This window comes from Mobula birostris, chromosome 17 (assembly GCF_030028105.1).
Source record: "Mobula birostris isolate sMobBir1 chromosome 17, sMobBir1.hap1, whole genome shotgun sequence".
Lineage (NCBI taxonomy): Eukaryota > Metazoa > Chordata > Chondrichthyes > Myliobatiformes > Myliobatidae > Mobula > Mobula birostris.
The window spans coordinates 52,450,650-52,511,597 of NC_092386.1; the positions used below are offsets into that span (position 1 = coordinate 52,450,650).

A 60,948-nucleotide genomic window follows, 5' to 3' on the forward strand; every position below is an offset into this window, starting at 1 on the left:
GAAGGGACAGAACCAAGCGTAGGGTAATGGCAAGATGGCCTGGCTTACTCGGCGGAGGCAAGGGACAGGAAGGGAGCTAGGTACAGGGTGGCTCTAGGACAAGACTTCAGGCAAGATGAGGCGAGAGTTACTAGCAAGACAAGGCAGGGCTTAAGGTGGGGAAACAGAAGGCAGGGGAAGGGATACAAGGAGTAAGGACAAGAACAATCCAGCAGCCACGCCCTAGTCTCTGGAAGTATTTATGCAGCCAGCCCCAAAGAGCATCAGCTGCCTCAATTAGTGCTCAACAGAAACAGAAACAGGGTAGATAGGAAAACCTGGAGCAAGGGTCGATGGATTGGACCATGAACTGGAATGCGGACATCATGGACCGGACCATGACAGTATCCCCCATCTACAGGAGCCTCCTGCCAACCAAACAGGTGGGTGGTAGGGTATTTAACAGAAGGGAACCCTGGGTGGCAAGAGGAAAACGACAGTGTCTGTGTCACTGGGTCCATGGTTGGCTGGATCGTTCTGTCATGAGGTGGAGGCTGGGAATGGATGCAAGTGCAAGACACAGACACTGAAGTACTAGGGACAGGACTAGGATACAGGGTGAGGGCTAGTACATGGACACGAAAACCGGGAACCCGGAACAGGACTGGACAAGAGAGCTAGGAGCCCAGGCTTGGACTCCAAGCCAGAGGCCTGAGGCGAGGCTGGAGACCAGAGGCTTGAGGCTTGGGGTCTTGGAGCTTGGCTTGGGGTCTTGAAGCTTGGCTTGGGGCGAGGTTTGAGGCTTGGGATCTTGAAGCTTGGCTTGGGGCGAGGCTTGAGGCTCAGGGTCTTGAAGATTGGCTTGGGGCAAGGCTTGAGGCTTGGGGTCTTGAGGCTTGAGGTCTTGAAGCTCCTCCTGGGCAGAGAGCGGTACTCCTGGGCAGGGCGCAGTACTCAACCCGATGGAGGCAAGGGACAGGAAGGGACAGAAGCAACCGCAGGGTAACGGCAAGATGGCCTGACTTACCTGACGGAGGCAAGGGACAGGAAGGGAGCTAGGTACAGGGTGGCTCCAGGACAAGACTTCAGGCAAGACGAGGCGAGAGTTACCAGCAAGACAAGGCAGGGCTTCAGGTGATGCAAGGCGAGATGAGAACTTCAGACCAGGCGAGAGTTACCAGCAAGACAAGGCAAGGCTTCAAGCAATGCAAGGCAAGACAAGAACTTCAGGCGATGCCAGAGTTTCCAGTAAGACAAGGCAGAGCTTCAGACGGGGAAACAGAAGGCAGGGGAAGAGATACAAGGAGTAAGGACAAGAACAATCCAGCAGCCACACCCTGGTCTCTGGAGGTATTTATGCAGCCAGCCCCAACGAGAATCAGATGCCTCAATTAGTGCTCAACAGGAACAGAAACAGGGTAGACAGGAAAACCTGGAGCAAGGGTCGATGGACCGGACCATGAACTGGAATGCAGACTTCACGGACCGGACCATGACATGTAGTCTTTTACAAGCAGATGTAAATATAGCATGTGTGGCTTTAGGTTCTATGGATTTTCTGCCTTTAATAATTTTGCACTGTGCACTATATTTTGCAGCAAATGTTTTCTGTCTGTGCTCAAGTAATGCACAGCAAAAATGTCCTGTTTCATACTTGACTCATTTAATAATCAGCTTGGGCAGCACACAGATATGTCAGCATGGCCTGGAGAAGTTGAAAACAATGAGCTGGCCTGTATTTTTACAAGATTTGCAATTGGAAAAGTACGCTGATTTTTCCATTTGTGATCTTGTTCCAAGTTTACAATACAGAGCAATAAACAATGTTGCAAAACAATCTTTTAAGGTGTTGTCATATATTTGTTCATGTACATTGACAATCTTGGATAATCCAAGGTATTGCTTCCTCAGGTAGTGTGGCTCAAGCTCTGGGTAACATGGAATTGACTTATCAATCAATATCATCCGCCTGCTCTTGCATCTTTCTTTGTGGTGTTGGGTGGTCTGCACCTCCAAAAAGGTCTCTGCACTAATGAGCAATCTCCAGTGTCCCTCTGCTGATCCACAGCATTCTGTGCTTAAACATCTTCAGCTGTTCAGATCCAATTCCACGTATAAAGGCAGCCAGCAGCCAATAAGGAGCTGATGAGAATCCTGGCCCTGCGGTGTTGTCGTGGCTGTCCGCGGGGGGACGAATCTCAGAATTGTGTTCTGTATACATACTTTAAATCTTTGAATGCTTCCTTTGGGAGCATTGACAAAAATGAACTTGAAATATACATTTATTTTCCAGACATGATTACATTAATAAGGAATATCTTCTGATTACAGAAACAGATTAATGTTTAACTTTATTACCCAAGGCAGGAGAAATTAAAATTGCTTAAAGCTTACTTCTCTTCTTTCAACAAAAATAATTATTATCAACGGAGTCAAATTAAAGGTGGCTAAAAGAGGAGGGAAATCTTCTCCTGGCATGCAGTAGACACTAATGAGTTGTTGGACCTGATTACACTAATGGCTAGCTGGTACTTCTCTATGGAGCCTATGGCAATATCAGAGGCGCTGCTCAATTTATTGAGCCGTGGAGCTGGTACTGTTAGCATCTAGCTTCTCTGATTTACATTCAGCTATAAATAGCAGATTTGAGTGAGGCTGTCAATCTTAATTAAAGTTGTAAATGACTGTAAGGTTTTTGTCCTTTTTATATATTTGAGTTTTCAATTAGGAGTAATTTAATGTGCAAAGAAATAATGTTACTTTTAAATTTAAAAGCAATTTCAATTGCCTCTGATTATCAGAGGCTGTCAAAGTTTGGAGTGGAGACGTCATTAGGAACCACCACAGAGAGGCCTGGTCACCCTTTGCAACCCCTCCAGATCATAGGATACCTGTGGAACCAAGGGCCCTAAGCTATTGGCAGCTACATAGCACCAGAGCATAGGTCTGTCTGGAGACTGCACAAGAAGCAAGCGCAGGCAATTGCGTCAAGTAAGATTCAGCCCATAATTTCTAATCAGTAAGTCGACAAAACACCATATTGTTTTCTTCAGTTTAGAGTATTCCCCCAGGATGACTTACTTTCACTCCAGTTCTGAGAAGCTGCATTTACCAAGAAGAGAAAATCTGCAGATGCTGGAAATCTGTGCGTTTATTCTTTTAACATAGGGTGGTCATGGCACATTAGCTAATAGAGTGCGGTCTTGGTGCAATGGAAAGACAGTCTATGATGATTAAAGTCTAGGGAAGAACACAGAAGGAGGGAGGGAATCAGAGTGAAGTGAAGGACATGGGTCTAGGGAAAAGGTAAGAATGTGTGGTGCTCAGAGGGTGCATGTGTTTGTGGGTGTGTATGTCACATACATATGTGTTCTAAGTCATCCAACAGATTGTAGGCAAACGAAGCAAATGAGGGAAAGGGGAAACACTGAGAGGGATATGGATGATTCAGTTATGTACTTTCCTCTCTGCTTCTCAATTCTCCCCCACCTTCAGCCACTCCCCGCACCTTATTCCCTGTTAGTCTCTCCAATATCCCTTCACCCAGTTCCTTCCCTCTTCCTTTTTTCACCTGTCTCTTCTCACAGCTTGGCCTCCCTCCCTTCTCCAGTTGCCAGTTACGTCAGTCTGCCTTCCGTCCAGTGATGTTCACTCTTTACACTGTCTGTTGCCCCATCACTCCAGTCTGAGCTGCTGCATGGGAAGAAGCCTGTGGTCTTTCACAGCAACTCTACTCCATGCTCCGATGTCATTAGCCACTGCCGCAGTGAGAATGTGACTGATTCCTTGTGCTTTGTGAGCAGGTTGACAGTTCCTTGTTAACTCCTAGACTATGAAGGCGGATTCATCCTATGGGGATGGGAGCAAATCTCCAAATATATCGATGCCTAAGCAAGGTTCCAATGTCTTGATCGTTCATTTACAGCAAAGATTTATTATGCAGTTGTAAAAAGGGTTTTTATTTCATTTTCCTTTGAATTGTCATAATCTCACATTAAAGAAGCAACTTTACATTTCAGGAGCTATTTTGGTTAATTAGCAAATCAGCACAGCTTTTATATGTGATAATCATTTAACTGAAGTATATTTAAGTGCATTATTTACATGTTTATATTTCCCTTCCATAACAATTCACATTATTGCACATTTTCGATAATTGCCTTTCTACTCTGTCTCCTGTGGCACCTGAGCTCTGCGGCTATAACCCGTGAAACAAGGCTACTCAACACTTACAATGCACCAAACTTCAACGAAGCTGCCAGGAGATTTCTAAAGATGTATTCTGACCGGCCGCATGATCGTCTGGCATGGAGGCGCCAATAGACAGGATCGGAAAAAGCTGCAGAGAGTTGAAGCCTCAGCCAGCTCCATCATGGGCGCTAGCCTCCCAACTCATTGAGGACATCTGCAAAAGGCAATGCCTCAAGAAGGCAGCATCCAATGTGAAGGGTGCTCACCATCCAGGACGTGCCCTCATCTCATTAGTACTATCAGGGAAGAGGTAGAAGAGCCTGAAGGCACACACTCAGTATTTTAGGAACATTGCTTCCTCTCCGCCATCAGGTTTCTGAATGGTCTATGAACCCAAAGACACCACCTCATTATTCTGTTTTTGCACAATATATTTATTTTATATATAGTCTGATTGTAATTTACGGTAATTTTATGTATTGTACTATACTGCTGCTGCAAAACATTGAATTGCACTAAATATGCCAGTGACCATAGATCTGATTCTGAAGCCCTGTATCGGTACTACTTGTGCTAAATTTTTGAAGTTAAGCATCTCCCTAAAGTCTGCATTACATTCAAAAGAATGATCAATGTCTGTGAAGCCTCTTATGTTTGGAGCTGATCTATTGTCAGTCTTTGTCAGCTTTGAGCCTGATATAATGCCATTTGATAAAATCGCAATGGGGAAAAAAGATTAGATGTCTCCCACAAATGAAAAATAGAAGTTACATTTTAGTATTTTAGTAAACAATTCCAAATGGAGTAATTATATACATTGAAAATAGTTTCTTTCCACAATTCTTATCTTCCTATCAGTTTATAAGGCAGCTTCTTTTCGACATCTGGCCAATTTAACGATCAATGCAGGGAACACTAGCAGGCTGAAGTACATCACTGAAAAGGAAGATTCAGCATAATTTTCAAAAAGAATACTGAACTAACACTTGGAGGGAAAATTATTCAGTGCTTGGGGATTAAAAAGCACTATTGCATTCTTTAGAGCAGAGACTGTTCAGAAAGGATCTGAGAGAAGTGATTAAAGTTATAGAGGGTCCAGATAAATTCATAGACTCATGGAGAGATAGACCATGAAAACTGGCCCTTCAGCTCACTGACTCTGCACCAACAGATCCTGCATTAATCCCATTTTTATTCCATCCATGTCTTTGGATCAATTTAGACCATGTCTTTCCATCAATTTACGACCATCCATGTCTTTGGAGTGTGGGAGGAAACCAGAGGAAACACAGCAGTACATAACAAAGATATAAAAATCTATAAATGACTAAAATAAATAAATAGTGCAAAAAGGTAGAAATAACAAGACAATGTACACGGACAGTGCGGGAATCTAATGATGGAAGGGAAAAAACTGTTCCTAAATTGTTGGGCATAGGTCTTCTTTCCAATGATAGTAACATGAAGAGAACATGTCTAGGACATGGATGGAACCTTCCTAAGGCTCTGTCTATTGAAAATGTCCTCAATAGTGAGAAGGGTTGCTGGTCTCTAACAATGTGAAGCAGTGGCTTTACTAACTGTACCTAGTATATAGAAATGCAAGGAGCAGCATCAATGTTTATTTAATCTCAAAAAGACCTTTGACCCTGTCAATAAATATCAATTGAAGATTACCCTTTGCAATTCCAGTTGTCTACAGAAATGAATATCTATCCTATGTCTGTGTAGGAAAGAATATGAGTAAACATCTTAACCAACACCTTCACAATAGATCCAAATGTAGCACAGACTGGAGTCAAACAAGGCTGTTTCAGAATTTATAAAGGGGAGCTGTTCCTACTGACAAAATGAAAACCAGAGGGCACAGAATTTATGTCATTGGAAAAGGAACCAACAGTGACAAAAGAAGAGCACTCTTCAGGCAGAATGTGATTAAGATCGGAATGAACTACCAGAATGGGTAGTGGAAGCAAATACAACATTTCAATAAGAAATTGGAAACTATTTGAAGGTAAGGAAATTTCAGGACTATAGTGAAAGAGCTAAGGAAGGGGACTAAGTAGGGATTTCTTTTAAAAAGCTGGCATGGCTTTCCTCCGTTCTATAACTATTCTGATTCATTGATTCAATGGACTGAGTGTCAATGTGGGCAAAACCAGCCAAGTGACCCACTATGCTGAATTGATGAAGGAGGGGGAACCTCAGCAATGGTTTCATTGCTGACAATTTTGCACATACGTATTTTTTCTAAGCCATTCTTTTCACAATGAATTTTTCAAAGAGATTTTTTTCGGTGCTTGACTGCTCAAAGTGTGAGTTTGCTTATGCTTTTTGCTCCCACCTCTACACATTTGGAGACAATGAATTGAGTGAAAGTGCATCTGCAGAGGTGAGTACAAACTAGACGCTGATGCACCTGCACACACTTAGAGCTGGAGACCAAAGAAAAATTTCTCCCCTTTGCTTCTGCATCGGTTCATTGTCAGTTAGTTAATACTTAGCCGAGAGTGAAAATAAAAATGATAACTCAGTAAAAGGATAAATAGGACTCTTGACTTATATCAGCATATGAATCTTCAGACTGATAGCAAGCAGCCTGAACTGGCAGCACACTGTGTTCCAGGAAATAGTGCTCTCAATGTGTGTACAAGTTTTAAAAGAGCACATGGAAGTGATATGCATGGAAAAGGTTGCTATTATCTAGTATCTACGAGTAAATGCCTTCTTTTTAAAAAATAATGTGAGTTAAGTCTATTAAAACCCTAGGGGCAGAATCTAAGCTTAAAGCAAACCACGTGGAAACTTAACTACTAGGTTAACCTGTTCCATTTGATTTATTTTGACTTGCTTTTAAATTTTAGCCTGAAAATTGTGAATCAAATGCTGGCCCTGAAAATATGCCATGGGACATTAATGTGCAAATGTTTAACATGTGCCCATGAAACTGCTCTCTGCAGTTTTGCAGAGACCTTCATTTCTGAGGTGCTATTATCACACAGTTTCTAGGTCAGTGTCTATTACCTATTCAGATGTCTGGAACAGAGCTTGCAATTGCAATCTAGATTTATTTCTAGAAATAATTACTTCTAGTGTGATTATTCTCAATAATACTAACCACTATATAAATGAAAGTATGCCACTTAACAAACTTTTCCCAAAGTACCTACTTTTAAAAGAAACCTATTTTTTCCGATTGTTCAGTGCTGTTTACCATTATTCTACCATGTTAAAGAAGACCTGGGCACTCCCAGTGCTGATTTTAACCCAAATGCTTCAAAATACACAAGAACCTACTCAGCTTATACTGTACATGTACCTACCTCAAAAAAATCTCCTTGCTGTCTTTCACATGGACTCATATACACATGCTCACATATATAGGACATGCATGCACAAATGCATATAACTAACATACACACACATACATGTGCCCAGACAAAAAAATAAAAATAAAATTAAACTGTGCATTGCTTCATTACTAGTGCCTAATTTCTAAAAGTACAAATCTGCTACATGCTGAAAACTTAATTCACAATCAAAAGATCAAAAATGCTAGAAAACAGAAATTTTACTGGCTCTACTTTGAAAACTGCCTTGCCTCTCAAATTATTACTTATTGTAATAAATATTGATGACCGAAATAATATATTGGCGACAATCTCCAGTTCAGCATCATGGAAGTTAACCACTTTTAGATTGTGAAAGATAGTCTTCATAGCTCCAAAACCATCTTGTTATTAAAGTGAAAAGCTGTGTCACTTCAAAGTTAAATGAAATGAAATATTAGTGGAAAGCACAACATGATAAGTGAGCTTTGAAGCTCCGAAATGCCACAGCTTTGATCAAGCTGTCTGTTAGTGAAAAATTTCAGATAAACCAGGCAGAGTTACTAAACATTGCCTTATCTTCAAAGGTAAATATTTACTTCAATTTTCCAAAGATTTCCTGTTCTATATTACTGGTTACTGAGCTGCATTATAAATGATTGCTTCTGAGAGAATGACTTGTGGGAATGGATGGAGAAGACGATTTGTATTCAAAATGTTAGTAGGTCTGAGTTCTGCAGTCAGGATGACAGAAATTACAAATTCAGCAGGAAGCTTTTCTAGTTGTCCCTCTGGCATTTTTTTCAGTGTATTTTGCAATGGGATCAGGTAGCAAAAGGAAGTGTGTTCATTAAGTTGAATATATTAAAAAGCAATAGCAATGTAAAGGAAACAACTTACCTGTTCTAAACTATGCACTTGTTTTGTCCATTTCTAATGCATTTGTGTTGTTCTTACATTATAAAATGTTAACATAATCTTTGATTCACAGCCTTATTCCAAGTCAGCAAAATCTAACATATTTTGATTGATGGTAGATTGAAGAATTCCTGATCTACTAGCTCGCCATTTCATTACGTGATACACATTTTCATAAATGTTAATTCCTAGGAATATTAAAGTTTAATGTTCCTAGGAATGCATGGAAGAATCCATATACAGATACATTATTTCTATTTTCCTGGCAAAGTAAGGTTCCAATTGCTTGAAAATTTGCAGTAGCTGAAATATACTATACAGTTTATGTGATGTGAATATTTATTATGCTTTACATTCTGAACAGCATTGTATTAAGCCTGTTTTATCTTCATCTCTAAACTCAGTGATATTAACTTGGCATAATTTGTAGCAGAAAATCTATTGACATCTGACATCTACTGACTGGGCTTGTTGGCACATGTAGTAGTCATTAAAATTTCTGCACGTCAATTTGATGAAAATGCCTCCTGTTAATGGGAAGGGAACCAGGCATCAGATACCAGGAGAAGCAACTGTGCATTTCCCTAATACTGGAGACTGAACAACTGTGGAATTAACTGTGCAAGGACAGAGCAAGATATAGATTGGTTTAGACAGCACTGTCAAGATGCTTCTAAACTTTTCAAATCAACCTGGCACTTAGGTCGGTCAAACATCACTCAGGGCTTAAGTAGACAGGCCTCGAATCTACCTCTCCTCCACTCCCATCTTGGTTCACTCCACTCACCCCGACTTCACCTCGCACCCGCACGCTTCGACCCTCAACTCAGCCTTGCCTTCACTGGCCTCCCCATCATTTGCGGTGATTGCTTACCATGAGTTTTACAAGAACAAGTGTTATTAATAACGCGTTTAGTTGTATTCTTTGTTTTGTTTGCTACCAGTAAGTAGTCACTGGGATTCACTAGCCCCGTCTTAAACCAGAAGTAGAGGTGCTGCCGTGCTTTCTTCATAATTAGACTTATGTGCTGAGCCAGGACAGGCCCTCTGAAATGATAACACAGAATAATTTAAAATAGCTGACCTTCTCCACCTTCAGTAGTTGATTTAGTTTGCTTTTAAGAAACATCAGTGAAGTATCAAGTTTTATAAGATATCGGAGCAGAATTAAGCCTTTTGGCTCATCAAGTCTAATCTGCCATTCAGTCCTGTCTGTTTTATTATTTCTTCTCAATCCCATTCTACTGCCCTCTTTGACCCCCTTACTATTCTGCAAGACTACCTTACTAATTTGCAAAAGTCTTTGTTATGTCACAAAAACTTTGGCAAATTTCTCTTAACATACGTTTTAGAGCAATCTGACTGGTTGCATCCCAGCCTGGCATGAAGGCTCTGTTACACAGGATCAAGAGGCCGCAGAGTGTTGGAGAATCAGCCAGCACCATCGTGAATGCAACTTCCACACCATTGAGGACACCTTCAAGAGGCATTGCTTCAAGAAGACAGCATCCATCATTAAAGGCCCTCACAATCCAGGACATGCCCTCTTCTCATTACTACTGCTAAGGAGAAGGTGCAGGAGTCTCAATCATTGACCCACGCTCAGATATTCATGAACAGTTTCATTCCTTCTGTCATCAGGTTTCCAAATGCTCCGTGAATGTACGGACATGATCTTATTATTCTACCTTTTGCCTATTTATTTATTTTGCAGTTTATACTAATTTTATATCTTTGCTTTGCACTGCAGCTGAAAAACAAATTTCAAGTCATATTATATAGTGATAATAAACCAGATTCTGATTCTAGTCAGGAACCTGTCAACCTCTACCTTAAATTATCTCAATGACTTGGCCTCCACAGCCAAATATGGCAATGAATTTCACAGATTCACCATCCTCGGGTTCACAAAATTGCTCCTCATCCCTGTCCTAAAGGGATGGCCTTGTATTCTGAAACAGGCCCTAGACTGTCCCACTACTGGAAATACCTCTCTATCCAGGCCTTTTGGCATTCAAAAAGTTTCAGTGAGATTTCCGCTTATCCTTCTATATTTCAGTGACTAGATACACAGAGCCATCGAACACTCCTTATATGTGTAACGTGCTGTAAGGTTTCACTGCTAATGTAATGGCTGCTCTGTAATGTTCCACTGCTAAGGCAATGGTTTCTCTGTAGCAGCAATATTTGGGTTATGACTAGAGATGATGGGGCCTTTGGAATGTATGTTAGCCAGTGACTGGGATTTTGTTCTTTCTTGGGGGAATTGGAGCAGGGATTTTGTAGTCTTTTGCCAAGGAGAGATGAGGAGAGAAGACATGAATGGAGAGAGCTGGCAGACCGAGGGACAGTGTGGAGGAGGAGCGAGGGTATGAAGGTCAGCTACGCTCAGAAGAGTTCAACGAGGAACAAGTGAACAGAACTGTGAGCTCCAACGTTGCGCATTAGACCGTTTCATGAGAATGGGCACTTTTTTTTGTTTCTTTACTAACCATATAGTCAAATTAAGAATTATAAAGCTCAATCGCTCAATTGCATACTGTGTACTGTTTGTTATTTCATGGTACTGAGTTGTAACAGGGACACACCACGCAGCATTCACCCAAACAAGATTTCTTAAGTTTGGCAGAGCCAAGGGCTGTCTTCCCCTAGATTAAGCGGCTAGCCAAACCAAGAGTTACAATTGTGGATTGATTTCATTGGATGCTGTGTGACTACCCTGAGCATTGAACTAGGGGTAGATATTCGTACTCCGGGTGAATTGCTAAATCCCCTGTCAAGTACTGTTAAAGTTGTGATTGTGGGACGGAGGTTTGATAAAATGGCTGGCACATCTGTTCCTGGTGACGGTAATGTCTAGTGTCCCTGTGAGACAAGACGGGGAGAAACTATTGGAAAAAGGGAGAAAGTTGACCTCAGAGTCATTCAACTTCGGGACTCCCGGGTACCTGTGGGTTGGAAGAGGAGGTTGGTAGAGAAGATGTTGAAGCTGGAAGGTGTCTTTTCCATGATGAGTTTGATGTGGGTTGTTCCAAGAGCACTCGTCACACTATCCGGGTGACCGAGGACATCCCGTTTAGAGAAGGGTCGCGGCGACTGGCCCCTGCAGAGGTGGAGGACGTTCGGCAGCATTTGTGTAAGTTGAAGGAAGCTGGGATCATCACCGAGTCCTGAAGCCCCTATGCGTCCCCAGTAGTAGTGGCCCGAAAGAAGAATGGGAAGGTAGGGATGTGTGTGGACTATAGGACTCTGAACCGGCGTACCGTCCCTGACCAGTATACCGTCCTGAGGATTGAAGACGTGCTGGCCTGTCTGACTGTCTGAGTGGTGCGAAGTGGTTCAGTGTGCTGGAGTTGAGGGGTGGATATTACCAGATCCCCATGAGTGAGGCTGACAAAGAGAAGACAGCATTTATATGTCCCCTGGGATTCTTCCAGTTCAAAAGGATGCCCCAGAGCATATCGGGAGCCCCTGTGACTTTCCAGCTGGTCATGGAGAAGACGGTGGGGGATATGAACTTGCTTGAGGTATTGGTATATCTGGATGACCTCATAGTATTTGGATCCACCTTGGAAGAACATGAAGCGAGGCTGCTGAAGGTGCTGGGCTGCCTGAAAGCTGAGGGTTAGAACTTTCCCTGGACAAGTGCCAGTTCTGCCAAACATCTGTTAGCTATGTTGGGCCCATAGTATCATGGGATGGAGTAGCTACAGATCCGGCTAAGATGGAGGCAGTGACTACTTGGCCAAGACCCCAGACTGCGAGTACTCTGCGCTCGTTCCTTGGGTTCTGTGGTTACTATCAGAGGTTTGTGAAAGGTTATGCAGAAGTAAGTCACCCTTTGAATCAGCTTCTGTGCGGTTACCCTCCCTTGGGGAAGAAAGGGAGGGGGAAAAAGGACAGGAGGGTGGAGACTATCTTAGCCGATCAGAGCCCTTTAGACTGAGGTGGGATGTAAAATGTGAGGAGGCCTTTCAGTCACTGAAGGAGCTGCTTACTTAGGCGCCGATGCTGGCTTTTGCGAACCCGTTTGCCATATGTACTTCACATGGATGCCAGCCGAGAGGGTTTACGGGGTGTCCTCTATGAGGATCAGAACACCGGGTTGAGACCCATTGCATTTGTCAGCAGGAGTCTGTCGCCCTCTGAGAAAAACTATCCTACACACAAGTTGGAGTTTCTGGTGTTAAAATTGGCAGTGGTGGATAAGCTGAGTGACTACCTCTATGTGTAGTTTGAGGTGAGGATGGACAACAACCCTCTAACTTATATACTGAACTCGGAGAAACTGGATGCCACAGGCCATCGGTGGTTGGCGGCGTTGTCTGCCTATGATTTCAGCCTGAAGTACCAGCCGGGAAGCAGGAACATTGATGCTGATGCTTTGTCCTGATGTGCACATGATAGGCTGGACGGGGTCGAGGAGTGGGAGAGTGTTCCTGTCCCAGGGGTGAAGGCCATGTGTCAGTTTGCCATCACGGTGAAGGCAGACGGGAGGCAAGGGCAGGATCGAGTGGTAGATCAATTGGGAGCTGCTGATGGTGCCATTTCACAAGTTTACTGTAACCTGACGGCTCTAAAGACAAACCTGTTGCTGGAATTGAGTTCTGGGGAAGTGGCAGCGGCTCAGCAAGATGACCCGGGCATCGGTACCATTTGGTCAGCGGATGGAAACGGAGACAAGGCTCAGGCAGAGAAGGCAAAATGCACGGCGGTGCCTCCATTACTGAGAGAATGGCCTTGGTTGGAGTTGCGGAACCAGATGCTATACCGGGTCATGTCAGCCCCAGACTGACCTCAGCGTTCCCAGCTGGTTCTGCCTGAGAAGTATCAGAGGATTGCGTTGAAGTCACTTCATGATGATTCTGGACATTTGGGGGTGGAAAAGACCTATGGATTGCTCAGAGTTTGGTTTTATTGGCTCCGAATGAAGTCAGAGGTCAAAGAATATTGCAAGTCGTGCACTTGATGCATACGGCGGAAGACGCTGCCTATGCAGGCAGCTCTCTTGTCCCACTCACAGAATGTGGGGCCCTGGACCTGGTGTGTATGGATTTCCTGTCAATAGAACTGGATGCCATCAATACAGTGAATGTGTTAGTCACCACGGACCACTACACCAGATATGCACAGGCTTTTCCTACCAAGGACCAGAGGGCATCCTAAAGTGTTATGGGATAAATATTTCATTTATTATGGCCTCCCAGGTGGATACATAGTGATTAGGGACGGGATTTTGAGAGCAGGCTCATCCATGAGTTACTAAGCATGCTTGGAGTTGAGACATCAAGAACCATGCCCTATCATCCGCAGGGTGATCCCCAGCCCGAGAAGTTTAATTGGACCTTGCTAAACGTGCTCGGGCCTTGGAGATCAGCAAGAAGAGCAGGTGGAGTCAACATATTGGACATCTGGTCCACAGTTACAACTGTACCCGAAATGAAGCTGCTGGGTACTCGCCATATTATGTGATGTTTGGGTGTGAGGCGAGCTTGTCCATTTCACCTTTGTTTTGGGACTGATGAGGGCGACTTACCGCCAAAGACTTATCTGAAGTATGTGCCTGATATGAGAAGAGAGCTGAAAAGGGCTTATGAATTAGCTGGGGTCACAGCTGCCAAGCAGAATCAAGGAAATAACAGGAAGTATGATCAAAAGGTGAGGTTCTCCCAGCTTCTGCCGAGAGACTGGGTTCTCATAAGGAATTTGGGGCTACCTGGGAAACATAAGTTGGCAGACCGCTGGGCGGCTAAGCTCCATGTGATGAAGAGTCAAGTGCCAAACCCACCAGTTTTCCAGGGACGAGGAGAGAAGACATGAATGGAGAAAGCTGGTAGACCGCCAGACGGAGTGGAGGAGGAGCGATGGTATGAGGGTCGGCTACGCTCAGTGGAGGTTGACGAGGAACAAATGAACGGAACCATGAGCTCCAACGTTGCATATTACACTGTTTCATGAGAATGGGCCCTTCTCTTTTTTTTTGTTTCTTTACTAACCAAATAGTCAAATTAAGAATTATAAAGCTCAATCGTTTAATCGCATATTGTGTACTGTTTGTTATTTCGTGGTACTGAGCTGTAACAGGGGACACATCACACAGCATCCACCCAAACAAGATTTCTTAAGATTGGCCGGGCCGAGGACTGTCTTCCCCTAGATTAAGTCGCTAGCCAAACCGAGAGTTACATATGTTAACCTTTTCATAAGACCATAAGACATAAGAACAGAATTAGGCCATTCAGCCCAACAAGTCTGCTCCACCATTTGATCATGGCTGATTTAATTTCCTTCTCAATATCACTCTTATACCTTCTCCCCGTAACCTTTGTCAACCTCACTAATCAAGAACTTATCAACAGCCACATTAAGTATATCTAATTGCTCAGCTTCCACAGCCATCTGTGGCAATGAATTTTTCATATTTACTACCCTCTGGTTAAAAAATATTCTCCTTTTCTCTGTTCTAAAGGGATATCCTTCTGTTCTGTGGCTGTTCCATCTGGTGCTAGACTCTCCCACTATTGGAAACAGCCTGTGCATGCTCACTCTATGAAGGCCTTTCACTGTTCATAAAGTTTGAAAGAGATTTCCGTTCATTCTTCTAAACTCTAGCCAGTACAGGCCCAGAGCCATCAAGTGCTCCTCATATGTTAACCCTTTCATTCCTGTGATCATTCTCCTCTGAACCCCTCTCCAATGCCAGTACTTCCTTCCTGGGCCCCAAAACTGCTCACATTTCTCCAAATGTGGTCTGACTAGAGCCTTACAAAGCCTCAGTATTACATTGCTGCTTTCATATTCTAGTCCTCTTCCAGTCAAGATGGCGCCTGCGTACCACGCTCTTTCAGCTTCTGGGTAGATCACGAAACCATAAGTTTCACATTTTTTCACTTCCTTTATGTCTTTTATGTTTGTCTTTAATCTTGAATGTCATTCAGGAACTGTTGCAGCCTGTGATTTGCAGTTTGGAGGTCATTTGGGTGTTTAGCGCTCTGCAGTCTTCGAGAAGATTCCTGGAGACAGAAACAGCACGCCCGAATCTTGTGGCAAGAAGGCTGCGAGATAGGGCATGAGCCAATGTTCAACACCATTTCTCCACTGAAAGCTTCCATTGTTCGCTGATTAAAGTGATTGAAACATCAAGGTACATGCAGAAGCTGAGCACTAGCTGCCTGACTTTTGATCGCTGGTGGGATCACTCCGCTACGGAGAGGGGAGACTGTCTTTTGATTGCTGGTGGGATCACTCCGCTACGGAGAGGGGAGACTGCCTTTTGAGCACTGGTGAGATCACTCTGCTACGGAGAGGGAAGACTGCCTTTTGATCACTGGTGGGATCACTCTGTATGGAGAGGGAAGACTGCCTTTTGATCACTGGTGGGATCACTCTGTATGGAGAGGGGAGACTGCCTTTTGATCACTGGTGAGATCACTCTGCTACGGAGAGGGGAGACTGCCTTTTGATCGCTGGTGGGATCACTCTGCTGCTGGAGAGGGAAAGGCCTGCCTCTGTGCCTGGAGTTTTCCGCATTTTGGATATGGACTTGGACTATAGCCTTTCTTTCAGCCTAATAGTTTTTTATATTCTGTGTTTTTTTGTCCGAACTTTCTCATATTTTTGTGTGTGGGAGGGGGGATCTGGGGTTCGATGTGCCTGTTCTGCTTTTGTTCATTTTTTGCATGGGGTGTAGGAATCTGGGCGCTAATGATCATGCTGCTGTTCTTTTCTTTCTTGGTTTCATGGCTATCTGGAGAAGAAGAATTTCAGAGTTGTATATGATGATAATAAATGAACATTTGAACCTTTGAAGCTGGTATCTTGCCGGGAATATCTTGGCCTCTTGCTTCATGTGCAGCACCTTGTCTTCTAAAAATCCAGGTGAACAACTACCACTACCTTTCCTTTCTCTGTCTGCCTCAAGGAATTCCAACAACTTTATCAAGCAAGAACCATGCTAATCATAAACACAAGAGATTCTGCAGATGCTGGAAATCCAGAGTAACACACACAAGGAAGGAACTCAGCAGGTTGGATAGCATCTATAGTAGGAAGAAACAGTCGACGTTGCAATCTAAGATACTTCATCAGGACAACTTTCTCCTATTTTATTATGTGCTTCAAAGTATTTAGAAACCTCAATCTTAATAATGGACTCTACAACTAACCACCTACTGAAGTCAGGCTAACTGGCTTATAACTTCCTTCCTTTTGCCTCCCTCTGTTCTTAAAGAGTGGAGTGACTGTTGCGATTTTCCAGTCCGCTAGTTATTGCAATATTGTGTGCCCGCTCTTTTCCTTTAATCTATCTGTTTTTGAATTGCCTCATTCTTCATTTAGAGTGCTTCTTCTTCTTTGGGATGAAATGATCCTGCATCTTCCAAATTAGTCCCAGACCCTCCTGACATTGCTGATCTACCACAATCTCTGCTAGTGCCTCCTTCAAATCAGCTTTGGCCAGCTCTTCTCTCGTGTCTCTGTAATTACCTTTACTCAACTTTGATACAGGTACATCTAATTTTAGCTCTTCCCTTTCAAACTGCAAGGCAAAATCTTTCATAACATGATCACTGTCTCCTGAGGGTTCCTTTACCTTAAGCTATCTAATCAAATCTGATCCATTGCACACAAAATCCAGAATTACCTTCCCTAACAGCTCAACTACAAGCTACTCTAAAAAGCCATTTTGTAGGTATTCCACAAATTCCTTCTCTTTGGGATACTGCACCAACCCGACCATCCCAATTTATTTACATATTGAAATCCACCCATGATTATTTTACTATTCCTTTTCTATTTTCCATTTTAATAGGACCGCACAAAGGCCAGTATGTAACTCCCATCAGGGTCCTTTTACCCTTACAGTTTCTAACTATTCTCATGAGGATTCTACATTGTCTGATCCTATGTCCCTTCTTTCTAAGGATTTCATTTTTTACCAACACAGCCCCCTCACATCCTCTGCCCACTTGCATGCTTTTTTTAATACCATGTTGGATGTTTAACTCCCAGCTGCATTCTTCTTTTAACCATAATTCTGTGATGCCCACATTATACCTGCCAATTTCTACACTGTGCTATAAGCTCGCCTACCTTATTTTGAATACTGAGTGCATTCAAATAGAAAAGTTTCAGTCTTCTCCATTTTGTCTCCCTGTCACTAGAAGTTATAATCTTATCCCTCTCTAATCTTTCCATCTTTTTCTTTGTTCTGAAGACTTCAGCCTGCATTCTCCTTCCCTCATAATTTATCCATAATTTCCCAAGCTGTTGAACCCACCCCTTACCTACTTAGTTTGAAGTTCAATCCACAGCCCTTGTTAAGCGATTCACAAGGACCCTGGTCACAGCATGGTTCAGGTCCCTTGGGATAGGTACCCTTCTTCCCCAGCACTGGTGCCAATGTTCCATGAATTCAACTCTACTTCTCCCACACCAGTCTTTAAGCCACACATTTAACTCACTGATGTTATTAACCCTGTACCTATTTGCATGTGGCTCAGGTAACAATCCAGAGATGATGACCTTTTTGGTTCTGCATCTTAATTTAATCCCAAACTGCTCAAATTCCCTCAGCAGGGCCTCTTTCCCTGTTCTTCCTACATTGACGGTGCCCACATGGATCAGGATGATTGGGTCTTTTCCTCCTCCCACTCAAAATTCCACTGCAGATCACCTGCCTGTCTTTTCTATGATATACTGTATATCCTTGGATATTTAGGTCCCAGCTTTGTTCTTATTTCAATCATCACTCTGTGATGACCATAATTTTGTACCTGCCAATTTCTAACTGCACAACAAGCTCGTCTACCTTGCTTCATATACTGAATTCAGTACTCAGGACAGCAGGTCTTAACATTAAATAGGAGGAAAATTGAGACCAATTGATAAGTGGAGGCTAGTTATTGAGGGGAGGAATGACAATAGAGTAAAATGTTCTGCTTTTGAGATTCTCTGATAATCTATGTAAGATGTGGTTTAATCATTGCACCTAGATTTCATAGCTTTGATTCAGAGACAAAGGTCTATTTGGAGCTGGTGAGGACAATAGTAGAAGGTTGTAGGTGCAATTATAGTACTTGAGGATAAGCGCTATTTTTATCTGAAACTTCAAAAAAATTATAGTAGACTACTACTACTACTACATCGACTCAGGCCTAGGGGGCCGGCATCAGGCACGATGACGGACTCTCCACTTCTCCCTCTCCCTCATCAGTGTGTTCAGTTCCTCTACCTTAGCTGCGTTGCTGTCTTCTAGGAGCATGTTGACCATAGTCCTGGGAGGGCGCCCAAGGTTCATCCTCCCGTGCTTGGGCTCCCATATGATGACTAGGCTGGCAGGTAGCTCGGGGTGGCATAGACAGTGCCCCGCTAGTTGCAGCCTTCTCACCTCGATTTTAGTGGTGAGCATCAGTAGGTTGTTACAGAGCTCGACGTTCATCATGTGCTGTTGCCAACTCACGTCAAGAGCCATCCGGAGCATTTGTGTATAGCAACCATCTAGAGACTTTCGCATCGTCTTGGTGAGTGTGACGAATGTGAGACGTGGATTACGGTAGAAGTTTAAGTTAATTTGTGGGAGGATTAGCAGGTAGCCAAGGAACAAAAAGGGTGGAGGCAGAAATATATGGCGAATTTTGCATGTAATTGGAAGAGCCATTTTCTGTAAGGCTACAGGATAGAAGGCAAGAGAGTGGATTAACCCAGGGTTCCAGTTGTGGTTGATATGGACATGATGATCAGATGTTCTCCTGTTGTGTCTTAATTTCCTGGATTTAAAGGAATTTTTTTAATTCATAGGCTCTCCATTCACTAAACCATTACATTTTGAGTTAATTCAGCTACTGTATAAAATTCCATTATGACAAAATAGGACTGAACTAAATCTGCATGGATTTATGAAGGGAAAATTATGTTTGACTAAAGGTATGGAATTTTTAAGAATGTAACCAGCATAATAAATAAGGTGGAACCAGTGGATGTAGAGTGCATTTATTGATGATACCAAACAAGATGGGATCGTAAATATTACTTACTTACTGCCTATTACACCCCTGGCGTTTAGGTCAGCAATGAAGGTCCTCCATCTCTGGCAGCGTTTAGGGCATCCTTCATCATGTCAGTAGCTTCCTCTCAGTTTTCACTACTGTCAGTCATGCAGATCCCAGATGGAGACTCAGGAATAACATTGCACTCAGATGTAGAAGGATTCTTCATTGCTGTTTCCAGAACAATTTTGTTTTACCAGTCAGGGTTGTTAGCCCTGTGCTGAACCCACAAACCTGGAGGACTGGTGGACCACACTTAGTCTGACCTCCACCCTTTGACCTTTTCGGCATAGGTGACCCTACCAAGAGGCAAAGCATAAAGCACTGACTCCTGCCAACATAGCTCTCCGGGTCATTGATTGTAAACATAAAGGAGGACGTAAAGAGGCTTCAAAGGTTCAAGCTAAGTGAATGTCTTGAAGATGGCAAATGGAATATAATGTAGAAAGTTGTGAGATCACGTGAACCCAAGTAGCGTAGTGGTTAGTGCAATACTGGTACAGCTCAGAGCATGGGAGATCAGAGTTCAGTTCCGATGTCATCAGTAAGGAGTCAGTACATCCTCTCTGTGCAATGTGTGGATTTTCTCCAGATGCTCCAGTTTCCATCCACAGTCCAAAGACATACTGGTTAGTAGGTTAATTGGTCACTATAAATTGTCCCATAATTAGGCTGGGGTTAAATCGAGGGTTGCTGAATTGCGTGGCTTGAAGGGCCTATTGTGTGTTGCATCTCAATAAATAAATTATCCACGTAGTGCATATTACAGTGATAGTTATTTAAAGAGACTTAGGTGTGCTTGTACTTAAGTCATTGAAGGTCAAAACACAGCTTTTCTTGTATCATGTATCTTTCTTTATTGAGATATCAACCCAAGGCAAAAAGAGATGGTATTAAAATTCTGCAAAATCCAAATTCAAACAACCAATGTAAGGAATACCCCAATGTGTGTGCCTGTTGTTAGGGGCTGACAGACATCACACAATCCCAGCAGAGAATCATTCGTCTGCTTTCTATCAATCATTCACATAATATTAATAGAATTGGTATTAGACCATCTATTTCTTTTTATCCATTTCAATCATTTAATGATTTTTTCTTCCACTATTCCTAATTCAGGAGAAAATGAAAGAGGTTATCAGATGTAATCAAACTACAGACTTGTTTTCTCCTCCTATTCTATCTCTTTACTTCTAGGATCCTTTTAAGAACTATCCTTTGATGATTATTTCTCATGAATAAGCTGCCCCTGGGCTGCATTTCCAAAAACACATGTAGTCAAACAATACCATTTCTTCACTGCCATCACCTTTATCACTCCATTTACCACACACCTTATTCCATATTCAGTACTGGATATGCTGAAATTTCCATATAAAAGCAGGAAATTCTGGAAACACCAGAGGTCCAGGCTGTAGCAGATTTGTGCCATAATACATCTATATTTGAAGCTCTCCTCTATATCTGCTTATTACTGTTAGGTTTGTCTCTTCTAATGTCCTCCAGACCTGGTGCCTTCCACAAGCTTGCTTTCATCCAAATGTTCACTTCCTGTGTCCTAACAGCATCAAAATATCTCTACTTGGGAATCAGTATAAATATTAAAGTTCCCCAAGATTGTTAAAGGTTAATATATTGATCTAGTTAATGCAATGACTTACAATATTGAACAGTTAGGGTTGTTGCTAATTTGAAATTGGAATTTGCCTTTTCCACACCCTACACACATCCAGTCTATGTATATGCTACACTGCCCTCCAGAGGCAACATTGAAACATAGCACTATTAAATTCTTCTCATTGATTTAAACAGGAATCTGCCAGTCAAGCTATAATCTCTATATGGCTAATCACAATATATCCTTTAATCTTGATCCATGTTTTCTTCTCCCATTTGTCTTACACTTTTACCTAACATATAAGCATTTGTCCTTTTAATACAAATGTATTTCACATCATTTTTTTGTGTTGAAAACTTTTCATTACCTTTTCTTTTAAAATAAGTGCTAATATTCTAGCCAGTACCTCAATGCTGGGGGGGGCCGGGGGGGGGTGGACATGTATAAATTCAAAATTAGCTTGCCCATAAAAGGTATATTCTGCCTGGAAGTCAGTGACCAGTGGTGTTGTTCTGGGACTCCTGCTCATTGTAGTTTTTATAAATGACTTGGATGAGGAAGTGAAACAGAGGGTTTATTAGTTTGCAGATGCTATTAAGATTGGTGATAGCGTAGAAGGTTATAACAAGACATTAATAGAACTTGGCTGAGAAATGTCCGATGGAGCTCAACACAGAAAAATGTGATGTGATTCACCTTAGGAAGTCAAATTTGAAGGCACAATACAGGGATAGTGGCAGGATTCTTAGCAGTGTGGAGGAACCAAAGGATCTTGGGATGCATGTCCATAGGTCTCTCAAGGTCGCCACACAAGTTGATAGGGTTGTTAAGAAGGCGCATGATGTAATGGCCTTCTTTTGTCAAGGGATTGAGTTCCAGAGCCTTGAAGTAACATTGCAGCCCTATAAAAACCTGATTAGACTACATTGGAATGTTGTGGTTCAGTTCTGATTGCCTCATTAGCTGTGCATTTTGAATTACATTTTAACTTATTTATGGTAATATTTGTTTTATGTGTTGTGCATGATAAATGTCTTATGGGAGCAGCATGGTCTGGAGGAACAGTGCCTCAATTGGTTGTATATATGTAATCAGTTGACAATAAACTTCAACTTGAACTTTGATGTGGAAGCTTTAGATGGTGCAGAGATTTACCAAGATGCTGTCTGGGTTGGAGATCATGTTTTATGAGGATAGGTTGAATGAGCTTGGGCTCTTTGGAGCTAAGAAGAATGAGAGGTGACTTGATAAGAGTTGTACAAGATGAGAGGCATTGAGCAAGTAGTCAGCTGGATACTTTTTCCCGGGGTGGAAATGGCTAATAAGAGGGGACATAATTTTGAAATGACTTAAGAAAATAGAGTGGGCATGTCAGGATAGCTTCTTTTAAAAGAGAGATGGGTGTGTGAAATTCTCTGCCAGGAGTTGTGGTAAAGACAGATACATTAGGGATGTTTAAGAGACGCATGAATGATACAAAAGGAAAGGCTATATGAGATGGTTAGATTGACTTAAAAGGTCAACACAACCTACTGAGCTGAAGGGCCTGCACTGTGCTGAAATGTTCTATGTTTTATAGAGTTGCAAGAGTTTGTGAACCCTTTTCAATTACCTGGTTTTCTATATTACTCATAAAACGTGGCTGATCTTCATCTAAGTAACAATAATAGAGAAACACAATCTAGCTAAACTAGTGACACAAACAATTGTACTTCTCATCAATACTGTGTACACCATTTAAACAATCACAGTCCAGGTTCAAAAAAAAGTATCTGAACCTCTGGGGTAATGCCTTCTACAAAAACTACTTGGAGGCAGGTGTCCCAATCAATGAGATGAGAATGGAGGTGTGGGTTGTAGATGTCCCCTGCTCTATAAAAGACACACAAAGTCTTACTTTGTCAAAGCAGGTTACTGACGCTCTCCCCTTCTCAAGAAAGATCTGTTTATGTGCAACACGCCTCAAACAAAACAACTCTCAGAGGACCTTAGACGAATAATGCATGAGCTGGAAAAGGCTACAAAAACATTTCTAAAGATCCGAGTGTTCATCAGTACACAGTAAAACAAATTATTTACAAATGGAGGAAATTCAGTACTGTTCCTACTCTCCCTAGGATTGGGTGTTCTTAGTCATAGTCATACTTTATTGATCCCGGGGGAAATTGGTTGTCGTTACAGTTGCACCATAAATAATTAAATAGTAATAAAACCATAAATAATTAAATAGTAACATGTAAACTATGCCAGGAAATAAGTCCAGGACCAGCCTATTGGCTCAGGGTGTCTGACCCTCCAAGGGAGGAGTTGTAAAGTTTGATGGCCACAGGCAGGAGTGACTTCCTATGACGCTCTGTGTTGCATCTCGGTGGAATGAGTCTCTGGCTGAATGTACTCCAGTGCCCATCCAGTACATTATGTAGTGGATGGGAGACATTGTCCAAGATGGTATGCAACTTGGACAGCATCCTCTTTTCAGACACCACCGACAGAGAGTCCAGTTCCATCCCCACAACATCACTGGCCTTACGAATGAGTTTGTTGATTCTGTTGGTGTCTGCTACCCTCAGCCTGCTGCCCCAGCACACAACAGCAAACATGCTCGCACTGGCCACCACAGACTCGTAAAACATCCTCAGCATCGTCCGACTGATGTTAAAGGACCTCAGTCTGCAAATATCACACCCAGAGCACAACATGCAATGCTGAAGGAGGTGTAAAAGAATCCAAGGGTAACAGCAAAAGACCTGAAGATATCTCTAGAAGTTGCTATCTTTTCATGTGCCCACTATAATAAAAACACTGAAAAAGAATGGTGTTCATGGAAGGACACCACAGAGGAAACCACTGCTGTCCAAAGAAAAACATTGCTGCATGTCTAAAGTTTGCAAAAGACCACCTGGATGTTCCACAACACTTTTGGGACAATGTTCTGTGGATAGATGAGACAAAAGTTGAATTTTCTGGCAGAAATTCACACTGCTATGTTTGGAAGAAAAAGAGCACTGCACACCAACACGGAAACATCATCCTAACTGCGAAGCATGGTAGAAGCATTATGGTTTGGGGCTGCTTTGTTGCCTCAGGGTCTGGTTAGCTTGCAATTGATGAGGAAACAATGACTTCAAAATTCTATCAAGACACCTTACAGGGGAATATCAGGGTAATGGTCCATCACCTGAAGTTTAGTTGAAGTTGGATGACGCAACAAGACAATGGCCTGAAACACAAGAGTAAATCAACAACAGAATGCTTTTAAAAAAAAAACAAAAAATTATGTTCTGGAATGGCCAAGTTAGAGTCCAGACCTTAACCCAATTGAGATGCTGTGGAATAACCCAAAGAGGGCTGTTCATGCAAGGTGTCCCAGAATACCGATGAACTGGAACAGCTTTGTAGAGAGGAATGGTCTAAAATTCAGGAGCTAGAGGAATTATTTGATGGAGGTTATTGCTGCTAAAGGAGGTATTACCAATTACTAAACAAGGGTTCACATACTTTTTCCAGCCGAGACTGTGAATGATTGAACAATGTGTTCAATAAAGGCATGAAAAGTACAATTGTTTGAATGCTATTAATTTAGGCATTTTGTGTTCGTCTATTATTGCGACTTAGGTGAAGATCACACCATATTTTATGAGTAATTAATGCAGAGAACCAGGTAATTGCAGAGGGTTCACAAACTTTTTCTTGCAACTGTATATCTGCCTATCTTTCTTCCTATGGGGAGAGGCTTTGGATCCTTTATAGCTTTTCTCTCAGGTATCCGATCACAGCAGGTCAATGATTCCTTGGGAGCATACATGTACCAATTTAACTGGGTGGGTGTAGTCCCATTTGTTAAATGCTTTTATGAAAAAAAAAGGCTGATATGTCTGAAAAGCAGAGACAAGTGTCATCTATTAACTCCATATAAACAAGATATTTTAAAGTCTTCTTAATCACAAACTCTCAAACCTGGTGTCTACACATTGACACAGCAAAGCAACAATCTGCTGAAGGAGCTCCATAGTTCATGCAGCATGTGGTAGAGGGTAGGGAGAGAAATTGTTGGCATTGAGTTAAAATCCTGCTTAGAGATCCTGGATTAAGCCCACATCCCAGTCATTTAATAGCTTTGGAAGTAAACTACTATATAAAGTCAACTGGTTTCCCACCATTGTCGCCCGACTTTGCCAATCAGCTGTGCAAATCTTCTTTGGCAAAGTATGAAAGGAGCAGCCAAAATGAAAAGAGAAACCTTAACAATTAGTTAAAGTAGTTTAAACATGATGAGACTAGCCAGAGGAGAATAATTGCTAGAAATCCTCCAGAATAAATTGAAGACACTGAGGCATTAATCAAGTCACACTGTAACTGTAGACAGAACGGCTCCTTACCTCCAACCAGTAAGGGCACTCAGAAACACTACCTACTTTTTAACAATAGTGTACTAACAGCCTGTTTAAAGGATACCATTACAAAGGACAAAGGTGATTACGTTACAGACAACATGAGACGTCTGGTGCTATGGTCACGGAAAAGCATGGTCTATAGTTTGACAGGATTATTACATTTACACAAGTATAAAAAAGTTGGAGATTATCTTTTTCATGCTATTCAATACCTTAGGTAACATAATTTAACCAGTTCAGTCTCCTTTACTGAATTCAATTACAGCTTCTACCATCTTTGACTCAAGGCTGATAGTTACACGTCTGATTGCCTCCAAACAAAAGGAAATCAGGTATAACAGTGTGTATTTTAAAGCAGTTAATTGAGTGCAATAGTTTACAAAATGACTACAGAACAAAATGTAATTGCATTTACAAAGTGCACAATTAATCAAAAATCATGCAAATCCCTCAGTATACAATTCATACCTGCTTAAATATGCACCTGTTAACCTGCATGAAATACTATTCCATAATATTCAAAGCCTGTGATAACATTTAGACAGAAAAATTTAACTATAAAAAGATATTGCTACCAGAACAATTCTAAGCAATTATGTCTGATGTCCCTTGTATGCCAAAATTAAATATGTCTCCAGGTTTTTTCCCCAATGAATCTTTTGCCAGATGCCTTGACATTGTTCAGACCTTGGACAGAAGTCCAGACTCCGGAGCACTTGCCTTGATGAGGTTTTGAATTTCCTTGAAATGGGGATGTTCCTTATCGCCAGTTAGTTGCAGAAGTATGGCTTCACTAGTAGTAACTATAATCCCTGTACGAGCGAGGCGCTTTGAAAATAAATAAAAGATTAAATAAAACTTCAAATACCACAAGTTCTGTGGTAACAATGCTGCAAACAAATCTAGCTGTGTTTTAATTTCCTTCCCCACAATCAATTTCCTCCTCCTGAAGGTCACTGGAGAATCAGTTGACATAACCTCACCATTCCTAAGGACCTCATCCAGAAGGCTTTCTTTTGTGTGTCAGCCTAGTGGCTTCAGTGCCTGAAATTTTTTTATCCTGTTCATATTCAGTAGTTAAGGGAACACATTTCACAGCAAGAGTCATTAGATATAGCTCAGAAATTAAAATCATGATTGCTTTCTCCTCAGCCAAAACATTTTAAGGCCATCTTTAGCATCCAAACAGATGAATCAGCAGAGCACAAGGATGGAATTGGGAATGCAGTCCAAAGCAACTCTGAATTGAACATTTGAACCTGTATGCTGATTATGGTCCAGCTGGTAGGATCCCAGGTCAGAAAATTAGGATTGAAGCTGAGTACAAGAACATACTGAGGGAGCATGCTACTACTGAATATCCAGCTATTCAATTAAATCCTAAATTTTGGTCTCATCTGCTCTCAAGCAACACACAAGATGTGCAAATAACTCAGCCAGCATCTATGGAGAAAAATGAAGCAGATGAAGGGACTTGACCCGAAAAGTTGACTTTTTATTTCCTTCCACAGATGCTGCCTGAGACATTGACTTGACCTATATGTAACCCTTTAACTGGAAACAGTTAAATCGGTAATTATCTTATCGCTGTTTGTGAAGCCTTGCTATGTGCTAACTCACTGCATCAGTTTGCACATAATTAGTGATTACAATTTAAAGGCAATTCAGTAGCACTCCCATCTACTGTGAAGAAATGCACTGAGAAATGTCACGGCTAGCATTAACTCCTGTCTAAACACGTACCTGGACTGGCCACAATCTGCCTTCTGCTATAATAGGTCTACAGCAAATGCAATCTCACTGGCTCTCCTCTGACCCAGAAAACAGCAATACCTATGTGAGGCTGCTGTTTGTTAATTACAGCTCAGTACTGAACACCATAGCAGCTTCAGTACTAATCAAAAAGCTTCAAAACCTGGGTCTCTGTACCTCCCTCTTAAACTAGATCTCCAACTTCCTCATCGGGAGACCACAGTCAACGTAGACTGGAAATAGCATCTCCTCTGATAATCAATACAGCCGCACCTCAAGGGTGTGTGCTCAGCCCACTGCTCCACTCTCTACACCCATGACTGGGTGGCTCGGCATAGCTCAAATGGCATTTATAAATTCACCGATAACATAACTGTTCTAAGCAGATTTTCACATGGTGATGAGGAGGCGAATTTATGGGAGACAGATTGATGGTTGCACAACAACATTACACTCATTGTCAGTAAGTTCAAGGAACTGATTGTCGACTTCAGACAAGGGAAGTTAGAACTCACACCAGTCTTCGTCGAGGGGTTAGTAGTGGAAAGGGTGAGCAGTTTCAAGTTCCTTGGAGAGCATTCTAACTGGTCGCATTACTATCTGGTATGGAAACACCAATGTACAGGATCGGAAAACGTTACAGTAAACTCAATCAGCTCCATCGTGGACATTACTCACTGCATGATCGGGCAAGGTGATGCCACAAGAAAGTGGCATCCATCAACAAGGTCTCCCACCACCCAGGGCACACCCTCTCATTACTACTGTCAGGGAGGAGGCACAGAAGCACGAAGACAACATTTTAGGAGCAGCTTCATTCCCTCCGCTGTTAGATTTCTGAATGGTCCTTGAACTCATGACCACTACCTCACTGTTTTGCTCTTTTTGCACTAATTTTTTAATGTAATTCATTGTGGCTTATGTATCGTACTGTACTGTCGTGGCTATCCCTCGAGGTCGAGCAGTACTGTACTGCTGCCCCACAAACAAATTTCACAACATATGTCAGTGACAATAAACCGGATTCTAACTGGCTGCAAAAGAATGTTAGAAGTCCCAGAGGAGAGATGGAAGATGTTAAATCATGAAGACAGACAGTGGTTTTCTAACGACTGATCAACTAAAGTGCTTTCCAGCATATCTACAGTATTTCTCCCAACTGGAATCTAATTTAGAATTCACAGAAGGAATGAACTCAAAATTTGCCTTCCGGCCAACTGAATCCACATTGTCCATCAAGCACTCATTTTTACACTAATCTTAACCTAATACATTTTATTCTCCTCCAATTTCTGTAAATCCAACCACCACCCCCATCCACACATAAAGAAGCTACCATTTTTTTCCAACACACATTCAACGCACAATTTATAGTAGACAATTAACTTACCAACCCGTACATTTTGAAAAATGTGGAGAAATCAGAGCATTTGAGAAAAACTATGTGGTCACAGGGAGAATATGCAAACTCCATACAAACAATACCGAAGGTCAGGACTGAGCCCGGGTTGCTTGTGCTGCATGAATAGCTGCACCACTCTGCCACCTTAACTCCAATGCACCATTCTAATGAATCACCACTGCAACCTCTCCAGTGGAACCACATCATTCTTTCATTTAACATAGTGACTGAAAATGCACATAGTTACGCCAAGTTAGCAGCCTGCTGGGTCCAGTTTCCCCATAAGCCTCTGCCTGTGGTGCACCAAGTAGTATTAATCAGTGGCTTCCTTTGTTCTAATTGAGAGTAAGAAATAGCATACAGGAACGCAGCAGAAGGAATTCCCTGGAGTGCAGAGGAATGGCAGCAGAAAGCAGAGATCCATGTACATTACAGAGCTGTACCTTGTCTCTCGTCTGCCCCAGATGAAAGAAACAATGCTCAAGATCCCCCCCCCCACAAACGATCACTCTATTCTTTTGTAGAATCATCTCAGCTAGATTTTCTTAGGATTCAATAAGAAGCAAACTTGTTAACCCAACACACCATGGTTATGTATCCCTTATATAATCATTTACCAGAGATCCATTCCAGCAAGTTTACATACTGAACAGAATAGCAACTTTTGAGTATCATGCCACATATGGATACAAATAGAGACATGAACAGGAAGAGGAGCAGAAAAATCCTCAAAGGAAAAAGCTACGTCTCTGCAATTTGACAAAATCAGTAAACCAGAACACAATTCTATCTGAGCATGAGAGGTTTTTGAGGTAATAAGGATATTTTTCCCACAGAAAGCAGAGGATTGAAGGAATCTACCAAGTGCATAGGGAGATTTTGAGGACCAATGCTCATTGTTAGATAGCCAATTTCATGTGCTGTCTCCAGCATAAGTTCCCACTGGATAAGTTAAAGGTGTCAGTTTATTGGTGTGTTAAGTATGCTATTTTACTGGGCAGAATTTCTGACAGTCTGCCAAGACAAACAGTGATAGCAAGGTGTTACTCTAAGTGTTAATCAACACTTAATACTGACAAAGAATATTTATCACAACAGGATAGGGGAATGCACTGGCTTTTGCCAGAAGCAAATGTTGTTAAAGTCTGGAAAGAATCCAGGTAATAAAACTATTTTTAAAATATATCTGTACATACATATTACACAATTTGAAGTTAAACTCTTACCTCTAAAGCAAACATTCTGTCCATCATACTTCTTGAAGAAGTTGCATCAGCTACAATATGCACTTCAAGGCCTCTCCCAATCAGATCCAGAGCAGTTTGTTGTATGCAGATATGAGTCTATCCAAAAACAAAAGCAAATTACCAGTTCTTTCATTAAGCAGCAGCCCATGTCAAATTTGTAAAAAAAAATTATTAGCTACGAATAGTCAGAGGGAAGTGGTTTCTATTTATGTTTGAAGACAGAACAAAAATTAAATCCAGAATAGTTTGAAGAACTCATCAGATATATGTATTTAACTATTTTAGTCTGGTTCTTGGTGATCATGAAAACAGTAGCGTTGTTATCTAAGTGCTACAATCTTCACTTGAACTAAGTATGGATCGACTCTAAAATAAAGTATGCTCTTACTTGCTTGTTAGGGAAAATATTACAGCAGTGCTCAGGCAGGACAGATTAGAGGGTTTGTCTACTGAGTCCTTATGGGTGGAGCTGAGAAACAGGAAAGGTATGGCCACATTAGTGGGATTGTATTACAGACCACCCAATAGTCAACGAGACTTGGAAGAGCAAATCTGCAGAGAGATAGCAGGCAACTGCAGGAAACATAAAGTTGTGGTGGTAGGGGATTTTAATTTTCCATACATTGATTGGGACTCCCATACTGTTAGGGGTCTAGATGGTTTAGAGTTTGTAAAATGTGCTCAGGAAAGTTTTCTAAATCAGTATATAGAGGGACCAACTAGAGGGGATGCAATATTGGATCTCCCGTTAAGAAACGAATTAGGGCAAGTGACAGAAGTCTGTGTAGGGGAGCACTTTGGTTCCAGTGATCATAACACCATTAGTTTCAATTTGATCATGGACAAGGATAGATCTGGTCCTAGGGTTAAGGTTCTGAACTGGAAGAAGGCCAAATTTGAAGAAATGAGAAAGGATCTAAAAAGCGTGGATTGGGACAGGTTGTTCTCTGGCAAAGATGTGATTGGTAGGTGGGAAGTCTTCAAAGGGGAAATTTTGAGAGTGCAGAGTTTGTATGTTCCTGTCAGGATTAAAGGCAAATTGAATAGGAATAAGGAACCTTGGTTCTCAAGGGATATTGCAACTCTGATAAAGAAGAAGAGGGAGTTGTATGAAATGTATAGGAAACAGGAGGTAAATCAGGTGCTTGAGGAGTATAAGTAGTGCAAGAAAATACTTAAGAAAGAAATCAGGAGGGCAAAAAGAAGACATGAGGTTGCCTTGGCAGTCAAAGTGAAGGATAATCCAAAGAGCTTTTACAAGTATATTAAGAGTAAAAGGATTGTAAGGGATAAAATTGGTCCTCTTGAAGATCAGAGTGGTCGGCTTTGTGCGGAACCAAAGGAAATGGGGGAGATCTTAAATAGGTTTTTTGCGTCTGTATTTACTAAGGAAGCTGGCATGAAATCTATGGAATTGAGGGAATCAAGTAGTGAGACCATGGAAACTGTACAGATTGAAAAGGAGGAGGTGCTTGCTGTCTTGAGGAAAATTAAACTGGATAAATCTCCAGGACATGACAGAGTGTTCCCTCGGACCTTGAAGGAGACTAGTGTTGAAATTGCGGGGGCCCTGGCAGAAATATTTAAAATGTCGCTGTCTACAGGTGAAGTGCCGGAGGATTGGAGAGTGGCTCATATTGTTCCGTTGTTTAAAAAAGGATCGAAAAGTAATCCGGGAAATTATAGGCCGGTAAGTTTAACGTCAGTAGTAGGTAAGTTATTGGAGGGAGTACTAAGAGACAGAATCTACAAGCATTTGGTTAGACAGGGGTTTATTAGGGAGAGTCAACATGGCTTTGTGCGTGGTAGGTCATGTTTGACCAATCTGTTGGAGTTTTTTGAGGAGGTTACCAGGAAAGTGGATGAAGGGAAGGCAGTGGATATTGTCTACATGGACTTCAGTAAGGCCTTTGACAAGGTCCCGCATGGGAGGTTAGTTAGGAAAATTCAGTCGCTAGGTATACATGGAGAGGTGGTAAATTGGATTAGACATTGGCTCGATGGAAGAAGCCAGAGAGTGGTGGTAGAGAATTGCTTCTCTGAGTGGAGGCCTGTGACTAGTGGTGTGCCACAGGGATCAGTGCTGGGTCCATTGTTATTTGTCATCTATATCAATGATCTGGATGATAATGTGGTAAATTGGATCAGCAAGTTTGCTGATGATACAAAGATTGGAGGTGTAGTAGACAGTGAGGAAGGTTTTCAGAGCCTGCAGAGGGACTTGGACCAGCTGGAAAAATGGGCTGAAAAATGGCAGATGGAGTTTAATACTGACAAGTGTGAGGTATTGCACGTTGGAAGGACAAACCAACGTAGAACATACAGGGTTAATGGTAAGGCATTGAGGAGTGCAGTGGAACAGAGGGATCTGGGAATACAGATACAAAATTCCCTAAAAGTGTCGTCACAGGTAGATAGGGTCGTAAAGAGAGCTTTTGGTACATTGGCCTTTATTAATCGAAGTATTGAGTATAAGAGCTGGAATGTTATGATGAGGTTGTATAAGGCATTGGTGAGGCCGAATTTGGAGTATTGTGTTCAGTTTTGGTCACCAAATTACAGGAAGGATATAAATAAGGTTGAAAGAGTGCAGAGAAGGTTTACAAGGATGTTGCCGGGACTTGAGAAACTCAGTTACAGAGAAAGGTTGAATAGGTTAGGACTTTATTCCCTGGAGCGTAGAAGAATGAGGGGAGATTTGATAGAGGTATATAAAATTATGATGGGTATAGATAGAGTGAATGCAAGCAAGCTTTTTCCACTGAGGCAAGGGGAGAAAAAAATCAGAGGACATGGGTTAAGGGTGAGGGGGGAAAAGTTTAAAGGGAACATTAGGGGGGGCTTCTTCACACAGAATGTGGTGGGAGTATGGAATGAGCTGCCAGACGAGGTGGTAAATGCGGGTTCTTTTTTAACATTTAAGAATAAATTGGACAGGTACATGGATGGGAAGTGTATGGAGGGATATGGTCCGTGTGCAGGTCAGTGGGACTAGGCAGAAAACGGTTCGGTACAGCCAATAAGGGCCAAAGGGCCTGTTTCTGTGCTGTAGTTTCTATGGTTCTATGGTTCAAAGGTGTAAATTCTAGTTTTCCTCCTACAGATATAACCAGTAGCAGAATTTATGATGGCTCAGAGCACAACAAGAAGAATTTTCATGACCATAATGCCTCTTGTAAATGCTCTAATCATTTACTATTAAATTCCTTGCTGTTATCAACAGTTTTCCTTATGTTGGGCTCGGTCACAGGGAAGGGCTTGCTCTCTTGCAAAGTCCAATTCAGTCTTTTTGCCTCCAATATTCTCCATTAGTTGCAGTACACACCAAAATTTGCATTTATGTATTTTTCCAAACCAATTCAAAAAGTTGCCTTCAGATTACAATGAACTTTGGGATAAAGTGATAAGTGGGGTACTTGAAATGATAAACAGGTGATATTCTACAGATGCTGGAAATCCAGAGCAACACACACAAAATGCTGGCAGAACTCAGTATCAGGTCAGGCAGTTCTGAAAATCAGCCCAAAAAATCAACTGTTAATTTACCTCCATATACTTTGTGTGTGTTGCATAAAATGGTGTGCTTAAAAAGTGTCTTAGAAGAGGGAGGGAATGAATACCACAAAGCATAAACACAAAAATCACTCTTTGACAAAGCAGAAGGCAGCATCACACTTAAGTACTTAGATATGCAATCCATGAACTGCAATTTGCAGATACTCATGACCACATACTTTGAGCCATCATGGTCAGATGCCTCTTCAGAACTTCAAATGAGACCAAATTTCTCTGGCGGCCCCCAGGCGATGACAGGATTCTATCCCAGAGTACAGTTTGGAAATCAGAAATGAACTAAACAGTATGTGGGAAGAGGATCACAAAAAAAAAGCTGTGACAGGAGAATGAGCAGGCGTGGGCAGAGCAGCTGTCAGCTGGACACACTGACTCAATGAGGGAATGAGTCTGCTCAGCATTCTCGGCTTCGTGTGAGGGAGGTGGGGTGATGGTGGGTTATAAATTCATATGCAAGGGCCCTGTTCCCACCTGGGAAAATATGCCTGTAACTCTGCATCATTCCCCATCCATGTTGCCATTCTCAAATGGTAGTTTGCATGTATGGGCTACCCATAAGTCAGGCGCTCGTACCCAGGCTGAACTGTACTCCTAACCAGCCCTGGCAAGAGCCTTGCTAATTTGTTACTTGCCTGTCTCTCTTGAAAAGCAGCTTTTCAAATTCAAGATCAGTGGTTTACCCTTACCAAATCACAAGCAGAGTGAACAGATTTATCTCAAAAAGGTGATAATAATTAGGAAAAACATATCAATCATATCCATAATGTATATCCATATATAATACACAGACAGAATATTCACCTATTTATTTTTTGAGACGCAGCGTAGAATAGGCCCTTTGAGGCACGCCGTCCATCAGACCCTGAGTTAATCCTAGCCTAATCACGGGACAATTCAATGACCAATTAACCTAACAACCGATATGTCTTTGGACTGTGGGAGGAAACCAGAGCACCTGGAGGAAACACAAGCAGTTGCAGGGAGAACGTACAAAAGCCTTACAGGAAGCGGCAGGAATATGGCATGTGAAGAACAAAGTTAATGTATACAAGATCAGATATCTACCTACCTCCACTCCAAACAACACGACACTTTGAATGCTCGGGATTTCATTCAGAGCTGCTTCCACCTCGGGTACAACCATTGAAAATTTAGTTTTAGGCACAACCAACTTGGCTGATGTGACATCAATTTCTGCGACAGTACTCCCAAGTCCTTTTGGATATTGTTCAGTAACAATAACAGGAATTCCCAAAATGTAGGCACCCTGCAGCTGGTGATAATATTCAAAATAATGTTGCATAAGTACACACTGTGATATACAGTAACATTTCATAAAACTATTTCGCAACTCTTAATAGCCCATATTACTTAAGACAATTATATTTTAATAACAAAGGAATATTCACAGCACCAAGAGAAACACTACAAAAACACATTTTTATGTGAATTATTCAAATAAAAAGCAAGACATATGACAGGGTAGTTCATTATAAAATTAAAGATGAATTAATACCTTGGTAAAGTGAACAAGAAGAAGGAATTTCTCGTTTGATTAGTTATGACTAGAGTTGATTGGTACTGCGCAGATGCAACAGAAGTGTTCCTGCGTAGGTCCGGCAAACAGCTTTAAAAATCCAGTCTCTATAAGGAGAGGTACTACCTAACAGAGCACTACCAGTCATTGTCAGAGCAGTGTGAGTCAGTAGTAAGGCCTTGGTTCAACAAGGCTTTGGCAGAACAGGCGGAGCAAGTTAAGAAGGTAAGTTCATTCCTCATTTTTTACTACTTTTTTCCTGAATTAACTCTTGAGAGAATAGCAGGTATGTCTGCAGAGCCAGTGTTCTGTTCTGGGTGTTAGAAGTTGGATTTCCAGTCTGATGGCCACAAATGCACCATGTGGACTGAGCTGCAGCTCCTTAGAGACCATGTTAGGGAACTGGAGCTGCAGTTCAATGACCTTCGGCTTGTTAGGGAAAGTGAAGCAGTGATAGGCAGGAGCTACAGCAAGGTACTCACCCCAAGGCTACAGGAGACAGATAAATGGGTGACCATCAGGAGAGGGAAGGGAGAAGTCAGATAGTGAAGAGCACCCCTGTGGCCATCTCTCCCCAACAATAAGTACTCCATTTTGAGTACAGTTAGTGGGGAGACAACCTACCTGGGCTGTAATATGATTCAATTCATACAACAATTTGAAAGGGAGATTTATCAGTATCGCAATGGAGTAAAGGTAATTAGAGGCCTGAGAGAGGAGCTTGTCCAGGTGAATTGGAGAAGGATACTAGTGGCTTGACGGCAAAGCAGAGATGGCTGAAGTTTCTGGGAATAGTTCACAAGGCGCAGGATAGTTATGTGTCCCAGAAGTTGTTCTCAAATGGCAGGGGTAGGCAACTGTGGCAGACAAGGGAAATTATGAACTGCATAAAAGCCAAGGAAAGGGGATATAAGGTAGCAAAAGTGAGTGGGAAGTTGGATGATTGGGAAGCTTTTAAAATCCAACAAGAGGCAACTAAAAAAGCTATAAGAGAAAAGATGTAATACGAGTGCAAACAAGCCAATAATATAAAGCAAGATATTAAAAGCTTTTTCAGTTATAAAAGAGTGAAAGGGAGGTGAGAGTTGACATTGAACCACTGGAAAATGATGCTGGTGAGATAGTAATGCAGGACAAAGAAATGACAGATAAACTTGATGGGTATTTTGCATCAGTCTTCACTGTGGAAGACACTAGCTGTATACCAGAGGTCCATGAGCGTCCGGGAGCAGGAGTGAGTACCATTGTTACTACAAAGGAAAAAATGCTAGGCATACTCAAAGGTAATAAGGTGGATAAGTCACCTGGACCAGATGGACTACATCCCAGAGTCCTGAGAGAGGTTGCTGAAGAGATAATGGATGCATTGGTCATGATCTTTCAAGAACCACTTGATTCTGGCATGGTCCTAGAAGACTGCAAATGTCACTCCACTCTTTAAAAATGGAGGAAGGCAAAAGAAAGGAAATTTTAGGCTATTTAGCCTAACCTCCGGTTGTGAAAGTGTTGGAATCTATTATTAAGAATGAGGGTTCGGGGTACTTGGAGACGAATGATAAACAAATCAAAGTGAGTATGGTTTCTGTAAAGGGAAACTTTGCTTGTCAAATCTGTTAGAATTCTTCAAGGAAGTAACAAGAAGGGCGGACAAAGGAGAGGCAGTCGATGTCATTTACTTGAATTTCCAGAAGACATTTGATAAGGTGCCACACGAGGCTGCTGAACAAGATAAAATCCAATGGCGTCACAGGAATGATACCTGCATGGATAGAGGACTGGCTGACAGGCAGGAGGCAGCGAGTAAGAATAAAAAGGGTCTTTTCTGGTTGGCTGCTGGTGACTAGTAGTGTTCTTCAGGGGTCAATAGTGGGACCAACTCTTTACGCATTGTTTACCAACGATTTGGATAATGGAATTGATGGTTTTGTGGCAAAGTTTGCAGATGATACAAAGATAGGTGGACGGATAGGTAGCGCCGAGGAAGCAACATGATTGCAGCAGGACTTAGACAAACTAGAAGAATGGCAAAAATGTTGCAGATGGAACACAGTGTTGGAAAATGTACGACAATGCTTTTTGGTAAAAGGAACAAAAGTGCAGACTATTATACTCCCAGAAGGTTAACTTACAGATTGAGTCTGTGGTTAAAAAAGGCAAGTGCAACGTTGGCATCTGTTTTAAGGCAATAGAATATAAAAGCAAGGAGATAAAACCTACTGAATGTTGAAAGGGCTAGATAGGGAGGATGTGGAGATGATGTTTCGTATGATGGGCATATCCAGAACTAGAGGACACAGCCTCAAAATTGAGGGGTGACTTTTTAGAACAGAGGTAAAGAGGAATTTTTTTTTAGCCAGAGAGTAGTGAATCTGTGGAATGCTCTGCCACAGACTGCAGGAGGTCAAGTCCATAGGTATACTTAAGGCAGAAGTTGATAGTTTCCTGGTTGGTCAGGGCATCAAAGCATATGGTGAGAATGCAGGTGTATGGGGTTGAATAGGATCTGGGATCAGCCATAATGGAATGGCAGAGTGGACTCGATGGGCTGAATGGCCTAATTCTGCTGCCATGTCTTACGGACTGAAAGAAAACATTCGAATTCGGCTATCAGTTAACACAACATTAAAACTCCATAAGGGATACATACAGAACACCAGACTGGGAGGACAGGCAGGTGGAGAGTTTAATGAGTTTTATGAGGGCACTGGATAAACACTCAGCAGAGAAATACAAGCACTAGGTTCTGTTTAAAATCGGGGACTAGCTAAATTATTTGTAGTTTCTCTAATGTAATCTACTCATTACTACTATTGCAGAAGACCATGTAGATTGTAGAAATAAAGACATGTCACTGTCTGGGGCCAAAGGGTAGTGAAAGGACCCTTTTTGTAGATGCACTGTAGAAAGCATTCTTCTAGGGTGCATCACAACCTGGTATGTAAGTTGTCCTGTCCAAGACTGGAAGGAGCTGCAGAAGATCGTGAACACAGCGCAAACCAATCTTCCGTCCTTGGGCTCACTTTATACCGCACGCTGTCGGAGCAGTACTGCCAGGATAATCAAGGACATGACCCACCCAGCCAACACACCTTTTGTCCCTCTTCCCTCTGGGAGAAGGCTCAGGAGCTTGAAGATTCGTACAGCCAGATTTGGGAACAGCTTCTTTCTAACTGTGATAAGACTGCTGAATGGATCCTGACCCGGATCTGGGCCGTACCCTCCAAATATCCGGATCTGCCTCTCGTTTTTATTTTGCACTACCTTACTTTCCCTCTTCTATTTATGATTTATAATTTAAATTTTTAATATTTACTATAGATTTGTAACCCAGGGAGCGCGAAGCGCAGAATCAAATATCACTGTGATGATTGTACGCTCTAGTATCAATTGTTTGGCGATAATAAAGTAAAGCAAGGAACTGCCTCAACATTAAGGGACAGCAAGTGATATACATAAACCAGCCACCACATACAATATTAACAAGAGGTAGTGACAAAATAAAATACAAGGCCAGGTTTAACAGGGTGAATGTCAGCAACTGACACCACTGCAGAAGGAAGCAGGTTAAATGGAATGAAGATTGAAAGATGTGGGGATGGAGTAAGATTTAATTGCAATGTACATAAAGAAGTGTTCGCAAAAGACATGAGGATGATCTGGACGGAACAATATTAGTACTGGGAAGATTTCGAAGGAGATCTTCATGAAGTGGTTTGCACTATTTCATGATTTTAAAAGGCATACAAAGTAAAACTTGTTTTGCAAATTGGTAAAGTAGTAATAATATTGACAAGCATCTGTAAACCAGAGCAGATAAAAGGAAACAAATAGCTTCAAGTAAGAACAGCAGTACAATAATCATGACACTCTTTAATCAGAGCACGGATTAGGTTAATCAAACTTGCAAAGGTAGCTAGCTCCAAACACAATTCATATAATTCATTTTAACTACTTTCCTAGAGCAATGCATTATAAATCTGGTAATGGATAATGAAAGAAATTTTATATATAAATTTCCTCTATAGTAAAAGATCTCCCAAAACCTAATGATTATAATATGATGAACTCTGCATTCTATTTCGGAGGAAACAAACTTGGGTCAGAACAATTGTGTTTAAATTAATAAAGGAAATTACAATAGAATGAGGATAGAATTGACTAATGTGGATTGGGCTGACAGATCAACTAGAAAAGCAACAGGCAAACAGTGGCAGCCATTTGAGAAGGTTAATCCATTTCACTCAGTAAAAAAACAAACTCCAGTGAGAAAGAAAGATGGGACAAGGAGAGATGAACCAATCACGGATAACAAATAAAGTTAAAAAGAAATCATAAAAAGGAGTAAAATTTGACAGTAGTCAAAAAAATTGGGATAAGTTCAGAATATAGCAGAGGATGACAAAAAAGATGAGAAAATAATCTATGATGACAAACTAGTGACAAATACAAAAATTGGTAAGAATTCCTTTAAGAGCATAAGAATGAAGATAAGTCCTAGGGAATATTGATCTCTAAAAGAATAAGAATGGGGAAGTAGCCATGGGAAAAAAGAAAACAGCAGAAGAGTTAAACAGATATTCTGCATCATCTTTATGGTAATAGTTACTATAAAACATTCTAATGATACAGAATACTGAGAAGGAATTAAATACAACCACCGTCACAATAGAATTGGTACTAAGGAAAATAAAACAGCCTATGGTTAGTTAATCTCTTTGCCTCGATGGTTGCAATATAGGATCCTAAAATTCATTAGTCCAAACAGTAGATGCAGGAGTTGGAATATATGTTCATTGCTTGGGAGAAAGGTAGCAAATGGACGGTAGCCAAATTTTAGGAGGACAAAAAATAAGTGAGAGGGCTAGTTATGAGTAGGATGCAAACAGTTCAGAAAGAGGTGCTGATATGTTTGGTGAGTGGGCAAAAAGTTGGCAGATTAAGTTTAGTGTGAAATGTGAAGTTACTCATTTTGGAAGGATTATTTACATGGAAGATTACAGAAAGCTGCAGCACAAACTAATGAGAGCCCCTGTGCATGAAACACAAAAAAGCTGGCATACAAGTACAGCAAGTAATGGGGAAGACTACTGGAATATCAGCTCTTACTTTAAATGGAGTAGGAGTTTAAAAGTAGTTAAGTCTAAATATACTCATACCATAAGCTGTTCTAGAGCACTGTGAAAAAATTTAGTCTCCCTCTTTAAGGAAAGATATTTCACTGGAAGCAGTTCAGAGAGGATTCACTGAGATAATCCTTGTGAAACTCTGTGGAAAGGGTAAATAGTCTGGGATTCTCTTCACTGAAGTTCAGAAAAATGAAAGGCCATGTTATTGAAACAAATGCATCTCTCACGACACTGAATATTTCCTCTCATGGGAGAATCCAGAACCAGAAGGCAATTTCATTAATGACTTTCCTTCAATCATTAGGTCATAAATAGTGATATTCACTGATGGCTGTACAAAATTCCGCTCCATTTGCATCTCCTATGATAACGAATCAGTCAACAGCCAAGTGCAGTAAGATCTGATCATCCAGGCCTGGGTTGATAGGTAGCACACAACATTCAAACAATACAAGTGACAAGCAATGACAATATCCAAAATCCGACAATCACTATGTGACATTCCATCACTATCAAAATCCTAGAAGTCACCATTGACCAGAAACCGAATTGGAATAGCCATGCAAAAAAACGTGGCTACAAGAAGCAGACCAGAGGATGGGAATCCTGCAGCAAGTAACTGACCTCCGAACTCCCCAATAACTGTCCACCAACTACGAGGCGCAAGTTAGGAGTATGATGAAATGCTGCACTTAAGCAACTTGGAACTGTACAAGACAAAGCAGCCTGCTTTGACAGACACCACATCAACATCCATTCACTCTCTGTACCACTACACACAGTAGCTATAAAAGCATTAGGATACACTACTTGGTAGTTGCCTTCTAAGCCACACACCGTCCTGACTTGGTGTCCCTTCACCATCACTAGGTCAAAATCCCAGAACACCTTCCGTATGGCATGGTGCTTATACACGTTGAGTACCCCTTATCCGAAATGCTTGGGGCTGGAAGTGTTTCGGATTTTGGAATACATAATGAGATAGCTTGGGATCATCATCAGTTCTGACTGAATTTATGTGCTACCGGTAAGCAATCTTTGTCTTACACTTGTTCATCACACATTTGTACTTCACATTAAAAATTATTACATACCATTAACATAATGAAAATATAATGTGCGCAGGGCAACAAAAGCAGCATCGGAAGAATACTTGAATTAGCCGTTGAACAACAACAAACAACAGCAGGCCTTCAGTCTCCACCTACGATGCCGTGTTTTGATTAAAATATTACAGTACACTGTACTTGTATTTTCTTTTTAAAAAAGTTTTATTTGAGGTACAAAAACAATCAGCATTATAGACTGGTTCTGGTGTTAGATTTTCATCAGGGACAATCTTCAAACAATTTATCTGCTGCTTCGTGATCAGTGGATGCTTTATCTTTAAATTTTTTTTAAATCTTTTAAAAATTTAAGGCAATGCCTTTCCTTAAGTATTCACAACTGCTTTCAATTTTCAGTTTGTAATGATAGAACTTTGCTTGTTTCATGATTAGCACACTGTGCGGCAGCGTATGTTCACTCCAACACTGATGAATCTATTCTTTCAATACACGATTGAGATCTTCATTTGTTGCTTTATGCAGTGCTTGTCCATTTTTCATTAACTTTTGTTCCTTACATATGTGAGGTCACTTCTCAGAACTGTCTGTGGTGTGCAGAGATCTGCACTTCATAAGACCATAAGACATAGGAGCAGAATAAGGCCAACTAGCCCATCGAGTCTGCTCCACCATTCAATCATGGCTGACCGTTTTTTTAAATCTCCTCCTCAATCCCAGTTCTCGGCCTTCTCCCTGTAACCTTTGATGCCGTGCCCAATCAAGAACCTATCACTCTCTGCCTTAAATACACCCAACGACCTGGCCTCCACAGCTGCATGTGGCAACAAATTCCACAAATTTACCACCCTTTGGTTAAAGAAATTTTTCTGCATCTCTGTTTTGAAAGGGTGCCCCTCTATCCTGAGGCTGTGCCCTCTTGTCCTAGACTCTCCCACCATGGAAAACATCCTTTCCACATCTACTCTGCCTAGGCCTTTCAAGATCCAAAAGGTTTCAATGAGATCCCTTCTTATCCTTCTGAATTCCAGTGAGAACAGACCCAGAGCCATCAAATGCTCCTCTTATGATAACCCTATCATTCCTAGAATCAACCTTGTGAACCTCCCCTGGATCCTCTCCAATGCTAGCACATTTTTTCTAAGATAAAGGGCCCAAAACTGTTCATAATACTCAACATTTTCCCAACCACTGAGGTCAGGCTAACTGGTCTATAATTTCCTTTCTGCTGCCTTCCTCCTTTCTTAAAGAATGGAGTAACATTTGCAATTTTCTAGTCCTCTGGCACCATGCCAGAGTCCAACAATATTTGAAAGATCATTTTTAATGCCACCACAATCTCTAATGCTACCTCTTTCAGAGCCCTAGGGTGCAGTTCCTCTGGTCTGGGTGACTTATGTACCTTTAGGTCTTTCAGCTTTTTGAGCACCTTCTCTCTTGTAACAGTAACTGCACCCACTGCTGGTGTCTTCCACAGTGAAGATGATGCAAAATACTCATTTAGTTCATCAGCCATCTCTTTGTCCCGAGTTATATTTCCGCCTGCCTCATTTTCTAGCGGTCTTATATGCACTCTTATTTCTCTTTTATTATTAACATACAGTACTTGAAAAACTTTTACTATCCACTTTAATATTATTTACTAGCCTGCTTTCATATTTTCACCCTTTCCCTTCTAATGATTTTTTTTAGTTGCTCTCTGCAGGTTTTTAAAACTTCCAAATCCTCCATCTTCCCACTAATTTTTGCTTTGTTGTATGCCCTTTTTTTTTGCTTTTACAATAGCTTTGACTTCCCTTGTCAGACATGGTTGTACGATTTTACATTTTGAGTTCACCTTTGGAATACACATGTCCTGCACCTTGCTCATTTTCCCCAGAAATGCACGCCATTGCTGCTCTGCTGACATCCCTGCCAGCAGCTCCTTCCAATTTACTTTGGCCAACTCCTCTCTCATACAACTGTAATTTCCCATATTCCACAGATATACTGCAATCTCAGTATTTACTTTTTCCCTATCAAATTTCAAGTTGAACAATCATATTGCGATCACTGGTTCCTAAGGGTTCTTTTACCTTAAGCTCCCTAATCACCTCCGGTTCATTACGTAACACCCAAACTAGTATAGCTGATCCCCTAGTAGGCTCAATAACAAACTGCTCTAAAAAGCTATCTCTTAGGCATTCAACAATGACAAACTCTCTTGAGATCCATTACCAACCTAATTTTCCCCATGTTAAAATCTCCCATGACTACCATAACATTGCCCTTTTGACTCACCTTTTCTATTTCCTGTTGTAACCTGTGGTCCACCTCCCAACCATTGTTGGGAGGCCTGTATATAACTACCATCAACGTCCTTTTACCCTTGCTGTTTCTTAACGCAACCCACAAGGATTCAACATTATCCAATCCTATGTCACATCATCTGGGAACCTTCCCAGCACCTTGTGGAATCTTCCATTTGTGATTTCGGAGGTATTCAGATTTTGGAATTTCAGAAAAGGGGTACTCAACCTACACCTTCTCCACAGTAGGGGTGGGCAATTAAATGCTGGCTTAGCCTGTGAATCCCACATCCCTTGAATATATATAAAAAAACAGAAGCAATCATTTACATCCAAGGTAAGGAAGAATCACCTCTCTCAAAAGCCTGTCAGTCTCTGGAACTCCTTGCTACAGAACAAGATCATTTTGAGGATATTTAAGGCTAAGATAGATAGATTACTAATCAGAAAGCACTGCAAATCACACTTGTGACACAATTATCATTCCAAGGGCATCATTCCCAGAGATGTGCAGAAAATTACACAATATAAAATATATGCAGAGATCTAGAAATGGCAATCTAGGTTTTTCATCTTGATAAACCCTACTAATCAGAAAACCTAGATTACTGCATCATTGCAAAAGAAATTATACCAGCTACTAACTATAACCTCTGAACCAATATTCAATTCAATTCAACAGCAAGTAGCGTTGTTTTTCTGCTTCTGCAGATATCAGAAATCGGGATATGTGGTGCCCATTTATGTGGCAATAACCCTCCAAGAAAATGACATCCTGACACTTCTGATACATTCATACCACATTTGTAAAAATCTGTCAAACAATATTCCAGTATTATGCTCAAAAACCCTTTGCAGAGCAGTTAAAAGCTTGAGTGCAGAACCAATATTTCTTTCACAGGAACACTGATTACACATCTGAAAACCAGAAAGTGAAATGATATACACACACGAAGTAATTTTGATAATGTAGGATATTCCTGTATACTCCGAAGCAAATAAGTTATAATCATTGCCCTGAACTGCAAAAGGAGGCATACATTTTACAAACAATTTTGTTTTTATATTTAAGGTTAACTGATCATTTCTAAATGAATAAATGACATCATGAAAAGCTGTTCTTGACATAAAAATGTACAATAACTTACCTTTAAAAATAATGGATACCATTGTTTTACCACAGAATTGCCAAAAAAAATTTCAAAACAGCAACAACTTGTCTTCTTGCATCCCAAGCTCTCATGTGGGAGTGCTAGCTAGCAAAATACAAGTTTACTCATGGAGGTAACAGAAAAGATGGCCAAAAACATCTTAGGTATTCAGGACAATTGAAAAAAGGGAAAATATAGAGATCTGAGGGAGCATTAAGTACTTGGGAGCTTGTTAGCTGAACTCATCAGTTGATGGTGTGATTGATCAAGAATCGATGAGGGCCAGAATTGAAAATGCACATCTCAGATGGTTACAGTGCTGGAAGAGATCAAAGGTAGAGGGACGCACACAGTCACAAGACCGGAAATCCAATTATAAAATATTTGAATGAAGGCTGAGGGTTAATATAGACCAAGAAGTACATCTGAGAGCTGACTGGGACCTTGTGTGTAAATGCATTTGTGTCTTTATACTGTAATGCAGATGACAGATCTAATTTCAGAGTGAACAATAATAAACATAAATAAACTTACCAGTCTTTGACCCACACTTATGATATCTCCAAAATACTTGATTGCTGGCCTGAACCTTTCTTGCATATCACAGCAGAAAAACACAGTACTGGAAGCTACAAGGTTTCCAAGTGAAGTCATCTGGTAAAAACAGAAAAGGAATCACATCACTAATGGCTATTCCACTTCCTTCTGTCCTCAAGGCAACAAATACATGGGTATGCATAAAAGCAAAGGGGAAAGGTCCATTTACAATATCACAATCGGCCTTTAATATTTTTCACTCAGTTCCTTGGCACCGAATGTCTATGTGCAAACTGAATACATTGGACAGTGCATCCCAAATAAATTACATAATAGCAACAATTTGTATACTTGCACCTTTGACGTGGTGAATGCCCCAAGACACTTGGTGTGAGCTATATCAAACACAAGACCTCTCAAGGAGATAATATGACAGTTAGCCAAAAGCTTCTTAGGTATTCGGAAGCATTCTCTTCGAAGTTTTTCACAGCTGATAATAAGAATCTAGCTTAAAACTGACAGTGCCAACCTCCTCCTACATAAGATATCCAAGGTGCTTTGAAAGATGATTACAGTTTTGATCCTGTGAAATTCAGTGTTGTACTCATTTGAAACTAATCGGCAAGTTCACTTATTTGCAAGGTAAATTACTGAGCCACAATTTTTCTCCCCTGCTAAATGAGGAAGTATTTCAGGTCATTCCAAATGGATGAAAGCTTTCTTTCTCTTCTGACTGCAGAGCAAATTTATGAAATTAATGCATGCAGTCTCATCTAATGAGTTTGCTCATTCAGAAGAATCAGTCCATGCTAGACCACTTGAGCTTCCTTCCATTGGATGAAATTGCTCATTTACATGCATTAATCTTATGATTTATTTCACATTCTCTCTCGCTCCCTCACCCTAACCTTTGCCCCCCATATGGTTGTCAGTGCCTCTTTAAAAACATCCATTCTATTTATATCAATGGTCATAAGTGGCCTGTTCTCGCTGCTCTTTTAGTTAAAAAAAAGTTTACTCTGAATTTTATGTTGGATATGATGGTTACTTAGATTAAAAGGACTGAATAATCATGAGTAAGATCAAGGAATTTCATTAATCTACTACAAAGGGACTGAATAATCATGAGTAAGATCAAGGAACTTCATTAATCTACTACCTTTAAATTGTTTATGATGAACTCTTCAAATAAGTGTGTGTAATTCCCTAGAACTTGCATGGTTTCTCTTGATGAGCTGCAAAAGAAAACCTCACCAGATCCTCCTCACCGACAGGTAATCGTACAGTATAGAACAAAAATAATTAATTATCAAAAACATTACAATTGCACCATCAATACAAATGCTTATATACTACATTTATCCATTCAAATTGCATTTCACAAATTTGCAGAAGATAAACTGCATACAAATAGAACTCCAGTAAAGAATTAGACAGACTACTGATCATACATTAGAATCACAGGGCTGAAAACAATGTGGCTGATAATTAGGTGCACGTACCAACAAGCAACTGAAGATTCCAGTTCATTACAGCTTCACTGATTGTCAGGTGCAAAGCATGCCAATACAGTGGGGAATTAATGTTTATCGCTCTAGTGTCAGTTGATGGAATTTTCACGTAGGAAATTTTTTGGCGAGAAAATGATTACTGAAGAAAAGGTACTAATTTAGGTAATGATTTAGTTGCTGGATGCGCAAGTCATCTGTGCTGCAAAACGAGTGAAGAGAAAGAAATGAAGAAATATTATTTATTTAGTGATACAGCACAGAGTAGGCCCTTCCAGCCCTTCGAGCCACGTCGCCCCAGCAACCCCACAACCAGATTAACACTAACCTAATCACAGGACAATTTACGATGTCCAATTAGCCAACCTGCTACATCTCTGGACTGCGGGAGAAAACTGGAGCATAGGGGGGGAAATCCACGCATTCCATGGGGAAGATGTGCAGACTCCTTACAGAAGGGTGCTAGAATTGAACTTTGAACTCCAGAACGCTGTGGGCAGTACTAGCGTCACACTAACTGCTACGTCACTGTGGCACCCAAATATAACAGGGGTTACTCAAATTATTAGGAAACTGTGCCTCTGTTCAAAAATTTCCATCTTCAAAAGGAAAATTAAATCTTATAACTATCAAAATATTTAAGGTACTAGTTGAAAAAACCCTGAAAAGCCAGTACCAACAACAATTTTAAGGGTACAAATAAAAAATACCATAAGAATATTCCAGAAGTCCTTTGTGATTGTTTACTAATGTGGTTAATTCTAAACAAGTCTTTAATACATAAAGCCCATGCCTCTTATCAACTTAAATGCTTCAAACAAATTAATTTGTTATATTTCTACTGGGACCATTGCATTACAAATAATCAATCTTTGCAAAGACCAGAGTTAATTAGCTTATAAATCTCTACAGATGTTTATTTGGTAAAATTATACCATATGGCTCTTATGGTAATTAAATCGACACTAGGTGAGAGGACAAGCGTAAAGCATTCTCCAAAGGATAATCAAGCAGATATGAAGAATTGCAGGGCCATAGCAGCTCTTCTCAAGTGTAGTAGGAATTTTTAACGAACTCGTGCCCAACTAGATTTGAAGAATTCACCAAAAAAGTGCGTTTGCTAGCACCTCACAGCACAAGAAGCTGGAGTCACTTAAAATGTTAATGAAACTGTGCAGTGTGATATTGGGCAGAACTGTGGCATAACATTATCTTATTTCATGTAATTTGCTTGGATACATTTGGCTAAGATTCTGACAATAAAAATGTCAGAAATTTCCATTATTATACTATAAGACTTACAGCAGCTGCAGCATTTTTCCACATACGTGATCTAAACACAGAAATTCTGAAGCTGCTGTCAATAATCCAGCTTATCTCAACAGATGTGCTGCTTTTCCAGACTCTTCCGGCCTAATAATCTCAAGAAATCATTGAGTGAGTGAGCTAGAATTTCTGTAATTTTAATAAACAGTTCCTTTCACAAAATGCTTTCAAAATTATGCATTTATAAAAATGTGGGCTGTGAATGAATTTTGAAATAGGATAGCAAGTTTAACAAACCTTTTGGTTGTAAAATTTTATGATGCAGATTGCAATGTTTTCAGATAAATATTTTAAAATTATAAAATGACTTCACTTTTGTTGTTTACAGAACGGTATTGCAGTTTTCACCTAATTGAAAGTAAATATTCAAAACCTTTTAAAAAATGTTTAGAATGCTACAATGCTTTCTTTCCTCATATCCCATGTGTACAATTGGCTGTCCAGTCAGTATAAGAACACAGCCCTGGATGCAGGGGTTTCTCCTGAATTTAGACACAACAATCAATGCGAGAAAAGTTGTAGTTCACACAGCATGGTGGTGCTGATTCAAAAGTTGTAAAATTCAAAGTATATTTATTATCAAAGGATGTATATATCACCATTAACTACCTTGAGATTGACATACTTGCAGGCATTCACTGGAAAACAAGGAAACACAATTGAATCAATGAAAAACTACAAAGAGTGACAACCAACCAATGTGCAAAAATTAACAAATACTGAGAATTTGAGTTATAAAGTCCTTGAAAGTGATTCCATGGGTTGTGAAATCCGCTCAGAGTTGAGGTGAGTAAAATTATCCACATTGGTTCAGGAGTCAGATGGTTGCAGGGAAGTACCTTCTGTTCCTAATAAAATGGCTACTGATTGTAGATGCACAGTGGAGAGTATCCTGACGAGTTGCACCACGGCCTGGTATGGAAACACCAACACCCAAGAAAAGTGTCTGCACTCCAGTCCATCACAGGCAAAGCCTTCCCCACATTGAGCACACCTACAAGGACTCAACAGAGCTCAAGAGAATATTTCTATATACAGGTGCCCCCATTTTCCGAGTGTTCACTTTACGACACCTCGCTGTTACGAAAAAAGGCAGCGCGCGCCTGAACAGCCAAGCTCCTTCCCCGGAACTGCATTCTAGCCGGTATTGCTTAAACACGTGCTTTATCTCAATTTATTTTGTGCATCCGTTAGCAAGATGTGTTCTAAGGTATCGGAAAAGCTTAAAAGAGCTCATAAGGGTGTTACACTTAGCATAAAACTAGATATAATTAAGCGCTTTGATCGTGGTGAACGAAGTAAGGACACTGTCCGCGCGTTGAATTTGCCTGCGTCCACCATTCGCACTATTTATACGCAGAGAGAGAGAACCCGGAAAGCTGCCGAAGTTACTGTTGGTTCTGCTCGTAGCAAAGTGGTCTCTCTTAGTCGGCATCCAATAATGGATAAAATGGAAAGCCTATGGCTTGAGTGGATTGATGGGTGTACAAAGCGTGGCGTTCCATTAAGTTTCCTTATACTTAAGGAGAAATCAGTCAGTCTTTTTAATAAGCTGAAACAGAAAGCACTGGACGATGGTGATGAAAGTGTTGTGAAAGTGGAATTTAAAGGTAGTCATGGGTGGTTTGATCGGTTTCTGAGGCGAGGGCAGCTTCATAGTTTAAGCAGTGGTCCCCAACCTCCGGGCCGTGGACCGATACATCGCCGAGAAGAATGCAGCAGTAGTTGGAACGCGCCCAGCACATCTTTAAGAAAAAAGCCGAAATAAACAAGCTAATTAATTAGGTGCCGCCCGGCATGTAAATGTCGGCCCAGATCAGAGGCAATTGCCGATTGCGTCAGGTGATTATTCGTATAAGCAAGTGTTTAACTGTGATGAAACTGCAATTTATTGGAGTCTTCCCGATTCCAGTAAGTGAAACTACATCGTACATACATTTTTCTACTTTATATAGGCTGTGTGTTTTTATGTTTTTTGGTATGATTTTGCAGCTTCATAGCTTAAAGATTACTGGAGAGAGTGTTTCTGCCGAGAGCGCTTCCGCGAGATTTTCACTGTGCTAAACAGTGCTGCAGGAAAGTATTTCTACTTTATATAGGCTGTGTATTTATCATATCATTCCTGCTTTTACTATATGTTACTGTTATTTTAAGCTTTGTGTGTTATTTGGCATGATTTTGTAGGTTATTTTTTGGGTCTCGGAACGCTCAAAATTTTTTCCCATATTAATAAATGGTAATTGCTTATTCACTTTACGACATTCTGGCTTACGAACCATTTCATAGGAACACTCTACCTTCAGATAGCTCAGGAAACCTGTAATAGAAAGAATATTTTTCCATGGCTGGAAGCCTAGGTCAAGAGGTAGGCCACTTAGCCCCGCAATGGTGAGAAATTTCTTCATGTATTCAAAACTGAAGTTGACAGATTAATGGTTATTAAAGGAATCAAGGAATATGTGACATGACAGAAAAATGGTATCACTACAGATAATCAGCCATAGCAGACATCCTCATTCATTTTTGTATGTGTCCTTTTTGCTTGCTTCTCCATTCACACTCACCAACCAGATTTCCCCTTTAGCTTTTTTTTTTAGGTGAAACAATTAAATTTTTTGAGAACCTTCTTCCACATTGACGCAACTTTATCCTTAGTTAAGGACAGGTTGCACTTGAATCCCAGGGGTCCATTATCCTGGCGGGGAGGTTTGTTAAGTCTACTGGGGAGAGTTTAAACTATAATTGTTGGGGGGTGGGAACCGAACTGAAGAGACTGGGGAAGAGCAGGTTGGCTCACAAATAGAGAAAGCTTGTAGACAGTGCAAGAGGGGGGATAGGCAGGTGATAGAGATGGGATGCGCTCAGACTAAAGGTTTGGGATGTGTCTATTTTAACGCAAGGAGTGTTGTGAACAAATCGGATGAGCTTACAGCATGGATCAGTACTTGGAGATATGATGTGGTGGCCATTACAGAGACTTGGATGGCTCAGGGACAGGAATGGTTACTTCAAGTGCTGGGTTTTAGATGTTTAGAAAGGACAGGGAGGGAGGCAAAAGAGGTGGGGGCGTTGCACTGTTGACCAGAGATAGTGTCATGGCTGCAGAAAAGGTGGACGCCATGGAGGGATTGTCTACGGAGTCTCTGTGGGGGGAGATTAGGAACAGGAAGGGGTCAATAACTTTACTGGGTGTTTTCTATAGGTCGCATAATAGTAACAGGGATATCGAGCAGCAGATAGGGAAACAGATCCTGGAAAGGTGTAATAATAACAGAGTTGTTGTGATGGGAGATTTTAATTTCCCGAATATTGACTGGCATCTCCCTAGAGAGAGGGGTTTAGATGGGATGGAGTTTGTTAGGTGTGTTCAGGAAGGTTTCTTGACACAATATGTAGATAAGCCTACAAGAGGAGAGACTGTACTTGATTTGGTATTGGGAAATGAACCTGGTCAGGTGTCAGATCTATTAGTGGGAAAGCATTTTGGAGATAGTGATCATAATTCTATCTCCTTTACAATGGCATTGAAGAGAGATAGGAACAGACAAGTTAGAAAAGCATTTAATTGGTATAGTCAATTAATGGAAAAAAATTATATTTATAGAGATCCTTAGAATTTTTAATAATTTTAACACCAAGATAGGTAAAGTAATTTTTAGCAATACCAAAAGGTACTTGATGATTTGGATCCGAGTAATTATTAATAGGAAATAACTCACTTTTATGTAAATTTAATTTATACCCAGAAAAACTACTGAATTCAGAAAATATAGATAACATAGAAGGAACACACATCAAAGTTGCTGGTGAACGCAGCAGGCCAGGCAGCATCTCTAGGAAGAGGTACAGTCGACGTTTCAGGCCGAGACCCTTTGGCAGGACAAAGGGTCCTGACGAAGGGTCTTGGCCTGAAACGTCGACTGTTCCTCTTCCCAGAGACGCTGCCTGGCCTGCTGCGTTCACCAGCAACTTTGATGTGTATTGCTTGAATTTCCAGCATCTGCAGAATTCCTGTTGATAACATAGAAGGAATAGATTTCCTCCTAGGATCTGAAATATAAACTAACAGGTCATCTGCATATAACGAAACCATGTGTATTTTGTCCCCTCTCTTAATACCCTGAACAGTATTAGACTCTCTAAGAGCAATAGCAAGGGGTTCTAAGGCCAAGTTAAATAATAAAGGGCTAAGAGGACATCCCTGCCGAGTACCTCTATATAATCTAAAATAGGGAGATTTTTGATTATTAGTTATAACCGCAGCCATAGGAGCATGATAGATCAATTTAATTCAGGAAATAAATCCCGGGCCAAGATTAAATCTTTCCAAGACCTCAAATAAGTAAGACCACTCCACCCTATCAAAGGCTTTCTCTGCATCAAGAGAAACAACACATTCAGATTCTTTAGATGGAGAAAAATGAATAATACTTAATAATCTTTGAATGTTAAAATGCGAATATCTATTTTTAATAAATCCAGTTTGGTCATCGGAAATAACAGTAGGTAAAATATTCTCAAGTCTATTAGCCAAGATCTTAGAAAGAATTTTAAAATCCACATTCAATAGAGAAATTGGTCTACATGAAATGCATTCAGATAAATCTTTATCTTTTTTAGGAATTAAAAGAGATCGCAGCTTCATAAAAAGTATTCGGGAGAGTCCCAGAGGATATAGAATCAGTGAAAATTTGACATAAATGAGGTATAAATATATCAGTAAAAGTCTTATAAAATTCCACTGTATATCCATCCGGTCCCGGAGCGTTAGCTGATTGGAGAGAGGATAAAGCACTTGCTATTTCCTCTTGTTTAGTAAGGGCATCTAATGTATTCATATCTTGAATAGAAATTTTAGGTACATTCAATTTTTATAAAAATTTATAAAAGTAATATTGTCTGAAAATTCCGATGTACAAAGATTAGAATAGAAATTCATAAATATCTTATTAATTTCATAAGGATCTACCATTGCAGGTCTTCGTATTTTCAAGATCTGTCTTCTAGCCATATTTGCTTTAAACTGACCAGCTAATAGTTTGCCTGACTTGTCTCCATGTATATAAAATTGGCCTTTGGATTTAAGAAGTTGCTGTTCAATGGGAAAAGTCAAAAGCAAATCATGCTGTGCTTGGAGTTCTACCCTTTCCTTAAAGAGAACTTCATTAGGCATTACTGAATAAACTTTATCTATTTCTTTAATTCTATTAGTAATCAGTAAAAGTTCCACCTTAGTTTTCCTTCTTAAAACTAGTGAATATGAAATTATCTGTCCTCTAAGAAAAGATTTCATCGCATCCCAAGTAACTAAATTTGACATTCCCTCAGTTGAATTTAATTCAAAAAATAGAGAAATTTGCTCTTTAATAAAATTTACAAAAGTTGAATCTTGTAACAATGAAACATTAAATCTCCACTGAGGTATCTGAGGTATCTGAATATTACCAGAAAACTTCAAAGTTAGTTTCATAGGTGCATGATCCGACAGCACAATCACATCATACGCACACTCAACAGAGGGCACCAATCGCATATCCAGCAAAAAAATAATCAATTCTTGAACACTTACGGTTTACATGTGAAAAAAAAGAAAAATCTTTTTCTTTAGGATACTTAAATCTCCAAATGTCGACCAGACCGTATTCTAATAGAAAAGAATTAATACAAGACGCAGCTTTATTAGGAAGCGACGGATTGGTGGACGATCTGTCAATCGACGGATTGAGATAGCAGTTAAAGTCACCACCCATAATCAACTTGTATTCATTTAAATTCAGCAATACAAAAAACAGCTTCTTAAAAAATTCAGGGTTATCTATATTAGGTGCATATACACACACCAAAGCCACCTTTTGACCACATAACAGACCAGTGACAACTAAGGGGATTTTAGAATAAAAATAGATACCCATCTTATTTTATTTACTGATAAAGATTGAAATAAGAGTCCCTTCCAAAATTTAAAAAAGCGATTTTCATCCTGCCTACAGATATGAGTCTCCTTATCTGCATGGTGTTTTTAATTTCTTAAAAATCTTTCTGCGCTTAATAGGTTGGCTCATACCACTTAAATTCCAAGATATTACATTAATTTTATTAAGATCCATATTTAAAGTTTAATTTTAAAATTTTATAAAGTAATCTAATGCGCAGGCGCAACCAAAATCAGAAGAAAGGGTGAAGCATGACTCCATCAAAAAGAAAAGCAAGATGGTTGACAAAGAAATGCTTTCTGAGTGGTTGCCTATAACATTATCATTAATAGGTCAAATTAATGCTATTAAAATGATAGTTTTACCAAAATTCTTATATATATTTCAGGCAGTTCCTTCCTTTGTTCCTAAAAAGTTCTTTGACAGAATAGATTCTACAATCTTATCTTCTATTTTAAACAATAAAAATCCTAGATTGAGTAAACCCTTATTGTAGAAATTAAAAAAGGATGGTGGTATGGCTTTGCCTAATTTTAGAATGTAGTATTGGGCAATTAATATTTGATATATTACTTTTTGGATTCACTATTCAGATGTACATGATGGTTGGATTTGGAGGAAAACTCAGTGAAAGGATTCTCTTTGGCCTCTTTACTGGGAGCTCCTCTTCCCTTTTTGTTTTCTAAGATTAGCAGACAAGATTTTAATCCCATTATTAAACATACATTAAGAATTTGGTTTCAGCTTCATAGATTTTTTGAGTTAAATAATTTTATTCTTTTTAGTAATAGCCATCTTGGATAAGGCCTTTTTAATTTGGAAAACCAAATGAATATTGTTTTTAGGGGACTGTTTAAAGTCTTTTTCTCAGTTAGTGGATAAATATGATTAAACTAATGTATACTTTTTTAGATATTTACAAACTAGGAATTTTTTATTTGGTTTGTTGCCAAATTACCCTTCTGCTTATCCATCTAATATGACAGATGCTCTCTTTCAATTTAAACCATTTCAAAAAGGGTTGATAACTAATCTATAAATGGTTATTGAACTCACAAATGATATCTAATGATAAAATTAAATGTGCTTGGGAATCGGGATTTCAGGAGGCATTTTCAGATAATCAACTGAGTAAAATTTTTCATTTGGTTAATAACTCATCTATTTGTGCCCATCATTCCCTGATACAGTTCAAGGTAGTGCATCTGGCCCACATGTTAAAGGATAAATTAGCGCGTGTTTTTTCCAATATCAATCCTGTTTGTGACAGATGTAATATTGAGGTGGCCACCTTAACTCATATGTATTGGTCTTGTATAAAGCGAGATAACTTTTGGAGAGATGTTTTTAAAATGCCATCAAAAGTCTTGAATCTGGATCTACAACCTAATTTGCTGATGGCAATTTTTGGGATTATCCCATCGGAAGCAGGAAATATTCAATGTATGATAGCCTTTTCGACTTTATTGGCTAGGAGAGCCATTTTATTGAAGTGGAAGGATTCTAATCCACCTACGGTCTTTTATTGGCTTTCCTCCATTATGTCCTCTAAGTTTAGAGAAAATAAGAAGTCAGACATTTGATACATCCTTTAAATTTGAGCAAATCTGGTGACCTTTTATTCAATATTTTCATGTAATTTGATTTATTACTCCTCCAATTTTTTTCCCCCAAAGTTTTAGATTTAATCAGAAAGTCTTTCATTTTTTTTAAAGTAGTATAGTAGGGTTTTTATCTTCATTTAAAATTCAATGTTTTTCTTTCCTCTTCATGAACTGATTAAGAGGAGAATTGCTGTTTTCTTTTTTTATTATATATTTTATACTAGCTTAACAATATGTATGATTTTGATAATGTCTATCTTAATCTCAGTTTGTATTGTTATCGATATATATATCAGATAATTCTCTTCTTATTGTATTTATGTTCCTTTTAAATCAATAAAAAGATTAATAAATAAATAAAGAAAGAAAAGCATTTAATTGGAGTAAGAGGAATTATGAGGTTATCAGGCAGAAAATTGGAGGCTTAAATTGGGAACAGATGTTCTCAGGGAAAAGTACGGAAGAAATGTGGCAAATATTCAGGGGATATTTGTGTGGAGTTCTGTATAGGTACGTTCCAATGAGACAGGGAAGTTATGGTAGGGTACAGGAACCATGGTGTACAAAGGCTGCAATAAATCTAGTCAAGAAGAAAAGAAAAGCTTACAAAAGGTTCAGAGAGCTAGGTAATGTTAGAGATCTAGAAGATTATAAGGCTAATAGAAAGGAGCTTAAGAAGGACATTAGAAGAGCCAGAAAGGGCCATGAGAAGGCCTTGGCGGGTAGGATTAAGGAAAACCCCAAGGCATTCTACAAGTATGTGAAGAGCAAAAGGATAAGACGTGAAAGAATAGGACCTATCAAGTTTGACAGTGGGAAAGTGTGTATGGAACTGGAGGAAATAACAGAGGTACTTAATGAATAATTTACTTCAGTATTCACTATGGAAAAGGATCTTGGTGATTGCAGTGATGACTTTCAACAGACTGAAAAGCTTGAACATGCAGATATTAAGAAAGAGGATGGGCTGGAGCTTTTGGAAAGCATCAAGTTGGATAAGTCACCAGGACCGGATGAGATGTACCCCAGGGTACTGTGGGAGGCAAGGGAAAAGATTGCTGCGCCTCTGGTGATGACCTTTGCATCATCAATGGGGACGGGAGAGGTTCCGGAGGATTAGAGGGTTGCGAATGTTGTTCCTTTATTCAAGAAAGGGAGTAGAGATAGCCCAGGAAATTATAGGCCAGTGAGTCTTAACTCAGTGGTTGGTAACTTGATGGAGAAGATCCTGAGAAGCAGGATTTCTGAACATTCGGAGAGGTATAATATGATTAGGAATAGTCAGCATGGCTTTGTCAAGGGCAGGTTGTGCCTTATGAGCCTGATTGAATTTTTTGAGGATGTGACTAAATACATTGATGAAGGAAGGAAGAGCAGTCGATGTGGTGTATATGGATTTCAGCAAGGCATTTGATAAGGTACCCCATGCAAGGCTTATTGAGAAAGTAAGGAGGCATGGGATCCAAGGGGACATTACTTTGTAGATCCAGAACTGGCTTGCCCACAGAAGGCAAAGAGTGGTTGTAGACGGGTCATATTCTGCATGGAGGTCAGTCACTAGAGGGGTGCCTCAGAGATCTGTTCTGGGACCCTTACTCTTTGTGATTTTTATAAATGACCTGGATGAGGAAGTGGAGGGATGGGTTGGTAAGTTTACTGATGACACAAAGGTTGGAGGTGTTGTGGATAGTGTGGAGAGCTGTCAGAGGTTACAGCAAGACATTGATAGGATACAAAACTGGGCTAAGAAGTGGCAGATGGACTTCAACCCAGATAAGTGTGAAGTGGTTCATTTTGGTAGGTCAAGTATGATGGCAGAATATAGTATTAATGGTAAGACTCTTGGCAATGTGAAAGATCAGAGGGATCTTGGGGTCTGAGTCCACAGGATGCTCAAAGCAACTGTGCAGGTTGACTCTGTGGTTAAGGCGGCGTACGGTATATAGGCCTTCATCAATTGTGGAATTAAATTTAGGAGCCGAGAGATAATGTTGCAGCTACATAGGTCAGACCCCACTTAGAGTACTGTGCTCAGTTCCGGTCGCCACACTACAGGAAGGATGTGGAAGCCCTAGAAAGCGTGCAGAGGAGATTTACAAGGATGTTGCCTGGATTGGGGAGCATGCCTTATGAAAATAGGTTGAGTGAACTCGGCTTTTTATCTCTGGAGTGACGGAGGAAGAGAGGTGACCTGATAGAGGTGCATAAGATGATGAGAGGCATTGATCGTGTGGATAGTCAGAGGTTTCTTCCCAGGGCTGAAATAGTTGCCACAAGAGGACACAGGTTTAAGGTAACACAAATCAAAGTTGCTGGTGAACGCAGCAGGCCAGGCAGCATCTCTAGGAAGAGGTACAGTCGATGTTACGGGCTGAGACCCTTCGTCAGGACTAACTGAAAGAAGAACTAGTAAGAGATTTGAAAGTTGGGCTGCCGGCAACGGTGGTGGAGGTGGATACAATAGGGTCTTTTAAGAGACTTTTGGATAGGTACATGGAGCTTAGTGAAATAGAGGGCTATAGGTAAGCCTAGTAATTTCTAAGGTAGGGACATGTTCGGCACAACTTTGTGGGCCAAAGGGCCTGTATTGTGCTGTAGCTTTTCTATGTTTCTATCACTGTTTAATACAAATTGACTTGAGAGCATTAATCCAAGAAGAGTAAAGAAGTAAAATTGCAGCTAAGTAAAATTTGATTAGACCACACTTGGTGCATTATGTTCAATTCAATTGTGGCGCATCAGAGGCTGAGGACAGTCGTGATAAAAATTCATGAAGCAAAGACAGAGTAGATGTCATAAATCTTTTATCCCCCAAGAGCAGAAATGTCAAATACTAACAGGTAGCATTTATGGTGAAAGGAGAAAACTTTAAAGGAGATGTGCAGTACAAGTTTTTTTTTATTTACACAGGATGGTAGGTATCTGAAATGAGCTGCCAGCGGTAGTGGCATTTAAGAAATTTTTAGATTGGCAAGTGAATATTCACAGAACAGAGAGATATGAATAATATATAGGCAGGAAGGATTTAATTTGAATTTGTCTGTGCTCAGCACGGATATTATGGGTGACGGGCCTGTTTCTGTGTAGTATTGGACTACATCTTCAATTTCAGTACATTAAATGTTACATGAACTGAACATCTGATCAAATCAATGATGTTAGCAACATAGCAGTATCACTCACTTAAATGAAGCTACTGGTGAAAAATCAGAGAAAGCTATTTATTATAAATTAGTACTAAAATTTAAATATAGATGCCACTCTATGAAATATCAAAATGTATATTAAAATACATTTGTCCACCATGGTAATCCAAGCTAAACCATAGTATTCATACCTCACCATCAGATATAAAAAAAATTACCAACAGCCCCATGAAGTCAGTAATCAAATCTATTTTTTTCTTGAACTCATTTCGTGAATTTTGAATGAAGTTCTACATTCTTGATGCATTGCTACCTCAATACAAATAATTACTATGTCTTTCTATGTCTATGTCAAGTACTAAAGTCTTAATAATAAGTAAATGGTGGGACATATAAAATTTCAAAAATATTTCCAATTCTGAAATCCATTCACATCTAAAAAATGAAATCAGACAATCATATGCAGGTAATTTAAAAAACGATTAAGCAGGCCACATGCTTTGTGTAAAATCTAAAAGGTCTATACAAATTAGATTCATCACTCCAGAGCATCTGTACCCAGATCAGCTTCATTAGTAAATGGAAGTGTGAATCGTTCACATCTGTCACTGCACCATGACCAGCCTGAGAAATGGAGATAGGTTGTTAGGCACACAGCTGCAGTTTTCTAATCGATTGAAAGTCTAAAAGAATGATTATTGGCTAAAATAAATATTATGCGTTGTTTTTGGATAGAGAACTGCTTACCGTATGGATGTAATATTAGCAATGTATTATTACAATGTTAATTAATGAAAACGTGTCACTTATTATTCTTTCAATTATTTCATTAGGTGGTGACTAATGATCCTCTGCACATTTTGTACATGCACACTTTGAATTATGGTTTGTATGCATACAGTACGCCGCTCCATCAAACTCTGGTACCTTTGTCTAGAGGCCAAAGCTTCGCGTTTGATACTAAGCATTTGGAGACAGTGCAATACGGACAATGCACAGAGCGGCATAGTTAACGCACATAGTCATACTTAAAATCAGCTCTGCTGATGGATGCCGACTTTTTTTTGAACAAGAATCATCAGCATATCCACCTTTTTACAAAAAAGCTAAGTGACATTCACATTCAATACTAAAATACAATGCGAATGATGTAACGAGGGGGTATCAAAATAGAAGACTACGAAAAAAAAATCCTTTCTTGACTAGCTTTACCTGCGTAGTGCGACTACGCGGAAGATAACAAACATGTCACTTTGTATGCAGAGCCACGCTCTAGCCACATCTCACAGACTGAGATTGCAATCTGAAAACAACCAGTTGATGCATGCGGCAGTACACTTGTTACCTGCAAACCCCAGTGCAAGCCGATTTCCCGTGGCACTGCTATTAATTCAGCACTTGGATTGCACTGATTGAGCCTAGCGCTTTGATCCGATGGGCACAGCCGATCACCTCATCTCCGCTCCCGGACTACGGGGCCGTACAAGGGAGTGGGCGCAGCGGCACTACTGAGCTGTGAGCATCGCCGCCCCGTCGGTACTCACCGGCACCTGCAGCGAGACTAACCGGAGTTTGCACCTCTCGGTGACCGCAAACCCTTTGGGCAGGTCGATGTATTCGCCCCATTCGGCCGAATACTGCTGGATGACGAACTTCCGATGCACGCCGATCAAGCCCCCGTACAGCGACAGGAACTTCTGGATCAGCACCTCGTGGCCCGAGCCGGCGGGCACGGCGCACGGCCGGCAGAAGGACGAGAAGCAGAACAGCACCGGCACCTGCGCCTCCGCCATCTTCAGCTGGGCTGCCCGAGTATCCACCCCCTTCGGCTCTAACCGTGACATCCACAACACTGGAGTCAGCACTTCCCCATCCGGCTCCACACACGGCGACAAACACCGCGAGCTGGCTACTCACAGCCCAGCCTGGGCCGACCCGCCTCGACGTCACCAAACCCCGCCTCCCCGGTTACGACATCGGGCCCCGCCCCTTTCCGGCCTGACCCCGCCCCATCTTGACAACGCTCGGCTCCTCCTTCGCGACCGAACGTCACTGGGAACGCGGCCCCTCCGTTTGGTTTCAGACTATTCAATCTGACCCCATTTGGCCTCAAAATACGGTATCAGAAGCACGTCCTTTGTTCACGCTCTGTAGTAATCTGACCCCTTTCCCCCCCTCCCCAGACACTGGGCTTGAAATGTTAAATATTCCCCCTTGCACAGATGCAGGCAGACCTGCCTTGTGTTTCCAGCAATTTCTCTGTATTTGGCACTGCAGGTG

General features: G+C 40.6%; 1 protein-coding gene across 1 annotated transcript; it reads right to left on the reverse strand.

The window, feature by feature from the left end:
* Positions 1-20,325: 20,325 nt before the first annotated feature.
* isoc1 (isochorismatase domain containing 1) lies at positions 20,326-60,608 on the reverse strand. Its single transcript, XM_072281720.1, has 5 exons — positions 60,213-60,608; positions 45,149-45,268; positions 34,518-34,721; positions 29,855-29,971; positions 20,326-26,302 (listed from the first exon to the last, which is right to left on the reverse strand). Exons 1-5 carry the CDS (start codon positions 60,510-60,512, stop codon positions 26,156-26,158), a joined length of 888 nt encoding a protein of 295 aa, XP_072137821.1. The 5' UTR covers positions 60,513-60,608; the 3' UTR covers positions 20,326-26,155.
* Positions 60,609-60,948: the final 340 nt, after the last annotated feature.

Coding starts and splice junctions, on each gene's coding strand:
- isoc1 (XM_072281720.1), bottom strand. CDS start 60,512: ATGTCACGGTTAGAGCCGAAGGGGGTGGATACTCGGGCAGCCCAGCTG. Junction 34,722..45,148: donor TAAGTGTGGGTCAAAGACTG/GTAAGTTTATTT, acceptor TATTATCACCAG/CTGCAGGGTGCCTACATTTT. Junction 26,303..29,854: donor ACAGAATGTTTGCTTTAGAG/GTAAGAGTTTAA, acceptor TTATTTTCAAAG/CGCCTCGCTCGTACAGGGAT.